The 70037-nt window shown below is 58.6% G+C and overlaps 1 protein-coding gene and 1 long non-coding RNA gene across 9 annotated transcripts in view; both read right to left on the reverse strand.

Annotated features, from left to right (window-relative positions):
• Positions 1 to 2626: 2626 nt before the first annotated feature.
• Positions 2627 to 36892, reverse strand: LOC309854675. Of its 2 annotated transcripts, XR_014306346.1 has the most exons (7): positions 36822 to 36892; positions 28911 to 29173; positions 27409 to 27541; positions 26523 to 26739; positions 7411 to 7558; positions 4374 to 5569; positions 2627 to 3457 (listed from the first exon to the last, which is right to left on the reverse strand). It is a non-coding gene; the product is annotated as an uncharacterized lncRNA (long non-coding RNA). The 2 variants fall into 2 exon arrangements; XR_014306345.1 differs by lacking the exon at positions 27409 to 27541.
• Positions 36893 to 69006: 32114 nt separating this feature from the next.
• Positions 69007 to 70037, reverse strand: part of PDGFA (platelet derived growth factor subunit A) — a 19950-nt gene continuing 18919 nt past the window's right edge. For 4 of the 7 annotated variants that reach the window (XM_082713933.1, XM_082713929.1, XM_082713927.1 and 1 more), the window contains one exon: positions 69324 to 70037. This exon is cut by the window's right edge and continues 87 nt beyond it. The gene's annotated coding sequence lies outside the window, so the exon portion shown is untranslated. The other 3 variants (XM_082713932.1, XM_082713931.1, XM_082713928.1) reach the window with 1 other exon arrangement.

Genomic DNA, 70037 nt, shown 5'->3' on the forward strand with positions numbered 1-70037 from the left:
GGCTCCCACACCAGCCGGTGTCCCTCGGCAAGGCCTGCCCCCCCCCCGCCACCGTTGGCACGTGAGTGGCCTCCTCTTTCAAAGCCAGCCGGGGCTTCCAGTGTGGGATGGCTGTCCCCCGACTCTCCGAGGTCCCCGGAGGGGGCAGGGGCGGGTAGATGCTCCTGGGAGCCCAGGTCAGGGTGTAGCCAATGTTCCAGTCCAGCCTAGCAGGACCCGTCTGGTGGGTCTCCCCACCTTGAGAAGCAAACCCAGGAAACCCCAGCTGTGAGGGAAGCCTGAAGTCCAGGGGCCGTAGTGAGTCTGACGGGCATCTCGGGCTGAGGGCTGGTGGATGCCACCCCCTGGGGATGCAGCACAGCCCTGCACCCTCTGGGGGAGTGGGGAAGAGAGCCCGCGGCACCCCACTTCCAGTCCTGCTCCCGTCCCTCAGCCCCAGAGAGCCCACCAGCGCCGTTCCTACAGGCCTCCTCAGCTGCACGGGCCGCCCGGCCTGCCGGCTTTGTAATGGTTAACCGGAGTAATAAAAACGGGCGATGATGGGGTTTTTGATTCCTTATCAGAATCTCCACGGGCTGCGAAGGCTGAGAACCACCTTCACATGCAGCCAAGCAACTCCAAGGGGAAAAAGCATCCCCAAACCTAACGCCTTCCACCAGTGCACACTTCGCAGTAAAAATAGAAGAGGAAATCCCTAGTCTGCGGCTCCGAGTGGGACAAGCGGTCCGGCGGCAGGACAGCAGCAGGACAGCAGCAGGACAGCAGCAGGGAGGGCTCTGTCCTTCCATCGCAGGCTCCCGCCTCTCCCAGGGCAAGTCAATACCATGTCATTGGGAGGCCTTCTGTACTCTGCCACCAGCCCGCCAGGCTTTACCGTGGGGACCAGAAACCCGCGCCTTAAATCTGCATTCGGCACCACGAACGCTCCGGCAGGCGGCCTGTCCAGGCAGCAGACCCCTGGGGTCCACGTCCCCACAACACAGCGTCCCCAGACCACCCTGCAGCTCCGTGTGCGAGCACACCCGGACACAGGGCCCAGAGAGGCCGCAACCCACACCAACGTGTGGCGGGCAGCCTGGACTCCTCCAGAAGCCGAAGGGCTCGTTCCCGGGGCTTCAGGTCTGGGGCCGCTCCGCAAGCCCCGCTCGCTGATCATGGCTGGTGTGCTTCTCACCTTCCATGCCTGAGATAGCGTGCCGGCGTGTTACCAAGTACAGCCAAATGTGCATATACTTCACCAAAAAATAAAATAAAAAATTCCAGAACAATCGTTCCATCTGGTGCTTTTTGACGTTTGAAGGCCCTGGGCTCTGTGATGGGCTGAGGCCTGAGGCAGGAACGGTGGCATGAGTGAGGCAGCGAACGTGTGAATGGGCAGATTCTCCCAGGGGCACGCGGTGTGGGGTTTAGGGGCCTCAGGGCGCCCCCTTTCTCTCTTAGGGCCTGGTTCCGGGCTGCTCGCACAGGGGCCGCCCCACCTCCTCCTACCTCAGCCCCCAGGGGCCACCCCACAAACCCTCTGTCCCAGGAGACCAGGACCCTGTTCTGAGTCCTGCGTTAGGTCACGCGCCCTCCCACTCACATTTCTGCTGAATCTGTACAGCTCTTACAAGGACCCACCTGCACTCACGTTGTTGGGCTGTTTGCCGGCCAGCTGAGAACACGGGTCTCAGGTGTCTGAGTTCATCACTCACTCACTCATCATTCATCTACCCGTCTACCCCTCTGAAGTGGGTCTGCACCAGCTGCTCGGGACCCACAGGTGGAAACAGGGACACGATTTCCACCCTTGCAGAACTCAGTCACTCCACTGGTCCACGACGTATGGAAACAAATTATCCCGATTCAAGGTATTTCTATCTCAGCCCTGGTCCCTAAATGCTGCGGTTGGCCAGAGCAGCAAGGGGCAGGCTGACACTCCTGCTGGTGGGGGTCCGCCAGCAGATGCAGCTGTTGGGCCCTGCATGTGCAGTGATGGGGGTGGGGCACAGACAGGACAGACGGGTGGACATACCTGTTCCAACTGCAGTGACACTCTTGTCCGGCACAAGGACTGTGTGCCTCATTCCCCGGGAACCCACGAGCGATTGGTGAATAAACAAACAATTGGTGAATAAACGGGCTGTGTGGTGTGTGGACCCTGCCACTTGACTCACTTGGCCCGCCCACAGCCATCCGTCCTGGCTCCCTCTGTCTGGAGACTGGGGTGTGCCTGCAGAGGAAGGCCAGGAATACAGAATTTACAGAAGGCCCACAGGGGCCAGGACCCCATAGGTGGAGCCTGCCCGAGTCTAGCACCCTCCGGGTGGCTGGCCTCCAGATTCCAGGTCTCCCTGCATGGCCTCTGGGAATGAGCCCGGCTCACTCACCCCTGCCCAGCAGCCAGCCTCCTGGCATCCAGCTGCCACCCACTAGCTGGACAGTCCTGGGGCACCCCTCGACGGCTTTGACTCTCAGTGTTCAAACCCTGAGGTCCGTGTCCACTTAAAGGTGGTGGGTTCCAACCCTTTGATTGGTGGGATCGGTACTCAGGAGGCCAAAACCCCGAAGTACGAAAGACCCAGGCTGGGTGAGCCGGCAGAGTGACAGCCCTTTCAAGCCCTTCTTGAAGTCTGGGACGGGGGGCAGGGGGCAGGGGCAAGCAGAACCTGCCTGTTCTGCAGATGGAGAAAGCGAGGGTTGCCTGGTAGGACGTGAGGAAGGCGCTAGAACGTGCTACCCCTGAAAAGCATTGAAAGCTAGAAGTGGCCATGTCCACAAAGCGGATGGGACGTCTTGGGTGAAGATGTGAAAGTTCATTTGAAGTTCGCCGAGACTTTCAGTGCCCAGGGCCTTGAAATCGTTTCCTGGGGCCGTGGGAAAACCGCGTCTGAGCAGAGAACCGAAGGCCACAGTGAGGAGAAGCTTCCCGGGCTGGGAACTCGGGGCCGGCCCGGCCGGGAGCAGACCAGAAGTGGGCTCTCGGATGATGCAAGAGGCCTGGGACTTGGGGCCAGCACGCAGACCCAGCAGGGAGGGAGCAGGGCGTCGGCCCATATGGCTCCAACACACTCACCTCCATGTCCTGGGCCTGCGTCCTCGCCTCTGACATCTCCCCCGGCTCACTCCTGTCTGGGACACTAGTCCAGAGCTCTTCCCAGGGGCCTTCTTGCAGGACAGCATGGAGCTGGCTGGGCAGAGGGGAGGGAGGCCTGCAGGCGTGGGAACACAAAGCGCGGACCCAAGGGAGAGAATGTGTGGTCAGAACTGATAGGAGATGAAGGATAATTTGCCGGGAGCAGGGAGGGGGGCACATCAGAGGCCAGGGGGAGGACAGCCCCAGAAGGGGAACTTCACAGCTCTGGAAAGCCCCCCGGGCGTGGGGGGTCCTGCAGGCTGCTGGTGGGAGCCCCAGGGAGGCAGGCTGCCCTGGCTGGTGGCTGGTGGCTTCTTTGGAAGAGGTTTTCCTCTCTCCTAGCTGCAAAGGAAGAGCGAGGGAGGTGGGGGTGGGTGGCAGCTGGGAAACGGGGAGGCGTGGTGTGGGGGCCCCTGCTGGCCAGGCTCAGACATCCAGGAGGAAGGCAGGAAGGCTGCAGGCAGGCACCCGCTTGTTGGAGTTGACAGTGGCTGCTCAGCGAGGCGCGCAGCACCCGAGTTGGGACACGCCAGCCATGGCAGCCGCTGCCACCACCTCCCACTCACAGCCAGCTCTCTCCTGACATGTCCCAGGGATTCCTGGCTCTGCATCTGCTCTCTACTGTCTCACTGCTTCAGGTGGGGGCATGGGAGAAGGGGTCCTCATGGTCTCATGTCTGCTCTGTGACCAGTCCAGTGCTGGGCTATGAGGACAGAGTGACATGTCTTCAGCTTGGAGGGACCTGGGACACAAGGGTGGGCCCCCAGCGAACAACCAAACAGCAGAATGAGGTGGGGCATGTGCCAACTCTCCCAACAAGAGTGGAAGGCTCTTAGAGCCTGGGAAGAGGGCCTCTGTGAACCTTGACAAGTCCCTTCCCCTATCTGAGCCTCAACTTCCTTGCCTGAGCAATGGGTCAGTAGCCCGTTACGAGATGCATCTCATCAGCAACATTAAACACAGGTGCTTTCAATGGGTGGGTGGATGGATGGGTGGGTGGATGGATGGATGGATGGATGGAAGGATAGATGGGTGGGTAGATGGGTGGGAGATGGATAACATGTTAGTTCAGAAAATGTAGAGACAAACACAATCGGAGGCTTTCATTTAGTTTGGTAGTATTCCCCGAATGCTTACGTTGTGCCCATCTCTATGCAAGGCACCAGGGGTGGTTCTACATGAAAAGTAGCAGACAGAGGGGAATTTGAGGTTGAGCATGGAATTTTCTGTTGCTAGTAATTATAATACATGGACTCACCTGGTACTGGAGACAGCCCTGACAAAGATGGTCCTTGTCCTTCTAATACTCTGGCAAATAGATGGTCAGTGATGCCCTCGGCCCTGGAGAGAGGAAGCAATGGTGCAGACAGGACCGGCTGCTGAAGACGGCTCCACATTGGGGAGGATGAGCAGCAGGCAGGTCCATGTGCTCCAGGCTGGCCAAGGAGATCCTCTGAGTGGCCTCCAAGGGTCTGGTGCCCTGCCCCAGCACCTGGCCTAGCTGACCTTCATTTTATTTTGTGTCCCCTTGATGCTGGGCTATGTGTCAGCTCACAGTGCCACTCACTGGTTGTCAGGGACTCTCTCCCGTTATCACAGGAATGTGGCACTTTAAGGTCAGGTCGGCGCTGAAGCTGGAGGACAGTGTCAGGAAGCAGCTCAGAGCACCAGCCCTCACGTGAGGGTCTCCAGGCCTCACAGAGGACCCTGCCTTGGTCTGTACACCTGGCTCGTCCTCCAGTCCTGGCCTTTGCTCCCTTGTGCTTCAGCCCCAGATGAGGCCATGACCTTCTATCAACTCAGCTGACCAGTGAGTCTTCGTTTCCAAGTTGCAGTCCTATGACAGGGAGAGCTTCTGGTTGTCTGGTCACGGCAGGATGCTGGGTTGTACCGGCTATAAGTCCTCAGGTAGCCTCTACACAGGGGGCTTTCTGGTGGGCTATCTTTCCCGGAGCAGGCATGGCCGTAGGGCTGTTCCAGAAGGAACCCAGGGCCTCTGGCACCAGGGCTGTGGGCAGGGACGGTCGCTGGTGGACACACCCACGGCAATGCTGTATGTGTTCAAGGCAGAAAAGGCACCTGCACGGTACCTGTCCACTCGGCAGGCCTCGTAGGGCCCAGGCATTCCGTGAGCCTCACTCTGGGTGCTTCTGGATGAGACTGACGTGTGAAGCAGCGGACGGAGTCAGGCAGATGGCCCTCCCAGAGTGGGTGGTGGGCCTGTTCCAATCCCCTGTGGGCCCGGAGAGAACAGAAGGCTCAGCAGGAACCTAGTGGTTCCGTTTCTTCGGGAACCTTTACCAATGCACCTCCCCCTCCCCAGCTTTCTCCTCTTCTCCTCCGTCAAGGACAATAAAGATGTCATCTCGGTGACTCTCGGCCTCACTGGGGTCAGCTTGGTGACTCTCAGCCTCACTGGGATTACAAACTACGACCAATCCGCAGCTCCTGGGGCTAAAAAAACCGCAAAAAACAGAAAACCAGAATTGCATCACCCAGAATCAAAAAGAACCGCCAGCTTCCTCTCGCACCTCAAGGGCCCGCTGCGTCTCTGACCCTCTCCCTCCAGCTTCTCGGCCCCGCTGGAATGGCACGTGGCCCTCTCTGCCCAGAATGGAGCTGCCCAAGGCCGGCAGCTGCTCGTCACATGTACCCATTGAAATTTAACCCGACTGAAAATCAGTAAAATTGGAAAGCTGGGTTCCAGGGCTCCCAGTCAGGGTAGTGGAGGCTGCGGCAGCAGGCAGCATGCATGGGGACACTGGAGCATCGCGAGTCACTCTGCTGGCCTCTGCCAGCCTAGCCTATGCCCCCACGCCCCACCCCGACCATTTCGGCCTGGTTAGCACCGCCATGCGCCCCCTTCACTCAGCCAAGCAAACGCAGCCCCAAGGAACCTGTGCCCCAAGTTGCTCCAGCTAGTTTCTCCGGTTGGGTCAGGTGCCCATGAGCCAAGGCACACGGGGGGTGTGGGCGCTGCCCTGGTCCATCCCTGGGCCCAGAGCAAGTCTGCAGGAATGTGGCCTCACAGGCAGCCTTGTGCGAAGACCTGGCTGCCGGGACAATGTTGCTCCCAGAGTTGAGCCTGTTGTGCCGAGTGTGAGCCAGGCCCTAGGCTGGCAGCCAAGCGAGACAGCGAGGTTCCCTGGCTCTCCCCCAAGAGGGGCTCTGAACCTCAAGCTTAGCCGAGTCAGGGGGCTTTTCATCTCTGCAGAGAAAGTCTTTGCGATCTGATGTTCCGAATGCCCAGTGTGGCCACTTCTGCGCTGGAAACAGGAGGCCTGGGTCTGGGGGTCCTCCGCACTGGCTCCATGTGTGGCCTTGAGCATGGGGCTCCCCTCCTGGACCTCAGTTTCCTCCTCTGAATGCAGGGTGTCACTCTGGTCCCTTTGCCCAGGACGAGAGAGCTCACGGCTCCCTGGGCACATGGGAGGGGGGCAGTCATTGTCACCAGCCCCACATCAGGAAAAGGGATCAGTGCTAATGGTCCTGGGCTCCGGGGCTGCCCCACGCCCTGCTTCTGGAGAAAGACAATAGGACAGGAGGGCAGGGCAGGGGACATATGCCAGCAGGGTGGAGGCTGCGTCAGAGGAGCTGAGGAGCTGAGGGACCCCACAGGCAACCCGGCCCTTGGTCAGATGAAGCCAGCCATACCAGGGCCAGGACCCTTGGCACAGAGGGACATGGGGACAGGAGATGAGGGGATTCTGCTGCCAGGGCCAGGGCGGGACGGCGTTCTTGAAGGAGCAGGAAACAGATGGTCCAACCAGGACAGTGTCTTGGGCCTTCTGGGAGCAGGGAGGGGCCAGGAGCAGGGAGGAGGCCCTACCGGGGCGGACATGAAGCTGGTGGGGCTCCAAGCCGGGTGTCCCCATCAAGGGGGTGGCGGAGGGGGTATCAGGGACATCTCTGACCCATACGGCCCCTGGGAGCCATGGTTGCCCTGGATGAGAGTGAGGCCGTAGCAGGTACGGGGGGCCAGAGGCTCAGAGTTGACTGGCCGGGCCTCCTGTGATGTCCCGGCTTGGTGGGGATTGTGGGCATGTGGCCTTCTATCCATGTGGACCCAGGCCAGGGGGTCTCGGCCTCCAGTCCCAACAGAGGCAACCAGAGAAGTAGGAGAGGGGCTCTGGGCTGGGGCTCAGCACAGCTGAAGGAGGCTCACAGCCTGTTCTCCTGTCATGAAAGCACCTGCTGTGGGAAATGTCCAGCGGAGCAGGGACAGTCCGTCCCAAGGGGCCAGAGGCTCCCAGCTCCCCATTCGCTAGCTCCGTGATGTCGAGCAAGTCACTCACCTTCTCCAGGCCTGTTTTCTTGTCTAGGAAGTGGGCGGGTAACAGTGCCCACCCCGCAATCTCATGGGGTCCAGTGAGCAAGGGCGTGTACTGTGCCGGAACACAGAGAACAATAAACACCATTTCTTTTCCATTCCAGAAGCTGCACCTGGGTAAGACACACATCAGGTCATGTATTGTAAAGGCCCTTTGGATACCAGAATGACCGCAGCAGGGTCCCACGCAGCCCCCACGCTCAACCTCTGTGATGTGGTGGGGGGGGTCCGACAGCAACTCCCACAGGCACAGGGACACTGGGCCAGGGCAAGGAAGGGGCACGGGGTGGGGGGGTGCATAGGACCTCTGGGTGGGCAACCCATCCCGTGGACACTTCCTGCTCAGCTCTGTCCACATCCCTGCCGCTGAGGTCTCAGGGTAGGGACTCCCAACCCAGGAGCCATCAGGAGGAGAGCAGGAGGGCGCCTTGACAGGACATCTGCCCGGAGCTGCTCGGGCCCCTCCGCCGGCCTCTCTGAGCCATTCCCTCATCTGTGAAATGGGAACGAGGGCCACCCCTAGAAGGGGATGCCCAGCAGCACGCATCACTGGCCGCAGCCCCAGGGCTTCGCGAGCACCCTCTGAACTTGAGGCTCCCAGTCTTTAGAGTCGGGGAACGTGATCCAGCCAAGACCGGGCTCTAGTTCAGAGCAAACTGAAGACCAGGGTGGGACCCTGGGCTCTGGGAGAGGCAGCCTCATCCCTGTGCCCACGCTGTCCGGGTCTGTGGTGACAGCCGAGGGCCGAGGACACGGATGCTGGGCTGGTGACCCGTTCGGAGCCCCCCTGCTCTGCAGATGGGGTCACCCTGCTGGCTGGCAGCCTGGGTTCAGCTGCCCACCACCCCCCCCAGATAAGCATTGTCAGATACTGTGGGTCACAGAGGGGAGGCACCGAGCAAGCATAAGTCACAGCATCTCAGGACCTGAGGGAGGTGTTGGGTAAGGCTGGGACCCCACCGGCAGCCCCTAAGGAAGTTTCTGGCACCAAGCACTGGTGCTCGCTCATGGCCCCTCCCTCCTTGGATGCTTCTCCAGGAGAACACCACCTCTGGCCCCCCATCTGTGCCCACATCCCCCTGGGTGCACAGACACCGGGCCAATCTTCAGAGCAGGGGGCTGGAGACTGTGTGACATAAGAAGCTATGTCACGTCCTGCATCCTAGGGCGGCTGTGACAACAGAAATACATCAGGAGGATGGACATCAAGTCCCAGGTGGACCTCAGGTGCTTCCTAGAGGGTGGGACTGGTCCAGGCCACACCCTGAGCCCCCAAACTCCCTGTAGTTCCTCGGCTGCGGACGCATCTCCCCCCACCCCTTCCTCCTCCATTGCACGGCATCTCCCTGCATGTGCGTCCAGGTCCAAATCTCCCTTTTTTTAAGTCCAATTAGGACACACCCCACTTCAGCATGACCTCGTCTTAACTACATCTGCAACAACTGCATTTCCAAACAATGCCCCATCCTGAGGCCCCGTGTTTAGGAGGCAACACATGAAGCTGGAGGAGCACGGTGGGAATGAGGACAGGGAGTGGCTCTGTTTCCAATGACACTCAACCCTTAGGAGAACCAAGACAGACCGGAGGAGGGTCCAAGTCTGACTTTCCCAGAAGAGAGATCTCGTGGCAAAGCCCGTGGGCTAACGCTCTGCTGTAGGCACAGCCCCAGGGCAGCAAGGCCAAGGAGCAGGAGGAGAGACAGGTGGCCAGCTGCTGAGTGAGAAGCAGCTTCCCCAGTGAACAGTGGTTGTCAGTCCTGTTGGACCGCTGGTCTCCCCAGTGGACGGGCAAAGAGGAATTCACCTGCGGCCCCATTATCTCCGGGGCCCACTGGCAACATGGCTCCCTGGGGGTTAGCCTGCACAGCCCTGCCAGCAGGCAGACCCAGGGAGGTGGGCGCTCTGGGTCGGTCCCAGGAAGGGGAGCACAGACAGGAGGGATGGGGCTGCCCCAGGCAGAGCCCATCCCAGCATCTGACCTCACTCACTGTGTTTGAACCTCCAGCTCCCATGCATACCCTCCAAGCCCCCCTCCCCGCACTCCCTTAGTAGCACTCGTTGAGCTGAACAAAGGCCAGGCTAAGGGCAGGGGGGGCAGGCTCTCCCAGGCAGCAGGAGGGCTCTCCTCTTTCCCATCCCACTCAGAATGACCCTGGGCTCCCCATGTGGGCTGGGGGGGGTGCTACGGTTCCTACCTCTGGGAGCTTCCTGTGGGACTTGCAAGTCATCTGAGGACAAGGGATGGAGACACGAGATTGATGGGCTCCGGGACCACCTGTCAGGGCCCCCCAGGCTTGCCATGCTTTGCAGACCTGGAACATCCCTGAACCTTGCCTCAGAACAGCCCAGAGGTGCAGGGACCCCAACAGGTGAGGATGCTAAGGCACGGCAAAGGGACCCCCCCAGGGTCCCAGCTCAAGAGGGACACCAGGAGACATCCCGCCCCAACCAGACGGCAGGGACTCATGGCCTCCAGCTCCTCCTCGCAAAGCCCAGCTGCAAACCCAGGGGCTAACAGAGACAACAAGGGGAGAATTCCAAATGTGCCCTGGGTGGGGGCTGTCAGGAGCCCCAGGACTGGAGGGGTGGCTCGGCGGGGGGCACCTACATGCTTTCCGCACAGAACGTGAGGACCAAGGCCTGGCATCTCCTGATTCCCGACCAGAAGGAAGGGGCTGCACCATAGGACCCGCAGCCCTGTGCTCCCACCCTGGAGAGCCTCTCCCACCAAGAAACACTAGGTGGCTCCAGGAAGGGGAGCCCCATCTCACAAAATGGTCCAGCAGCTCCCCACCCCGAGCCCCAGCAGGGCCTCAGGAGGACCCCCAGGGGACGCCCCAGGAGGACCCCCAGGGGACGCCTCAGACACCACAAAGCCTTTGAAAACCGAGACATCCCTGCAGCCACCACCCAGGGCTTGGGCCAGGAACACGCACGAGCCCCGGACAGGATGCTTCAGCCTAAAACAAAATCTTCACTAAATGTCCAGGGTACCGTGGAACATCACACCCCAGTGAGGAAGACAAGCAGCTGGCACTAGCACCAAGAAGGACAAGATGCTAGAACTTTCCAGAGAGGATTTTATGTTGCCACTTTAGGAATGCTACAAAAAAGCAATTACCGGGCCTCCAGCGGCCAACAAAACATAGAAATTTCCAGCAAAGGAGCAGAAATTCTATAAAAGGACCAAATGGAAATTCTAGAGCCGAAAAGTGTCCGAAGAGAAACAAAGACTCAATAGATGGCCCCAGAAGCCAAGAGGACCCAAGGAGGACACAGTCCGTGGGTCTGGGGACAAATCGAGAGAGACAGCCTATGAGAGCAAGAAAGAGAGCGGAGGCTGAAGACAGAACACAGGCTCCAGGACTAAGACCTGCCAGGTTTCCGGGGAATGTGTGTGGCTGGAAGAGGGTTCGAACAAGGGGTGATGGAAAGCTCCTCAAATGTGGTGAAAGATGGGATCGGAAAAACACAACACATCTCATCCACGGTCTAGACAGCCCGGCGTTCAGAGGGGAGGTTACGGCACGTGAGTCCTCAGGTCCGTCATCCTGAACCTGGAAGAGGAAGTTTAGTACAGCAAGAACAGAACACGAGGCAGTCGGCGAGCTGACAGGAGAGTAACAGAGACATCAGTGAGAAGGAAGCCGCTTCTCAGAAAATCAGTGTCGTCTATAAACCTCTAGCAGGACTCACAGAAAGAGAGAGACAGAGAATGCCACCCCTCCCAGGGAAAGGCCCGGCCTGCTACGCGGTCCTGCAGCCTCGAGAGCACAAGAGAAAACCGAGTCACTCTTCACGAGTCCTGCACCCAAGGAGAGCCAATCCCCCCAAAGCTCGGACCACTGGAACCCAACCCAAAGAGATAAGTCAAACAGTCCCCTAACCCCGTGAGAAACCGAATCCATAGTTTAAAATCCCCCAAAGCAGAGATCTCCCAGATGTGATGGTTTTATTGGAGAATTCCAACAAACATTTTAAAAAGAGCAACACTGATTTTACACGACTTTTTTTTTCCAGAACAGGGAAGAGGAGGGACCTCTCAACGTCCCTGATGAAGCTGGTGTTGTCCTGATGCCAACACCAGACAAAAACATTGCAACCCTCCCTCCCAAAAAAACCTGAAGCACTATAAAGCAATGTCTCTTGTGGACATTGTTGCAAAAATCCTCCACAAAACAAGCAAATCCAGCCCGTCCGTGTGTGAAAGGAACTACACACCGTGACCAGGTGGGGTTCACTCCAAGCTTGCTAGCTCAATACTTCAAAATCAGAGAATGTAACTCACCCTATCTATCCGCAAGTGGAACAGAGAGATGACGTAATCGTGTCAACTGATCCGCAAAAGGCATCAGACAGGAGCCGCCACCATTCGTACTAAAAACCCTCGCAAATTAGGGACGGGGGGCCCTTCCTCAACCCGGTCAGGATACGCAGCGGCTCCCGGGGTTGGAAATCAGCCCAGATAGCCACAGCTGTCACTCCTCAAGAAGAAAACCCCAGAAACAGACCAAAGACCAGCCCTCGATCCTGAAGACCGACGATGCCGCAGGTACCACTGGGAGGCACTTACCCAACCACTGTACCGAGAAGGGGAAGCATCCCAGGCCGGGATCGGGCGTAGGAGCTCAGATGAGGGGCTCAAGTCCGGGCTCTGCCCTGTTCTCGGGTTTCCAGTCCTGAGCCCGGGACATGGGTCATTTTCCCCGTTTTTCTGAACTCAGTTTCTGCTCCCTGTAGAACCAGCAGCAGAGACTGCCCTGGGCGCTCCTTCCGGACAGGGACAGTGCACGGTGCCCTCGGGCGGGGCAGAGGGCAGACAGGCCAGCAGATCCATTCAGGGGAGGCCCTGGCTCGGGAGCCGAGGGATGGGCAAGGTTTCCTGGCAGGCTGGGCGTCGGGCTGCCTGTGGACACACAGAGGTCAGAGTCACCACATCAGAGGGCCCGTTGTGGCTCTCTGTCCCTGACATGGCCTGGCAGCTGACTTTGGAGCAGGCCAGGCCCAGGGACGTGCCTTCCGAGGACTCACGCTGGAGAGCGAGGCACTGGTCCTTATGTAAAATGGCAAAACACGGCAGGTTTGCCCCACAGGTGGTGAGTGGAAGGGAAATTGTGTTCCCCCTGGAAGTGCGGAACAACTCTCATACTGATGATAATTGAGCCCCCCTGCTCCCCAGCTCCCAGCCCCCTGTCAGTCAGGCCTGGAACGCTGACTTCCTTCCTCGTGTCCAGTCCAGGGTCCACCTCCAGCTCAGAGGGCTTTGTGGGGATGGGCCAGTTCAGGGCTGAGAGAATCCCCAAAGGGTCGGAGGGGCAGGACTTCTTGGAGGAGACCAATGGATCTGCAGGATAAAGGGCCAGGAGAGACAGAGGGGGAAGGAGCCCTGCCTGGTGCAGGAGGCCTGGCCAGGGGAGAAAACGTGTTGGGGGTGGGGGGCTACTGCAACCACACGGGGAAGGTGGTTGTTTGGGTAACAGTTGACTCCGGGCTGGGCCACTCTGAGTGGAGCTCTCCTGAGACCAGGTCATCAGGACCAGGAATCACAGGGGTGGCAGGTCTCAGCTCAGAGCTCAGCACAGAGCAGGGGCCTGGTTCCTGGAGGCAGAGGGATTGCTGCAGCCAGACTATCCAGAGACCCTCCCCCGGCGCCTGAGAGCCAGCGTGTCTACCTTGTCCTTGCAGAAGACCCCAGCCTCCCTCCAGAGCAGGCCCCCCTGTTCACAGCCCACATCCCAGGCAAGATGCAGATGGAGCCCGGGAAGGGTTAGGAGGGTGTTGGAAATGGAGAGACTTCTTGCTGGGGCCTCCCTTCTCTCAAAGTCCTTTAGTTGCAGGACGGGGACTCTGGATCCAGGGCACCCAGAAAAGGACAGCTATGCCTGCCCGCTTCTCCACCCAGGAAGGCCGGGGCCCAGCCAGTATGAGATGTGACAGACAAGAAGTCACCCACCAGGGAGGGGGTCTTGCTGCTGGATCCCAGGCCAGGGAGCTGCTCTGAACGGGCCACAGCATCACTGGCCTGGAGGCCTCTCCAAGCCACTGGTCTGGGGATATTTGTTACGCAGCTGTGGTGCTGGAGGGACACATCTGCCTTTTTCCACGGCACAGCCTCCTGCTTGGGACCGAGGCCTGCGCTCACCTCTCTGAAGGCTGGGCTTCTGAACTGCTGAGTCTCGGGCCTCCATGAACACCTCGAGGTCCAGTCCGCCTCAGGGCCCTTGCACTTGTCCTTCTCTGCCTGGAGGCTCGTGCCCTTGCCACCTGCCACCTCCTTCTCCACACTGGCCTTGCTCTCCACACCCAGCACAGCCCATGGCGGCTTTGTGCATCTGCCTGCCTGCTAGTCTGATGGCCGCTTTTCCCACTGGCTTTTCAGTCTCTTGAGAAGAGGGACTGAATCTTCTTGGCTGTCCTATGACCTTGGTGGAGCCCCAGCCCTGATACAGGGCACCAGGTGAATGTTACCGGATGTGGGGTATGACATGGTCTGATTGGCATTCGTGAGAGGACTCTTGGGGCAAGGCCAGCCTGTGGATAGAGCAGAAAGAGCACAGGCACCAGGCTCAGGGGGATGGAGGCCGCTCCGGGGCTGGCGAGCAATGCACGGGTCTGCACGATGCAGGAAGGGTGAATCGGTGACAGTGTGTCTTTATCAAAACCCACAGAACGGGACAATACAGAGACCCCGAATGTGAACTGTGCACTTCAGTTCCTGAGAATGAGATAAGATCAGCCCATCGACCAGAATCAAGAATTCAGATGGGGGGAGCGCCTGGGTGGCTCCGTGGGGTCAAGCCTCTGCCTTCAGCTCAGGTCGTGATTTCAGGGTCCTGGGATCGAGCTCTGCATGGGGCTGTCTGCTCAGTGGGGAGCCTGCTCCCCACTCTCTGCCTTTCTGCCTACTTGTGATCCCTCTCTCTCGGTCAAATAAATAAATAAAATTTAAAAAAAAAAAAAGAATTCAGATGAGAGGGGTGTCTGGGTGGCTCCGTGGGTTAAAGCCTCTGCCTTCAGCTCAGGCTGTCGTGATCCCAGGGTGCTGGGATCAAGCCCCGCATCAGGCTCTCTGCTCAGCAGGGAGCCTGCTTCCTTCTCTCTCTGCCTGACTCTGCCTACTTGTGATCTCTGTCTGTCAAATAAATACATAAATAATCTTAAAAAAAATTTAGATGCTAATAATGAGGGGGAAACCCACGTATGTGATGGGAACCCCATACTTTCCATTCAATTCGACTATAAACCTAAAACCTAATACATTTAAAACATTAAATGTATTAACCTTTAGAAGTCCCTGGGAAATGACGATGAGGCAATTCTGGGCCCACCAGAAGGGTTAAAATAAAGACAGACATCAGCAGAGTTTGGTGAGGCCATGAAGCGAGGGGGAGCCTGGTGTGCCATGCCGGCCATCCCCGAACCCCCATGAGGACCAGCACGCCCCCCAGGGCTGCCAGGAGAAGGCGCTCGGAGCCTTCGGCTCCCCCAGAAACACACCTGCGCGTGTGTTCATCCAGAGACACGTACAAAGATGTTTGAGGCATCGCACCAACAACCCAGTCCGCGAGCTGTACAAGGGGTGAACCCGTGCTGAACGCCAGAGCAGAGCCCGCACAGAAGGGGTCATGAATGAACGTGGCTGCACACGGCACACGGACGAACTTCATAAACACCAGACGGGGTGATGGGAACCAGACACAAGGAGAGCACGCTGCCCGGTTCTATTTATACGATGTGCGAACACAGTCAAAACCACGGTGTGATGACAAAAGTCAGTGGGGTGGGGGGAGGCCGGGCCAGGGAGCAGGGCCCCCTCCCTCCCTCTCCCTTCCCTCGGCTGCCTGCCCTCTCCCTCTCCCCATCTCCGGCTTGCCTTCATCCAACCACCCCAGTCCTGCGGGGGGACCCCCTCCTCAGCTGGATCACAGCAAAGCCCAGTGGATTCTCCAGGGAATTGGCCTCGTTGGGCGAGGACTTTTTGAACCAGACTTCAGAGTGGAATTTTTTTCTCTCAAAATAGAGAGGAATTGGCTGTCCAGCAGTTAAAGATAGAATCCTGTGGCAAGGCCAGGGTCTGAGTCCCTGTCCCAGCTGGCCAAGGACAGGGGTGTGGAGGCCTGGCTCCACCGCTCCGGGGGCTTCGGGGCCCTCCCCTCCCGGTTGCAGCTGGCGCTAAGTCAGGGGGCCAACAGCCCACCCCCACAGGCTGGGGGCCTGGAGGAGCCAGTGGGAGAGCCAGGATGGGCTTCCTGGAGGAGGGGACCCCCGAGGAGACCAAGTACACTGGTGAGAGAAAACGGCTGGCACTCTGAACCTGGAGCTCAGGGGGGCTGTGGGCAGCGGTGGGCAGTCTGTTTGGGGCCAGATCAGGTAAGGCCCCCAGTGTCAGCTCAGAAGGTGTGTTTCATGTGTGCACACTGAGGGTCACTGAAAGACGTGGAGCAAGGGTGGTGCGTGAGGGAGAGCCTGCCTTGGGCATGAGGAGTCTGCTCAGAGTTGGGGGGGAGGGTCCAGCGTGGGTGTGGAGGGCTGGGAGCAGAGGGGACGCGGACCAGAGCCAGGCTCTGTGCAACCCCCACTCCTGGAGAGCAGGTGAGGCCCTGCAGGCAAGATCTGGTCCATCAGGAGGCCACAGTCCCCAGCGTAAAGCCACACCCAGCCCAGTGCAGGGAGCCCCCCAGCCACCGCGGGGCCTGGCTCCAGGTGCCAGAGGCAGCAGGCCACGGGAGCAGCTTGGCGCCCACCGTAGAGCCAGGACAGGCTGCCCCAAGCAAGGATAGGTTCTTTGTCAGGAAGCCCAGGTGTGCACTCCTTACTGTGGACTGTGGGCATGTGTGTGTGTATGAGTGTGTGTGTGTGTGTGTGAGAGAGAGAGACGGCACATCCCCACCAGGGGCCCAGGTGGAGGCCGAGACACCTGTGAGTCGTGTGGTCCACCCTGAGCTCAGCGTCCCTCTGGGATGTGCCCGCAGGGTCCCAGGCCTCTCTGCCTGTGCTGGCAGCTCTTCCCAGCTCTGACTCACCTCCCAGGGCCAGGTGGAGGGGGTGGCTGTGCACCTGCAGGGGCGCTGAACCCCCAGGAAGGATGTGCTGGAGTGACGACAGGTCCCTGCCTTGCCACCTGTGCACCTCAGGGCACTGGTTCCCCTTCCCACAGCGTGTTCTGTACCCGGACCCCCTTGGCTTGGCGTCCGTGAGTCCCCAGCACCCCAGCTTCTCTCTGAGGGGGCAAAGGTGATGGGGCAGACCATGTGGGCAGGAAAGCAAGGGTGATCGGTCCCCACTATGAAGCCAGGGTTTGCACACGGAGCCCCTAGTGAGACCAAGGGGCTGAACCCCCTAAAGTCACCCCGAGCCACGGCGCCTGCACACACACACACGGGGGACAGACAACTGGGCTGGCAGAGCCCCCCCAACCCCAGCCATGTCGCTTCAGGTCACAGAGCACACTGTCCATGTGGTGGGAGAAAATCAAGGCTGGGGGGGGGTGCACCTCTGCTCAGGGCCACACGTCCACTCAAGGAGGATGAAGCAGTCCAAGTGGACCCCGTCCCAGAAACTCTCCTGGTCACTGCTCATTTAAAGACAACTCTGTGGAGTTACAGGGCCATACAACAAACCGAGCGTATTCAAGGTATAAAACAGGAAAGGGACGCAGGTTGTGTGAGTACGTTATTTGTACATACACACCTCTAGACGCCGTCCCCACACTGGCCCCTCCCCGACAGTTTGCACTTCCTGGTGGTACCAGACACAACCACATCCTTGGAAATCCTTCCGTCTGACCTCTTTCGCTCAACAAAATAATACTTTGAGATTCTTCCCTGGGGTGGCGTATGGCATCCCACCCACATTGCTGAGTACTAGCTGAGTACTAGCCGAGTACCAGCTGAGTACTCAGTACTGAGTACTAGGGATGCGGCTGCCCCACATCTTTGCCAACACTCGGTATGATCGGTCTTTTTAATTTTAGCCGTTCTTCCTTGTTATTTCCCAAACGGCCAGTGACGTTGAGCCTGTTTCCAGGTGCTTATCTGCCACCCATACGTCTTATTTTTATACACCTTCTTTTCTTGCCCGTGGGTTGTTTGTATTTTTATTATCAAGCTTTGAGAAGTCTTTTTTTATTTTTTAAAGATTTTATTTATTTGACAGAGAGAGATCACAAGTAGGCAGAGAGGCAGGCAAAGAGAGAGGAGGAAGCAGGCTCCCTGCTGAGCAGAGAGCCCGATGCGGGACTCGATCCCAGGACCCTGAGATCATGACCTGAGCCAAAGGCAGCGGCTTAACCCACTGAGCCACCCAGGCGCCCCAAGCTTTGAGAAGTCTTAATGCATTCTGGATACACGTGGTTTGCTGAGATTTTGTCCTGGGCTGTAACTCGCTTCTCATCCTCTACAGCATCTTTTGGAAAATGGACGTCCAACACGGAGCAGGAGCTCGGAGACCTGCTGGCATGTTCCCCTCTCTTCACGCTCGTCAGCATCAGTCCAAACGCCCCCGCCTCCCCCATGCAGAGGGTCACACCCCTTTGGGACCGTGCCTGCCCCACTCGGAGCCTCTGTCTCCCTGTCTGTGCCTGTCACTCTACAAAGCCAGAGCCCGGAACTCTTCGAGGCCCCGGGGTACTCCTTGCTCAGGGTCTGGGAAGTGCCAGGACCCAAGATGGGGCAAGAACCAGCTGTCTGAGTTTCAGGAACACAGCAGAAGAGGAGAGGGGCGGACGACCAGCCGGTGTTTCGAAAGGCTGCAGGTCTGCAGCTCCTGAGGGAGGGCAGGAGGATGGGGGCAGGCCCACCCTTGGGCTCCAAGCCTCCCCCTCCTTGCACTCCCTGCACCTCCAGACCTGTTACTCACCCAACAGCTGCAGGGCGGGGTGGGGGCTTCCAAGGATGGGGTCTTACCCGTCTCCCCCAGGAAGAACCACCCAGATGCCTCAGACCTCCCCTCTCTGGAAAGGCCAAGATGTTCCCCAAACAGGTCTTCAGACACAGCGGGCAGCAAACGCCTGCTTTGAATATCAACGTTCTCCAAAGATCAAAAAAGAGAAAAGAAAGAAAGGTATTTTGGAAACATCTAATGTGCCAACGAATTAAGTGTCTGATTATTAACGAGCTCCCTCCCAGAAGAAGGGGAAAAACAGCCAGGATCCTCAGCCAGCCTCGCTGAAATCAGATAGAGAGAGAGTTTCTTACGCTGTGAGTACAGGCCACGAAAACAAAGCAGACAAAGGGGACCACATCGAAGTTGTAAAAGCCTGCAAGGGAAGGGAGGCAATCCTCGGAATGAGACGGTAACACACAGCACGGGAGAAAACCCTTGCAAATCACTCCCCTGAGGAGGGGTCTGCGTCCAGAATACGTCAAGAACCACAACTCAACAACACCGAACACCGATACCGGATTGTGAAGGAGACGAAGGACTTGGACAGACATTCCTCCAAGCCTGTGGAAAGAGGCTCAGCACCACCGAGCATTAGAGAAATTAAAATCAGAACCACAGTGAGGTTGGGATTGCTGTGTTCCAAAATACAGAAATAACACATGTCGGCAGGAACGTGGCGAAGGTGGGAGCCTGCACCCTATCAGCGGGGCCACGACACAGGGCGGTCCCTGCCGAAGACAGTGTGACTTTGGGCAAAAATGAACAAGAGAACGCCCTATGCTCCAACCCAGTGGTCCCACTCTGGGTTTACATCCGAAGGAAGTGACAGCCGGGTCTCAAAGAGGTTATTTCCAGGCTCATGTTGAAAGCAACTCGGTGCACAACGAGAGGTAGAGGCAGCCCACGGGCCGTCAGCAGGTGAGTGGCAAAGCAAAACGTGGTGTACAGACACAGTGGGGCATCACTCCGCCTCAGAAAGGAAAGAACGACCCCTGCCCCCACGGGGACAAGCCCTGAGGACACCACCCAGACACAGGACACGCACGGGGACCCCACACACATGACCCGGAGTTATCAGCCTCAACGACACAGACAGCAGACAGTTGGGGTGGGACTGGGGAGCAGACGGGGGTCCATGCATCACAGGGACAGGGTCTCCGTGGGGGGATGGAACGTTCTGGAGACCTATTCCACCACTGTGTGCCTACAGATAACACTACACTACAAACTTAAAAATGATTAAGATGGTACATTCATGACATGTGGGTGTTTTGTTTTTTGTTTGTTTGTTTTTGCCACAGTTAAATTTAAAAAAGAAAAGAAAAGAAAAGTAAAGTAAATGAGAGTTCCTTCTTCCTCATCCTGAAACTCGAATCTCCTGCAATGGGTCCCAACGGGCTTAAGCACGGGATTAGACATCGATGGTCCTCACAGCCACAGCCAGAGTGAGTCCCTCCCTCGTGCCATATCTTAGCCCTGCTGCCTAGAGTCTCGGGAAAGCTGGCAAACGCACAGCCCCTCATCCGTCTGTCCATCCATGTGTCTACCCACCCACTACCCAGGCACCCGTCCAATAAATATTCACCCTGTGATTATTCTGTGCCCCACGCTCTCCCAGGGGCAGGGGACGTAGTGAAGAACAGGCAGACAAGTCCCTACCTCACTGGGGTCCCCTGTGGGGGGTGACGGGCAGGTGGGCAGCAGAGAGATGGAGACAGAGAAATGATAGGTAGATAGACGATACCGGATAGAAGGATAGACAGATGATAGACAGACGGATAGATGATAGATAGATAGATAGATAGATGACTGATAGATGGACAGACAGATAGATGATCGATAGATGATCAACAGATAGATAGATAGACAGACAGACAGATGATAGATAGATAATACCAGATAGATGGATAGAGAGACAGATGGTAGATGATAGAGACAAATAGACAGACAGATGGATAGATGATAGACGGATAGATGGGTTGACAGACAGACAGATGACAGACAGACAGGTAGACATGCTAACTCGCCCACACTACAGCCCACAGGCTACCAAGATCGCAGGAACCAGCGGCAACTGTTTCTCAACGTGAAACAAGGTGAGGAGGTGGTGGGTCGGCCCCTCGGGATGGGGTCCCCTTCTGGCTAGCCCCAGAAGAAGGGACTGTGGCGGGGACCGAGAGAGAGGCTCTGTGAGGAAGGGGAAGAGCTGGATCAGAGCAGGGTGGGGGCAGGTAGAGAGGGAGTCAGGGCTGGTCCAGGGCCTGGCGGGGCTGAAGGGCAGCGCGCAGGTGAGCGGGAACCATGGGAAGCCCACGTGGGGACAGGGCTGAGGGAGGGGAGCAGCCCCCTTCCCTGGGGCTCCACATCCCTCCCCGTGTCACCGCAGGACTTCCTGCCCAGGTCCCCTCCTGGCCCCCGAAGCCGTCTCTCCACCTGAGCACTTGCCCTCGCGTTGGGGGGAGAGGGGGCAGCGACCACTAATCCAGGCTCAAAGGGGGCCCAGCATGGGGGGTGGTCCTGGCTCCGCAGGGACGGGCGCACTCACCTGCAGAAGGGGCCCCCAGCCCCCCAGCTAATCCCACCACCAGCCTGATCGGGTTTCCCACAGCTCAGACCCTGCTTTCCCAGGGCCGCGCGCCCCACCAAGGTGCTTTCACGATTGTCCTGACAAGCTGAGCGTGAAGGAAGGGAGAAGCCGCCTGTCACCAAACGTCCCCAGTGGGTAATTATCTGGGATTAGCGCAGCTGCTCCTCACCAGCGTCCTGACCCTTGCAGGCACCTCAGCCAGGAGAGGCGGGAAGGGTCTGCCTGGCCCCACCGGCCCTGGCCCTGCGGCTGGCGGACCCGACCCCCCAGCTCCCACCGCACCAACCCCCCCACAGACAGACAGAGCTGGTGTGGCCACAGACGCTGTTTTTGAAAGGTCTGCGATGTCCTCTTTGGCATCAGATAGAGCAGGGGAGGGAGTGTCTTTTCATCTCGCAGGGCCTGGGTTCACACGTGACTGACCCTGGTCTGGGATCTTCAAGGTGCTTGTCTGGAGGGGGAGCAGTGTTTTCCTGGGAGGGTCATGGAGGAGCTGGCGTGGCCTCTGTGTCTTCCGGGGCGGCTGGCCCCTGGTTCGGCCCCACCAGCCTCGTGAGAGACTCAGCCATCGGCACCTGAAACAGTTGGTACTTTCACATCTTGGGCATTCTGATGGCTGTTCCTGGAATCCCATCGTGATTTTAATTTGCATTTCCTACGGCTACCAATACTAAGGTTCACATGTGCTTGTTTGCCAGCCTCCCGCCCATGAAGTGTCTGTTCAAGTCCTGCCCCCTTATCCAGCTGGTTGTTTCCTGTTGTTGAGTTCTGAGTGCTCTTTATATATGCTAGAACAAGTGCTTTGTCAGACAGCTGTTGGCAAACATCTCCTTCCAGTCTGCAGTTTGTCATTCATACCCTTGTCAGCATCTTTCACAAAGTCAGAGTTTTTAATTTCTATCAAGTCGGTTTAATGATTTTTTTTCTTTTATGGACTCTGCTTTGGGTGTTGTTCATAAGATTATTTTCCACAGAGATGGGATTCCTGCCTGTAGCTGTGGCCCCAGGAGCTCATGGCTGTGGGATCATGACATGCAGAGAGAAGGAAAGGGAGGCACCTGGGCTGGGGAGCTGGGGCTGGGGCACTGGATGACAAGTCGCTGGACCCTAGTGGCTGCAGAGAGATGGAGGTGAGGGCAGATTCAGACAGAGCAAGGGCAGTGTCTGGTGTGGGGGGCTGGGTGCTGGGGGTCCTGGAGCCCCCCTGGGACAGGTCTGGAAAGGGGGCTGGGTGCTGGTGGTCTTAGAGCCTCCCCAGATTGGTCTGTGCAGGGGGCTGGGGGTTGGGGGGGGTCCCAGAGGCCCCCTGGGACAGGTCTGGGAAGGGGGCTGGGTGCTGGTAGTCTTGGAGCCCCCACAGATGGGTCCGTGCCAGGGGCGGGTGCTGGAGGTCCTGGAGCCCCCCGGGACGGGTCTGTGCAGGGGGGCAGGCACACACAGAGCCCGCCAGTGCAGATCACTGGGCAACAGGCCTCCAACGAGGCTACAGCTGCCTCATGGGGAAAGGACCGTCTGTCGGTCTGTAGACAGTGAATCCCGACGCCGCACCCACCAGCCCTCAGGCTGCAGTAGCAGCATGGAGAGGAACCCCAGGGGTGCCTTGAGGCTAGCTCCACAGCTGTGGAGGGTGGGGGTTGGGGGGAGGGCCCGGGAGCCAACCTGCACCAGGGATAGAGATGCAGGTAGCAGCGGAGGAAATAGCCCCAGGGGAGAGCCTTCACAGGCTCCGAGGAGGGTACATGTGCACACAGCCTGGCCCCCAGGACCTTCAGCACAGCAGACCCTGCTGGGTGCCTGGGACTCTGCTCTGTGCTTGGGCTGCAGATGCCCAGCCATCGAGGTCAGGACAGGGGAGCCTCGTGACGGGATCCGTGCCTATAGAGGAGACCCGAGAGCTTACGCCCTCTCCGCTCATGGCCAGTGAGGACAAACGAAGGTCTGCTGTCCTCTGGATGTGAGGCCTCACAGGACATGGGCCCTGCCTGCGCCCATGGTCTCCGACCTCCAGCCTCTGGAACCAGGAGACAGGCTGCAGACTGTGGTGTCCCCTTACAGCTACCAGGACGCAGATGGAAAGCGCTGGAAACCACTGGCGAAGCCTCCTTCCTGTCTGGCCCGCCCCAACACCGGGTGCCTCCCCTTCACTCCTGCCTGAGTGCTGGGGGGTCAGGAACACCTGAATTAGGGTTAGGGCAATCATCTGGGTACCAGTCCCCTCCTTTGGGCCCAGGGAACCTGGGGTTATTTCTGCTCACATTTGTTGACTGTGGGATGGAGCGTTCCCACTGATGGGCTCTGTCCAAATCCCCATAGTGCCAGGAAGAGCAAGGCCTGAGGGGAATCATGGGAAATGAGAGGCCACAGAGACCCCATGGCAGAGCCACTGTAGCCCACCAGTTCCCCAGGGAGGGCCCACACACGAGACCGTCTCCTCAGGTGGGGTCCCCAGACGCCATCTCTCCGCCTGGCCCTGAGCCACCTCCCCATCCCCCCAGCACCTTGCAGGGAGCAAGGGAGCAGAGGCTGAGAATGGGGACAAAAGAGACACACAGGCGAGGGTCCTGGCCCCCAGGATACCTCCATGCCTCTGTCACCTGCTCTCCCCAGAACTGCCGCCAGAATGCGGGACAGACATTCCCTGAGTGAGCGTGGGGTCTGGTCCTTGGGGAAGCAGTGTAAAGCAGGGACAGTCAGGGAAGACAGGAGCTGGCCAGGAGGCCCCCAGCCACACCAGGGAGACTTGAGGCCAGGCTGCAGGGGCTCTTTCTAACCTAGCCCACCCACATCAGCATTGCCTCAGGAAGCCCCCCCAGACCCAAGAATCTGCAGCCTCCCAGGGCTGGGCCCCTTCCTGACCCGGAAGAGGGGGTGGCTCCCAGGCCAGCTGCCGCTCTGCTTCACCTGAGACCAGTCTTGGGATGCTCACGAGCCCCACACACTCTCTTCCTTTTCTTGGGCATATAAAGGTGTCCCGCAAAGCTCTCTGCCTCCTCCCGCTGATGCTGACCAGCCCTGGCTTAGCACCAAGGATATGCCAGGAGCTGTGCCCTTTGCCAGCACAGACGGGGACTCCATGACAGGTCGAGGACTGTGAGCCGTTGCAGTGGGAGAGGAGGGAAGAGCTGGGAAGGGGTTTGGGAGTCCTAAGAGATCACCCACCAGCTGCTGGCATCTGCAGACTGGGACCTTATCTGGGGACAGTGTCTCGACAGAGGTCATCAGGTTCAATGAGGTCATTGGGACTTAACCCAGGATGACTGGTATCCTTATAAAAAGGGGAAATCTGGACAAGGACAGGTACCCAGGGGGGAAGGCCACATTGGGCCCAGAGTGCTGTGGCCACAAGCCAAGGCGGGCAGGCCCTCCCCAAGCACCTTAGTGGGAGTGCGGCCCTGGGACACATGGTCCTGACTTCCAGCTGTGGATTGTGTGAGCTGCGCCAGCAAAGAGGCCAGCCGTCTTGAAGCACAGGTGTGGGGGGATCCCTGGAGCTCATGTGGGACCCAGAGCAGGCCCCCAGGTGGGAGCTGCTGGGGAAGAACAGGCAGGGCCTTGTCCCCGCAGTGCTGCCCCCTGGTGAGGTAAGCCCAATGCTGGGCCCCAACAAGCTGTCCGAGAGCCACGGCCGCCAGGCTCCCCACCTCCTGGCTTCTGCACCCCACGCCAGCTCCCTGTTGGGCAGACTCCATGCCGGGGCCACACAGAGAAGGGGTTAGTCCCCACTCAGGCAAATCGGCACCTTTAGCCTTGGCTCCTGGCACGGCGGAAGCCAAGGGCTCTCCACTAAGCCAGATCCCGCCCCATAAAATTCCAGTTGGTGCTTGTTGTGTGTTTCCACCGGAGAGAGAGGCACCGTGCAGACACGATGCAAATGTCAGGTCAGACTCTAAGCCCACCAACCCGTTGGATGAGCTCCCAAGCTGGGAGCTGGGGACGCACAGTTGGGTCCCGCAGGGGACCGAGCGTCCCTGCCCCTGGAGGGGAGCCCGTCGTCTCCCAGGGCTCAGCCGCCTTTCCTCCTCCCACTGACTTTATTTTAAGCCCAAATGTTAAGGACATTTGCAAAGATGTAAAACAATGCTATTCTTCTTCCTATTTTTTTGAGAACATAGTTATTTTTCTAGAACACGTTACTTGCAGTAGCGTGTCACGGGTAGAGTTGCTCATGATAATTTCCCTGAGCCGGATTGTTATGCCCGTCTCAGAGATGAGCGAACAGGGACTCCTCACCCTAACCTCGTGCGATCTTGATATGACCCTGCTGTGACCTCGGCTGTCAGCCCCATCTGGCTCCTCAACCCCACACCCAAGTGCCCTCTCTGCCCGCTCGGCCACTCTTGCTCTTGGCAGGGGAGGTCTTGCTGGCACCTCCTGCCGCAGCCTCACTCCGAGGAGGCCTGGGGCAGTCCGGCCAAGGTGGCTGGGAGGACAGGATGTTTTGCTGGACTCCCATTCCAGTTGGCCAGAAGCAACTCCAGTTTGTCCAGGGAACCCTTGGCTCCGTCTGCCTGGAATCCCAGACCTTTCTGTTGCTCGGGTCCAGGCCTGCAGGGGCAGCCAGCAGCGAGAGGGAGAGCCGTCCGCCAGGCACGTGGCCCAGGAGTGGCAGCTCCCAGAAGCTTCTCCCAGCTTCTCCAGAAGCTCAGGCCCAGGGCTCTCCATTCCCCTTCTGCAGGTGCCCCCAGGAGAGCGGCCAGCATCACCATCTCCCCACGACGGGCTTAGGGGTCTGAGCCCAGGATCAAAGGGGCATCCTTGCCCAGGGAGGGTGAACCCTCCAGGCCACCCGTGGCTCTTTCCTGCCAGCCATGCCGGGCAGCTCCTGGCCACTTCCGTCCAACTGCTCACTGTCAAAGGCCATAGGCCAAAGCTAGAGGGCTCCCTCCTGAGGGCCAGGCATCCTCCATGATGAGGACAGCTGTGCCAACATGGGGCAGTACACAAGCACCCTCGGGCCCACACCCAGGGCTGTGGTTCCCGTCGTCCTCACTGTGGGGGGCCCTGTGTCCCGCCGGTGGCCAGGAGTTGGGGACCACTATCTCAGAAAGAGCGTAGGCTGGGCCCCCACACGGCAAACACCAGCATTTCCCTGGCTCTCAACTTCTTGGAAAGGCTGTCCACTATTGCTAGAGCTCCCAGAGAAGCCCGGAGCACAAAACTTCCAAGAAAGGCCAGAGGCAGAAGTGCAGGGCCAGGCCAGGCATGTCCCCTTCTGCTCTTCCCCTCAGGGTCATGCCAGTCAGGGCTGCTAGCCCACCGGGTCTTGCGAGCCAGAACCTCTCCTCTCCTCCCAGCCTAGCAGGGAGACTCTGCCAGCCTGACTGCCCACCAGCACACCCCTTCTCCCCGTTCCGTCCCCTGGGAACCAGACTGCAGTGCCTGCACGGGTTAGTTGACACGTGGGACGGGGCAGGGGCCCCACAGGAAAAGAGACCTGCTTTCCCTCCCCTCCCCTCAGCGCCCCGAGAATCCACGTGGCCGGTGGGGCTGCCCTCTGTCCACGAGGTCATCCACAGCCATTCTCAGTCCGGCCTTGGGACCCCAGGAGAGCCTCGAACCCGTGACGGGGCGGGACAGGATGGACACCACCATCATTGTCGCCTTACCTCCCAGACGCCAGCAAGAGCCTCAGGGAAGGAACCCCCAGGGCCTCCGTTCCATGCTTTGAGAACCGTGTGTTCCTCCCTGCGACTCCCTGTCACGTCGGTCTGCCTGGCTCACAGCTGGCCTCAACCTCTCCTTGGAGCTTCATGCTTCACGACTGTTCCGCTTTCATTCCTTCTGCTTATGGCACATTCCTTCCATATTTTCTTCTCCAGACTCCTGAAGGACAGAATCCATTTGGCCCGGCTCTCTCTTTTTGAGCCAGGAGCCCCTGCTCCCAGCCCTGTGCCCACCATGTGGGGCCATACTGCAGAGAGAAGCCCCCTGACCCCCGAACCCCTACAAACTGGGCCGAGTTCCACCCTCTGAGCCAGGAAGGGTCAGTGTGGTCTGCGGTCCAGCTTTCCTGCTTCTCCTCTGGGAAAGGAGGATTCTCCTGGGTCCCTCCCTGAGGCCTCACAGGTGATGTCTGCAAGACCCGGGGCCTCCTCTCCCCCAGATGGGCCCCTCTTTGTGGGCATCTGTGTCCCATGAGGGAAGAGCAGGCATGGGGAGCACATGGAGGATGCAGGGCCAGAAGATGCCCCCACCAGAGCTGAGCGAGGCTGGAAGAGTAGAGCCGCGTGCCGTCAGAAAGCCGGGGCCCACCAGGACTTGCCCAGGCTTGGCGACAGACTCTAGGCTGTCACCTTCCTGAGCCTCCGTGCCCTCTGCTTGCCTGTCCCCTAGACTCTGTTGCCAGGATGGACGCACTCTGCATCTGCACTGCCTAGGACGGGACCACGAGCCACGCTGGGGACAGAGTGTTTAATGTCACTTAACTCTCATTAATGGAGGCTTGAAGGGCTCCTGGTGGCTTGCGGTGGCTTGCAGTGGCTTGTGGCTCACCTCTGGGAAAGCTGTCACAGCTACTCCACAAGGTCACACGGTGAGATGCGGGCAGAGCCAGGACCTGAGGTGCTGCCGGCGGCAACCATCCCTGGTCTCTGTCACCTGCAGGCTGAGCTTTGGTCCAGGGGGTCTGACGGAGGGATACAGGACTCAGGAAGCCAGCCAGCTAATCTCGGGGGCCTGGGGGGACTCTCCCTTCTCTGCCTGGGAGCCCCCCGTACCAGCCTGGCTGCCCAGGCACATGGCTCCTGGAGCCCCAAGTACACCATCCTGCAAAGAGCCAGTGTCCACAACATCTGGAAAGGGAAACTCCGTGGGGGGACCGAGGCTCTGAGCGTCCACAACCATAAAGGTGTGTGGGCGCAGAGGGAAGACCAATTTCCAATTATTCCAGAATACAATTGCCAGCTGCCAACAAGTCTGATGTAAACTCTCTGGCCAGCCAAACCCCACAGGCTCCTGGAGATCCACCCCGCCCGCCTTGGGGTGGGATGTCCTCCGTGTGGTCCTGGGAGAAGGGGCTCCACCCGAGCAGCCTCGGGCCCCCCACCTCCCTCCAGCACAGCCTCAGGGCTCCAAGTTCCCATGAGCACCAGGCCTGAGCAGTGGGAGGCAGACATCCCATCCAAGCCCCAGGGCCAGGCACACAGGCCAGAGGCATGGAGGCCCGGGTGGCCTCTGCACCATTGGCGTGGGCTCTGGGTTGGAGCCAGGAGGAAACAGAGGGAGAGGTGAGGGTGGGCGGGTCAGTGGGCGAACACGCTTCTCTAGAATGCAGTTCTTCTCCAAGTACTCAATGCCCAGGCGAGCAGAACCCATCCACTCGCGTCTGGAGACCACACACCGAAGACTGCCTCCTGACATGGTGGAAAGCAAGGTCTTTCCTCATAGCGACCCAAGCTGGGGTAGGTGGAGGGGGGAGGGAGGGGCGGTGAGTGTGAGTCCCTCCACAGCAGGAACGGCGCCCTGCTGCTATCTCAGGGGTGGGAACTGGCTGGGGGGCAAGTGAGGGGCTTCACAGGCCCTGGGGGAGCCTCCCAAAGGCCGTGACATCCCAAGGCCACACAGGAGGGCCTGCTTGGATCCCTGCATGACAGACAACCTGCCCAGGAGGATGGGGAAACTGAGGCCCAGCTGAGCAGCGCACCTGGGGCCACAAGCAAGTCAGGCTCCTCTGGGCTGGGACCAGCCCTTCGCCTCCTCCCTCTACTGCCTGTGACTCAGTGTCCCTGGGGCAGGTGGCTCCCTACTTTCTTCCCAGCCGTGGCTTGGTCCAAAGCCCTTTCAACACACGCCCAGCCCTCAGCCAACAAGGACTCATTCAGCCTCAGGGAGGGCAGGGCCGGGGGAGCCGAGGGGAACATTTTTTCAAAGTGTAAGTCATGCTTCCCTCAAAGGGCAAGGAGAGGCCATTCCTAGGATAGGAAACGGGGCCACCAATAAGCGGTAAGACATGGCCCACCTCGTTCGCAACCAAGGGTGCCCAAATCAAAACTCACCGGACGGCAGAGCACGGAGACCTCCCTGACGCCCAGCGGCCTCTGTCCCTGCAGGGAGGTGCACGGTGCAGCCCCTCGGAGCGGGCCATGCAGAATCTCCATGAGTGTGAGTGCCCGTGTCTGTCGATGCCGGGAGCCCAGGAAGCAGCAGGCAGAGGGACCCCTGGAGGCACAGGTGTGCGCCAGCGGCAGACAGCAGGCGGCGTGAGGGCTCTGTGTCCTCGGGAGTGATCGCCACGGGTACTTAGAGTGGATTGGGCAGGCTGCGGGACAACACAGCACCAGAAATGCACTTAACAAAACTGGTGTGTGTGGCTGTGTGTGCGTGCATGTGTGTGAGTGGTTATGTGCGCACACATGTGTGGCTGCGTGTGAGCGTGAATTCGCATGCGTGTGTGCACACGTGTGTGTGTAGCCGTGTGCATGCACACGTGTGAGCATCTTTGCTCACGTGCACTCAGACTTCCATGGGTGCCAACCATATCACTGACCCAGGTCACCCTGGAAAGTGGCTGGAAGGGACAGGACTTTCCCCCCTACTTCATCATCCGGGGTTTTACGGGGATGAGTTCACCCTGGATTTGAGGGAAAAGCCCCCTGGGGACTTTTCGTGACAGTCGCTCCCACTGCAGAGAGCATGAACAAAGCCACATTGTCTGTCGGCCTTGGTTTCCTCAACTGCACGCTGGGGTGGCAGCCCTCTCCTGTTTGGTCCTCACGGCCCAGCGGTGGCATGGTTGGGGGGGCTGGGCCGCTGGGCCTGCCTGTCCACCCCAGGGGCTCCCCACCCCACCCTGGGCTCACAGTTTCGTGGTGGTGGCTACAAGGCCCGTGCAGCCTCCTCAAAATGAAGTTAATTAAAATTCAGTAAAAGGTAGCAGCTGCTCGTTTGCACCAGCCACGTCTCAGGGGCTCAGGAGCCAGTGACTCAGACCCGGGGCTCTCCATCAGCGCAGAAACTTCCACCGGACAACGCTGCCAGAAACATCCCTCAGACCTCATCTGGTTCTCAAAACTCAGTTTCCTTCCCCCGTTCTGTCTGATGCCTTCCTAAAAGGGTCTTGAGGGGAACCGCGTCCCTTTCTGCCCACTGGCCCAGCTTTGTGGGGTCACAGACCCCAGGCTCCCTGTGCCCCCACGAGGGGCATGAACGCTGCTCCGACACTCCTCACAAGCCAGGCTTGCTTACCCGCCGGCGGCGTGGGCCCCAAGCTAGGCCGCTAATCCCCCAGCCAGCCACGGGTGAGACGGGGCTGGGCGGTGTTCGGCCCTCGGCCCACATCATTATGCATTTTTCATGTGAGGCAAACGGTTCTTTGAGCGTTCGTCTTCCGATATGGGGCAATCCCGACACAGCAGCCGTGGGCCTTTGAAGTGTTTCAACCCAGTATTAATAAATCATGGGGCAGAGACTGCAAGCAGACCGTTAACTGTTGGAAGGCCAGGCTCGAGACGGTCATTTTGCAGGAAGGAGGATGAGGCCAGGCCGAGAGTGGAGGGACCAGCCTCTGTGCTCAGGCACAAGGAGGCCCCATTCTGCTCCCTCGTGCCCATACTGTGTGGCCTCAGCCAAGGCCCCTGCCTTCTCAGGGTCCGAGGCAGGCTCCCAAACCTGGGAATGGGTGCACAAAGCCCTGTACAGTCTGGGGCTGCTGACTGCTCAGGCCCACGCCCACAGAGCCCAGCCTCGGTCCTAGCGTGGGGCCTCCCCAGCCTCGTCCACACACTCAGGACCCAGGGAAGCAGCCACCAGGGTTGGGCTGTGAGCTAAAGGGCCTGGAATTGTGTGAGCTGGGGACAAATGCAGTCATCAGTAAATACTACGTTACACAAACCAACAAATAAATAGGTCACATTAAAAACAAAAGTGAGAAATGCTCAAAGCCCATTGTTTTCCAGTAATTTCGCTAGGCTGTGCTGGAGGCTCCCCAAAGGATTCAGGTCTGTAGTGTGAATCTGATGCAACGGTGTGCCCCTGGCCGTCGACTCCCTGCACTGTGTTCGGTGACCTCACACAGGCAGCCTGAGACCAGCCCCGTGGGAGAGAGCATCTGCCCTGCTGAAACCAGGGCTTTCTCCCCCAAAGAGCCAGGAGTCAGTTACCCGCACCCCAAGGAGCCCTCCGCACCTTGGGCACTGTCTGCAGACAGACCATGTCAGGCCACACCCACTAGGAGGCTGCCTTTCTGAGCAGAGAAGCTGGTCATCAAGGGTAAACTGAGGCAGGCTGAAACAAAAGTGGTTAGGCAGGCTCTGTGGAGCAGGAGCAGGCACAGAGCAAGGAGACTGCGGGCTTGGCTGTGATCCCTTCTGCTCAGGTTTGAGGCCAGGGCTGTGGAGCACCGGGCGTCTGAGCCCCCAGCCGGTGTCCTGGCTGAGTAAGCTCCTGTCTGTTCTTCAGGCTGAAGACACAGGGAAACCAGGCCCCGAGGGTCACTCCGCTCAGGAGGAGGAAAGCACTCAGAGTGTTTAACCTCTTGCAAGCAGCAATCTAGGAGAGGCCTGAATCATCCCTCAAATGGTCCCTGCTGCCTCCAGGCTCCCCGACCTCTGGCCCCCAGGGCTGCTCACCTCCAGCAGAAAGCCACGGTCAGCCAACACCACCCACCCAAGAAGGAGATGGGCCCCCAACCACAGGGACCTTCCTCTACCTCAAGCAGGTCTGCATTCTGCCCAGAGGTCAGCTCTACACAGCCAGGGATGTGGGGGCCGCCAACAAGAGACAGGCAGGCAGGGCAGCCTTGGCCCACTCCCCGTGGCATCCAGAGACAGTCTCTGGCCCACACTGGAGTCCTGTGTGGCCTCCAAGGGTGGCAGACATCCACACCCTCAAACCAGCAGCCTCATAGGTCCCGTGGTCCTCAGAAAGAAAGGCTGGGCTGGAGGACAGGGGAGAGTTGCAGAACTGAGAGGACACAGGCCGCGGTGGGCAGCAGACAGACAGACATAGGAGGGAGCTGGAGCCAGCAGCTGGGTGGCTGGAGACAGGGAGTCAGGACGCAGGCACCTGGGGGCCAGGGACTGTGGTCTGAGGGCTCAAGAGCCAGGGGCCAAGGGCCAAGGCCAGGCAGGCTGGAGGTCTGGGGGACACGGAGCTGAGACTAAGGGTGGGCAGTCATGTGGGTGGTAAGCAGACCACAGGTGGACCACAGGGCAGCGTGGTCAGGAGGCTCAGGACTGGGGGCTGCAAGGTCTGGAGGACAGCAGCCCGATGGCCTGGGGGGCAGTGGGGCTGGGGACCAGAGCAGCCACCCACGGGCTGTGTGTGCAGGGTCAGCTGGCTCTGCCTCGGAATGCAAGAGGCACCAGCCTAGGCCCCCAGGGCCCTGAAGAGCCACAGACAGCCACCGGGGACCTGAGGTTTCAGCTGTGCAATCTTGGGCAAGCCACTCCCCCCACTCTGAGCCTGCTTGGCTCAGTAACGCCTACTCCTAAGCTACTAAGGATGCAGGGAAAGTGTACGACCTGTATGCACAGGCCTGGCCCAGCCGGGTCCCCATCCTTGCTGTGCTTGGCGGGGGCCTGTGGTTCCGTGTAGCCCAGCTCAGGCCTAGGCTGGTGTTCCCGCCTTTGTGGGAGCAGTGGCTCGGCAGCCTCTGCTCTTCTGGCTGACTCTGAAACACACTTCGGAAGATCACATGGGCACCCCCAGACCCCTGGCCCCAGGACCTGGCCCCAGCCCTGCTCTTTCATACCCAGCCCGGCAGTGGGGGCGAGGAAGGAAAGGAAGGGAGGGGCACTGCAGGGGAGGCAGGATGTGGGCCCTGCCTGGACCCAGCTTGCTGGGAGGAACCTGGCTCTCTCCTCTCAGGGAGCCACGAGGCTCTCCTTCCTCCCCTGGGTCACCCATCCCGGCCCGTAAATCACCTGCCCACGCAGCAGGTGCACCAACAGCACTGCCGGGGGCAGCCACGGGCCAGCAGGCTTGTCTGGAGGTGGCAGGTTCGGGGCCCTCTGGGTGGGTCTCAGGCCCTGGCATCCTGGGCAGGGCAGCGAGGAGCCAAGGGGGGGCCAGTGCTTCTGTGAGCCAGGGTGTCGGGAAATCTCGGGGATTACGGGAAAGTTGGCATCCCAATTCCCAGCTGGGCCAACTTAGGCTCGAAGAGACCCACTCAGAGCCCAGCTTGGAGCATCTTGAGCACATGGTGGGCCTGCCCCCAAATGCACCTTCTCCCCCAGCCTGGGAGCTGGCCTAGGCTGGCCCGCAGGCCTCCTTGGGAATTTGTGGCACGTGACAGGTCTGGGGTACAGGAGGGGCAGCCCCAGCCTGGCTGGAGGAACTGCTTGGGGGAGCTCAGCCCTCACGACGGCCAGAGGCACTGGGCCCCTCTTCTGGGAGTCCAGTCCCACCGGACCTGGAGCTCTGACTCCCTGCCGAGACTCAGGTTGTTGGGCCACATAGTTTCCAGATGACAGCTGCTGCCCGCACAGGCCAGCACAGGTCGGATGGAGCAGCAGACTCTGCACTGGGCTGGGGGAGGCCCCCAGACGTCCGGGGATAGCCCAGACCTGCCCTCTCCTCCCGGCCCAGGCGCAGGGGACAGAGAGTGTCCAAGTCCGAGACACCACAGACCTTCGCAGAGCGTATAGGCCAAGCCGGGTCTGCAGTGTTGGGGAGAGGCAGCCGGACTGGCGGACAGACAGATGGTGGAGTCCCCAGACCCCAGTGTGAGAGCCGCTCTGCCCCGCTCGGTCTGTGACACTAGGCTGGGTGAGGCTCACTCAGCCAGCGTGCTCACGGTGCTCAGGGCCTGCCCTGGGGTTTGCAGCCGGGGACCCTCTCTCTAGTCCCATGTGGAAGCCCTCCAATGCGCTGGAGCAGGAGGGACAGGGAGCTGCCCCCAGAGACCACCACCCCTCCAGGCACCATCCTCAGAAGCCCCACTTTCCAATAGCTGCCCCTCCTCTTTCCACTTAAATGGATTTCCAAACTTCTGCAGCCACACACACGTGCTCTCTCACTAGGTAAATGAATGGAGGCCAATGTGGAGGTGAAGGGGCTGGGCTCTGGGGCTCAGGCCACGGGCCAGAAGTGTCACTCCAGCGAGCTGCTCTCCTGGAGGGACAGTAGCTCCCACTCCTTGGAAGGGTAAGAATTAAACTAAACGAGTCCTGTAAAATGCTTCACCCAGGGGTCTGACCCGATAAAGGTCAGCTGTCGCCGTATCTTGTGATCATGACCACCGTTCAAACCCACGCCCGCTGCCTGGTCCGTCCAGGGCTGGTGGGAAGCACCCGGGCCCCGGCCATAGGGGGAGCAGAGTTTGGGACCAAAATAAGAAATCAGACATTGCTGCTGCCCCAAGATCGAGAAGCTTCGAGGCAGCAGCGGCAGCTTCTCCGGGCCGGGCTGCGGACCCTGCAGAGACAGACTCCCACCTTCCAGAAGAGAGCCTGGAGCAGGGATGATCTGAAGGGGGAGAGCATCCCCCACCAAGGAAGGAAAAACCGGCTGCAGCAGAAATCCAGGCAAGCAGGAGCCGGGCCGGGAGGCTCACAGAGGCTGTTGGGCCTGACGGACGGATTTTAGGCTCCGCTCCTCATCTCTGATGACATGTTATTTATGTGACCTACAGGTTTCTATTCACAGAGTAATTTTCGCCTACCTCCCCGTCAAATAGAAGGCAAGTTTTCACCTTAAAGTCGTAGCTGAGCAGCGACCCAAGTAGCAGGAAAGGCCGTCCACATGAAAGTCGCCTCACAAAGGAGGCTTGACTGGCAGGTGAGGACAATAAAAGTCAGGATAATGTCCGGGCTATCAAAGCAGACCTGGGCGGGCCTGCGAGAACGGGCATGTCCCCAACAGAGGCCCCTCTCGCTCCTCACTTATCTGTCTCTCAGGGTCCCAAAGCACGAACCAACAGGCACACTGCTCATCGGCCCAGGGCGTTCTCTCTGTAAACACTTTCTAAATCCTGACCGAAGTCTGGTTACCGTTCAGCCGAGACGGAAGATGAGAAGGAAGGGACCACACCATTCAGCCGTCCGGACCCCTTCCTCACCGAGCATTGCCTCTTGTCTTACTTCCGCCCTCTCCCCAGGGGTCCTTACGGATACTCTAACTCACACCCTGTAATTCCTGAACATGGTATCAGCATGCGACGGGAGAAAGCACGCTGTCAGGGGTCAGCAGCTCCTGGCTCGGTCACCGGGCTGCCCTCAGATGGAGCTGAGCTCCCCCGATGCTCGGATTCCTTGCCTGTGAGAGTAGGGACAGAACCTACCTGCATGGTCCCATGGGAGTCCCGTGGGAGAGCTCAGCAGCTCAGGGGTGAACAACCATGAGCCAGCGTCTGGCACAGTGTACTGCGCGGAATGGCACACAGGACACCCTGCAGCTCAGAGGCAGCCCTCGCCGCCCCCCAGACCCAGCCCCTCCGCTCTGGTCTTCCACACACTCACAGGGGGCCCTGCTCCTCGGAGTGCATTCCTGAGTCCGGGATCTCAAGGGGAACTCTCGAAGGGGTGGCTCTCTGGGTGGCCCAGCTCTAAACCTCAGACAGTGGCAGGGCTCAGTTTCCCCTCCTACAAGATGGACTGAGCCACCTACCAAAGCCGTGGGAGGCTAATGAGTCAGTGTTTGTAAAACGCTTTGCGGATCAGATGAAAGGGGCCGCGGGCAGGGGGGCTGCCCGCTGGAGGCAATTACTGTGGGTACGCATGCACACTCAGCCCAGCTCCCTATGCCCCACACGCAGATCTCAGCCCCGGGCCCACATCTGGGCGGGCAGGTGGGCGGGCCTCCCAGTGGGGCTGCAGGTCCTGCCCCAAGAGGGGCCGGGAGGGGCCTGCACTGGGCTGGGTGGTGACCTCGGCCCTTGACAGCCAGCAGGTTGGTTGTAGGGAGAGAGCAGGACGTAGGGGCCCCACCCCCGTGGTCTTCCCGTGCCGGGCGCCCTAACCCACCCAGTTCACAAACTGCAGCGGGAGGTGGGCATACTCTCTGCCCAGATCCCTGGCGAAAATGCCCCGTGTTCTGGAACCAAGACTGAGAGCAGATAAGGGAAGCACCCACAGCAGCCGCAGGCCCACAGCCTCCCCACCCATCACGTGCCCTGTGGACACAGCAGGAAGAGAGACCTAGGAAGCCCCTCGAGCGTCCCTGAGGGCGTTGGGGAGCAGGGCCCCTGCCCCAGCACAGCTCTGCAGGCCCTCCCTGCTGCCAGGCAGGGATCCCTGGAGGAGTGAGGGTGAGGGTCGGCTCTGGGCACAGCATCCAAGACTTGAACTGAGAAGGGAAAATGCCACTGGGCCCCACATTAAAAGGACAACAGTCTGGATTTGGGGCCAAAGTATAGGATCAAAATTAAACTTCACCGGTTCTTTCTATGCTTTCTCATGCAGACACAGGTGATTTTAGAATGACAGGTATGGCTCCCCTTCCCTCACTAGTGGATGCTCTGGCCTGGAAAATCAGCCTCTGCCAGTGCAAGGACTTGGCCCTGCCCTCTAGGTTCTTCAGGGAAGGAATGAAGAAATGAGTCCCCTTGGGGAGAGTTCAGAGAGCAGCTGACTAAGGAGGCAGGTCACAGTTACCTAAGGAATAACTCTAGCCCCCTCCTTATTTGGAATGGTTAAATTTAAACAGCAGGGTGGGCACAGAGAGGGCACAAAAGCAGCCCGTTTCCTGGAGAGCCACACCTCCACCCCGGGAGGCAGACAGAGAAGTGGCCTGGGCCCTCAGCACGCTCCGGCAGACCCCATCTCCCAGCAGGACCCCCGGCGAGGTCAGAGGCATGGGTCGCTTGCAGAAATACCTCGGAAATGCCAGATTCTGCAGAGAACCCACCTGCCAGCCACTGCCCAGAGCTCCATCTCCGCACAGCCAGAGGGACACCAGTACCCCCAGCCCCTGGCAGTAACCCAACAGAGCCCTGGGCCCATCCGTCATGGTCAGGATCTGAGACCCACCTGGCTGCAGCCACTTCCGTTGCACACGAGGAGCAAAGAGACGGGGGCGCCCGGGGCCATCCCTAGCCAGGCCGCTGTGGATCAGACCAAAGGTGCCTTGCCAAACACACGCTGGTCTGCTCTGGCTGGAAGCCCAGAGGGTCACACAGCCAGACCAGGCCAAGGATGGGGCTCCTCTCTGTAGCCCCAGCTGGACAGAAGCCCTGACATGACTGGCATCGGGAGGCAGGCCCTCCTCTGGGCTCTCACAACAGTTTCCAGCTGGCAGCCCATCTCCTGTGCACCCACTAAGGACCAGAACTCCTCAGGGACCATAGCCCGGTGGAGGCCCTCTGTGAGTGGCGCCTCCGGGCTGACCCTAAGAACGCAGGAGTCCCCTGCTCCAGAGAGTTCTGGAGGGAGATAAGCGGTCCCTCTTCCCTGGGGTCCCTCTGCCCTGGGGCCCAGCAGCATGGCCCCTGGCCATGTGTACAGACGGCCTCCAGGAGGAGGGAGGGGTCCCCTTCCTGGGTGGCTAGGGGCATCCCACCTCCCCAGCATTTTCCCCAGGGCCCCAGGAGCCCAGGCAGCCGTACCCCCACCTGCCCACAGAGACAGCTCGGTTTCTCAGTCTCCTCTGGACCCATGGGCTCAGAGACAGCCTTCCACCTTCCCACATCCTGGGTACCCTCAGAGCCATTTGCAAGAATGAAGTTCAGGAAAACCCATAGTGATGCGCATGAACTTGGGCCCTAAAGATGATCTAGACCCACGAGGACCTCGACATAGGTCTGACCAGACGGCTCCCTCCACAGACAGGGAAACCAAGGCCCAAAGAGAGCTGGGCCTCTAGGCACATCCCTGGTTCCCAACCCTCCCCAGAAGCTGAGGGTATGAGTATTTGTCATTCTCCCTGTGGTTGGATTAGGTGTCCCTAAGACGCAGAGGGAATAGACTAGAACAGCCTCTAGGTAGGCTCCAGGCCCCAAGGCAGTCACCCCTTCACCTTCAGTCAGGGACTCCTCAACTCAGTTTCCCTGGTGAATCTCCGGCCCTCTCTTGTAGTCAGGAGAGTCATTCCCCAAGACATCCCTCCTCCAGGATCTAACTTGGGCTGACCCTGAGGGAAAAGGCCCAGGAGCTCTGGACCTCTCCCATCCCTACACGCTCTGTTCTTCCTGTGGCTCTATCTTTTCTCCCCACCCTGGCAGCAGGAAGGACCTGCCAGAGACCTGTGACTCAATGGGCAGTCAGTGTTTCTGGTCATGACCGAGAGGGAGAGAGAAAACCCCACAAGGCCTGTACCATCAGCCCAGAAACAAGAGCCCGAGGTCAGCTTGAAGCTTCCCACGGAGCTCAGGTCCCAGACCGCCACTGTGCCCCCTGCCCCATACTCACAGGTCCCGGGCGAGCACCAGGCAGCCCCTTCCCATGTCGTGACCAAGGAGGGCCTCCCCCAGGCTGGGGGGAGAGCAGGACAGAGCCACGGTGCACGGCCACGCTGCACAGCCATGGTGTGGCTGGCAGGAACCACAGATGTCGTGTTGGGTTTTTAGCCTCCCTGCCAGCTTATGAGAGACACGCTCAAACATTAAGAAGATGCTAAAAACTTTCCAAGGTCCTCCTTTTAGTTTTTTCAAAATGTGGCCTGCTGGCCTCCACATTAGGCAACCTCTTCTGAATCACAGGCTCTATCCGCCCCCAGCAAGCTCAGGTCATCAGCATCTTGGCCCCCGGAGATGGGACATATGTCAGGCCCCCCGGAATCCAGCATCTGGCTGGGATTCCGGGTCCTGGCATCCCTGCACTGAGCACAGACCCTGCAAGCAGGGAAACAAGGCCCACATGCTCCCTGGGGTGGCAGCCGCTTGTCCAAGGAGAGCAGAGGAAGGGGGGACGGCCGCTTCTCTCCAGCTGGAGTGAGGTCCCAAGAGCGAGGGTGCCAAAGCCGCGGTGAGGCAGGGGTGTGGACCCACTGTGTGCTCCAGAGAGACAAGGCCCTGTGGTGAGGGAGAGCAAGGCCGCTGGGCCCTGGCACCCACATCCCCTGGGGACCCCTCACACACAGCCCTCAGTGTCCTTGCGTCTGCACAGAGGTGGGCTTTCAAATTCACACACAGGTCCCTTCTACTCCAAGTAGGACCCACACGCCTGTCCCCAGCCTCGGACCAGCCGGCATCCTGGAGGCCACCACTGGCCCTCCCTTGCCCCCACTCAGCTACCACCCAGTGCAGGCCCCAGTGCTCCTCACCCTCCAGGCCTCCTCTCCGATGCCCCTGTGTGAATATCCCCAGGGGTCACTGTCCAGCCCCTGAGCCCCATCATCGTCCTAACACGCCCACCCCAGTCCCTGCTGCAGCCCCGTCGGCAGCGCAGGCCGCCCCTGGCCCGGGTCTCTCACCCCGCCCCCGTCTGGCCTGGAGGATTCTGAGGCTTCAAAGAGACCGAGCGGCCACCATGAGGGGATTTAAAGAAAACTACCGGGTAAACGGCAGTGCAGTGGACATCAGAGAAGCAAAGACCAAGATGGCCCTAAACATCCAGGTACCGTCATGGTACATCTGGGTAAACTGAGGACCGGCACAGAAGAGCGTCTTGCCCTGTCACAAGTCCCACGCCTGTCTCAGTCCAGCTCCCTGAGGGTCAAGCCCCCTCCCTCCCTTTCCCCTTCTGTCTCTGTCTGTCTCTGTCTCTGCCTGTCTCTGTTTCTCTGCCTCTGTCTCTGTCTCTCTCTCTCTACCTCTCTCTTTGTCTGTCTCTGACTCTCTCTGCCTCTGACTCTCTCTGTCTCTGCCTCTCTCTGTCTCTGATTCTGTCTCTGCCTCTCTCTGTCTCTGTCTCTGCCCCTCTCTCTCTGCCTCTGTCTTTCTTTGTCTCTGTCTCTGACTCTGTCTCTGCCTCTCTCTCTATCTCTGACTCTCTCTCTCTGTCCCCTCCCATCTCTCCCATCACAGCTCTCTTGGGAAGAGAGCTATGGGACACTCTGCCCTCTCAGTCCCCCGCCCCTCCAGGCCCAGCAGCCCCAGAGGAGCTAAAGGTGAGTCCAGCCTGGCCCCTCAGAGCAGGGGCTTTGTTCTGCCCCCAGGGGAGGGTGTGGAGGTCCCGGGCAGCATCCCAGCCGGCTGGACAAGGCCCCTCTGAGCCTCCTCCTGCGGGGCCCATTCAGAAGCCCGACTTACGCAGGCCCCAGCCGGGATGGAACTCCTCCACGGTGGGGCCCCACTCCAGCCCTCCCTTCTGCGCCTGGCCGGGCTGCCCTGGAAATGACAAAGGCCAGTTAGTCACTTCCCTGGAATTGTCCCATCCAGCTGCCCCATCCTAGATAAACAAGCCAGCGCTGTGCCCAGCATGTCCAATGTTCCCAGACGCTCCCCGTACCCCACACGGCCACATGGTCCCTCTGGGGGGCTCCAGGCCTGCCCACAGGCAAAGGCGGTGGGGTGGGCCACCCACCAGGTGCCCAGGGTTGCAGCCTTTGCCCTCTCCCAGCCCCACCCCAGTGAAGCCCCTGTACTTTGGGGTGACATCATCCCCATCTCGGCCGTGTTTGAGGAAAAGTCCCCATTGGCGGGAGGAGGATGACCCTGTGGCATTCCCAGAATAGCCCCCAAAGCTGCCCGCCACCCCAGGGATGCCCGGAAACCACGCCCAGCTGAGGACAGAGGTCACCGGGCTCCCAGGCCTTTGATGTTCAAGGGGCCTTGAAGATAATTCCAGAAGAGGAGCAGGGCCACAGCTCCCCCGGGAGCTGTCCACGGGAGTCAAGGGGATTTCTCCATTCCACTGGGAAGGAATGAATGATTGACTGAATGAACCAACGAAGCCGAAAGTGTGGGACATGGAAGGAGGGAAGGGGTCTCCCTGGGGCCTCTGGAGGGCACCCTGCCCAGTGTGGCCTCCAGAACCGTGGGACGTGAAACCTGCTGTTCTCAGCTGATGTCTGGTCCTTGGTTGCGACAGTCATCGTGGTATCATGGGAGAGTGCACGCTAGGTGTGGGTCGCTGCCCCCCGGCGAGGGAAGGACTGGCATCACCCCATGTCAGAGATGGGGGCCAGCAACAGACTTGGAGGACCTGCCCAAGGTCACATAAGATCACTGGCTGCCATCTCTGCTGGGCGTTAGGCCTCAGGCACTGCATCTGCCAGGGGACTGTCCTGGACTCTGAGCCCTCGTGGTGATGCGAGCATTCCAAGAAGCCAGCCGCTGACAAGGACACCTGCTATGAGCAGACGCAGGCACAGCATGATCACAGTGGATCATCCGTGGAGATCACAGCGGGGCCACAGCCTCTGCGGGGGGAGGGCCTCTGCCTTGGCCCCGGGTTCCTGCCCCAGATGTGGATGAGCCCCTGGCTGAGGTGGCCCCCACCCCAGGGCCCAAAGGAGCACACCTGGCGGACCCAGGCCAAGGGAGGAGGGCAGCCTGATGGGGAGAACTGGCCCATCTGCCCCCCAGGGGCCTGCAGCCACACCCATTGTCTTTCCAAGTGGGCTTTTTCTGTGGCCACTGGACACTCAAAAGGAAGGCAGAGGACCCATCGGGGACAGGGGCCAGATATCTGTTCCAGGGAGGCTGCACTGGGGACTTGGGGTCTCAGTGGGAGGTGGTCTGTGTGTCTCTTAGTGACACCTGGCACGTCCCGCAGGGCTGACTGGGGCCTCCCTGGGGGTTTGAAGATGCTGGAGGGAAAGCCCTGGGGGTATGCCCTGCCCCCTGCCAGAGGAGGCGGCCTCAGGACCCAGGAGGCACATCCCCATCCCACCCAACAAGAGGCACATGCCTAGCGTCCTGCCTCACAGCCTGGAGTGGGCGCTATGCCCAGGCCATGTCCTGCCAGAGGACGCCCCCATCCTCTGGGCCACATGGAGGCCACAGCCCGCACCTGGCCTGTGTCCCTTCCATCTGACGTCCAGCAAGAGCTGCACAGGAAAGCTGCAGGCCCAGACCATGACAGTGAGCATGTGTGCAAAACAGGGAAGCCTAGAAAGAAGCCACGGTAGGCTCCCAAACCTGAATGTCGTGGGTCCTGTGCACAGGGAAATGTGCTGACTGAGTGCAGGCCCTCAAAATGCAGCCTGCAAGCCCCTCTCTCAAATGAAGAAACCAAGGGCAGAGGTGTGAGCCACGCCCAATGTCACAGCTGGGCCCGGAGAGACCTACCCCCAGGGGGGTGCCCCCTGTGGCCAGCACCCGCCTTCATTGTTGGTCACAGGCGTCGAGGTCTACATGGGGTCACATGTCCCCACAGCGGACCGTGCATCTGGACCGTGGACACTGGCTGCCCGTCCTGTACTCCGGCCCCAGAGACCACGCAGGAAGGAAGTCAGGTCAGAAGGACCCCAGAGCCCCAGGGAGGAGCTAGCTGTCAGAGGCTGTCACACACCCTGGGGCTATGGGTGTGCTGAAGCCTGGGTGAGGAGCGGGCGGAGAAGGCTAGTGTGGGCTCTCCCGCAGACCCGGGGCTGAAGCCTGAACCACAGAGCCATACTCTTAGGGGCGTGCTGGGCTCTGGGTGGCAGGAGACAGATAGGATGTTGGTTCCCTCTCTGAGCCTTGGTTTCCCCACCCCTCAGTTGGGTTCCCGCTAGAGAAGGCCGACTCATGGCATTCCTGGCCCCAGACTCCCAGCCCAGCCTGCACGGTGGATGGACGGCCCCACGACAGGGCTGGATTCTGGTGCAGGGGGATGGGTTGGAGGGTAAGGAGCCTGTCCCATGGGCTCCCTGCCCCTACACCCACAGAGCGGCTGGCGGGACACTTCCTGGCTGCCTGACAGCCTGCGGGTGACTTCTGGAGCCCAGCCAGATGCCGTAACCCGTCCCGGGGGCCCCTTGGCATTCCTGGCTTTTGTTTCCGATGACGCAGGGTCCACCGGAAGAGGGGAGTTGTGGCGGGAAAGGGCCTCCATGTGATTCAGGATCCTCAGTGGGGTCTCAGCATCCTCACCAGTGGCAGGGACAGGGGACTGACCCTGAGGAAGGGTCCATGCAGCCCCACATGCAGAGCACAGGCAGGGGGCTGGGGCCTGGGTGCAGGGAGAGCAGGACTACTCAGGCCTTGGGGTCCCTGGGGTTCAGGGGGTCGGGCTGGGCCAGCAAGGCCCCTGCAGCAGGCCCCCCCTGGCCATGGCCATCAGCAGGGCCCCTCTGAGTTAAGGGCAGCAACAACTGTGCCCTATTTATAGCCTCACGTCCCTGTCCACGGGCTGTGGCCGGCAGAGCCCATCCACGAATTCCACTGTGATCAGTTTACATTTAAAATAAACGTTTCCTTAACTCAAGTCTGATCTCTGGCAGTGAATTTCGGGAAGTGCTGAGTCCAGGTCCAGACTCCAAGGGAGGCCTTGCCGCTGGGTGCTCAGGGACAGCAGTGACATGGCAAGCGAGAGGGTTCCCTGACCCCACCGAGAACCTACAGCTCTCTATGCCTTGTAGCCTCCCCAGCCAGGATACCCCAAGGGGGTCTGGCCCTGGCGCAGCCCCCATACAGCCTCTGTTCTCCCTACTGGAGCCCCATGTCATATGGGGCACATGGGATGTCACATGGGGTACCTCTGTACACTTTGCAGAAGGGCTCTCATCCTAGGGCAGGTAACCCAAGGGGCAATCACGGGGCACCAGAGGGATGCCAGTGGGGTTAGATCTAACTTCGCAGCTCTTCCCAAAGACGCCCCAACCTCCTCGCTCTGAATGCAAAGGGATGCTCGGAGATCATTTGGAAAACACAAAAGGCAGCCTCCTAACCTGTGACAGCCACAGTCAGCACTCGGCTGTCCCTTAGGACTCAGTCCTGTCTGTCCCAGGCCCAGCAGGTCCCCTGGAAGGTGGATAAGAGAAAGAAGAGACAGGGAAGAGGCCGGGGCACCTGACATGTGCTCATGGCACCTGCTCCCTGGAGCAAAGACCAGGGAGGGGACCTCAAACACAGCCCCGGCCAGACTCCCAGTGAGGCCATGAAGCCTCCAGACCCTCCCAGCAAAGCCTCATTGCCTCTCTCCACCAACCCACATTCTCCTGGGAAGGCTTCTTGTAACCAGCTGAACAAAGGCCCCCGGCCCGCGTTCGGATAAGGGGTGCAGTCACAAGCCCCTGCCTTGGGAGCCCACACACAGGCCAGAGCCGGCCAAAACAAGGGCAGTATCCAGAGCATGAGGGGCATGCAAGCCGACGCCCGCCAAGGTGGGCATGCTATGAGCCCCCCGACACAGGAGGAAACCGAGGCTGGGGGCTGAAGCAGAGCCTGCGGTCAGGGACCCGGAGTTTGGCCGTAGGCTCGCCCACCCCCAAGGCTGAGTGCCGGATTACGGGTCCACAGAGGAGGCTGACGGAACTGCAACAATCCTGGGTGAAGACAAAAATGGGCCCTGACCCCGAGGCCATCCCTCGGGCAGCGGAAAGCACAGTTTCTTCAACAACGAGGCAGCAAACACGCGGGGCCAACAGTGTGCTCCAGTCGGTGCTGCAGGGAGGGTACAGCATGGCAGGGGGCGCTGTTTCAGGAACAGGCATCCAGGGGCTGCTGCCAAAGAGGGTTTTGATGCTGAATAGGAGTTTTCCTCCAGGGAGAAGCAGGGCGTGTGGACGGGTGTCGTCTGTGAGCGTGCTGAGGGCCTCGTGCACCAGCAGGGGAAGGTGAGGGGGAGCCCCACACGTCCCACTGTCCTCACTGCAGCTGCCCGCTCTTCCAGCACCCTGGGGCCCCTCCCATTTGCTTCCAACACCCTCCCCTCCCGCAGAAGCGTCTTGCTGGGAACCGGAGGTGTGCAGGGCAGGCACCCACTCAGCGGGGGCCAGAGCTCCCGAAGCCAAGACAGCAGGCACTTCCTGACCCCGGGCTCAGATCCCGAGGGGAGGCTGGGAGGGGCTCCGAATGGTGGCATTCCAGCTGGCATTCCAACTCCTACTACACAATTTGTCCATTTCCTGCCCTGGCTGCAAATTTCAACCATTTCCCTCACGGCCACCTCCGGCCTCTGCCCGCTGCCTGGCCTGGCGCTGACCCTGGCAGGGGACAGGATGGTCCTTGTCCTGCCAGCTCAGAGTTTAGAAGCAGCCATGCCTTCAGCCAGCATCCTGCTGAGAGGCCCCTGGACACAAGGAGGGGTGCCGGGCCAGAGTGTCAGGGAGACTAGGGTCTAACCCCTGCCATGCAACCCCCGTCCACTATGTCAGGCACCTGCCTTGGGGCCATGCGGGGCTGGAGACACTGGTAGGAGGTGGGACACAGGCACTCACCACATGCCAACGGTTGTTACCCTCCATTGAGGGAGGCTGGACTCCGGGTGGGGACCCAGGACTGAGCCCGGGCCTGAAGCATCAGCTGTTTCAGGCCCAACACTCAGATGCCCAGCACCCTGCCCCCCAGCAGGCCGAGCTGTACAGATTCCAGGAGACCTGGCAGGGGTACATCCGGGACCATGGCAGAGCAGACAGCTCTTTCTCTGTGTGCACTCCCCCTAGGTTCAGAGAATGTCCCACCTGTGCAAGCAGGATCCCCATGATGAGGTGAGGGTGTCCCATCTCCCTTGCAGCTAGAACGCAGTCCCGAGACCTGCCCCTGACCATCCCTTCACCTGGTTCGCAACTCTGAGTAGGGCTCCCCGGGAAGCTGGTATGGGAAGGCTGGTTCCAGTGGCACAGGTGGCCCCGTTGCCCCTTCCCAAGGGCTGGTGGCCTGCAGCACCCCAAGGTTATTTAGGGTCTGTTCAAGTCCTATGCACAGAGTCTGGGGGCTACCCTTAGTAAGTGACCTTAACAAGTGTCCTTGGCCATGAACTAGTTGGAGCAGGCCCTGCTGCTAATAGCTAAGGAAGCCAGGCCCCCGGGGAGGAGGTCCCACAGTGCTGGGGTCCATGGGCACTCAGTGAATGGAAGCAGCTGCCTGTGGTTCTGACCCAGCTTGGAGAGCCGTCCTGCTCACCTCTGAGTTCCCAGCCCCAGCCTGGCCCTGTCAGGAAGGGCCTTTCCTTGATGCCCACATGGGGTTGAGCTCTCTTTGTCCACAGAAGCAGACACCCAGCTGAGCCCCTAGGGGTGGGGATGGAAGACCCCTGCCTCCCAAGCCCTGTAGGAGCAACACCAGGCCCTAGGAGCTTCCAAGGGGCTGCACAAAACCACACCCTTGAGAAACCCTGACGGGGCTCCCTTCCCCTTGTTCAGGCCCCGGAGCTGGGCCAGACCTCCTGCTCTCTGTTACAGTCCCCAGAGCACACTCTCCTGGGGGAGCTCCCAGAGCCACTGGTCGGGGCCGGCACGGCAGGGACCCCAGCATGGCCTGGCTCAGGCTCAAGCCAGAGTTTGCACGGCCAGCCCAGAAGAGCCGGTCATGTCTCTGAATGAGGGATGCCGTTGCTCTCCGTGGGTCAGAGGGACCTAAACCCACCGACCACCAACCAGTGACCTTGTTCCAACAGCACCGTGCTGACCATGTGAGGAAGAAGCCCAGAGAGGGAGAGAGGGCCGAAGGTCGCCCAGCTTGCTGCCCCTCCCACCGAACCAGTGACCAGTGGTCTGTATGGTGGGGGGGTTGCAGGAAGGGCAGAGAGCGCCCTGCGGACGCAGCCCCGGGGGTGGCCCCACCGAGGGGAAGCCAGGAGGACACAGGGTGCAACGCAGGGCCAAGAGCACATAAAGGGTGTGTTCATTCAGGCCGCGTGGGGCTGGGCGCCCTCCAGCACAAGCTGTGAACCCAGACAGATTTTCCATGCTGAGGCCCAGGGTCCCCGCCAGCCTGCTGTTAAGAAAAAGTCACAAGGCTCCGCCAGAGCAGCTCAGAGAGACAGGACAGCCCTCCAACACATGCTAGCTGAGTGATTTAACGGCAGAGCCTGCGTGCACTATTTATGTAATAAATCCGTCCATTTGGGGGTTTTCATACATCCTAGGAGGCTCCTCCCCAGCCCCACCCACCCCACCCCCAAACACAGAATGCTGAGAAAATCTCATTTCACAGGTTCCCATAAAGCCAGGTGCAAAGCAGCCGCGGCATGCGTGGGGCCCGGCTGGGAAGGAACACTGCTGCTGGCAGCCGGAGGGGGAGCATGGAAATGAGGCTTCAGTAGGTGTGACTGTCCCCCAGCAGGCAGGTGGCTCTCTGGAAAGACCACAGGGACAGCTCCTGGGCCTTCCTCTGGCCAGGACTGTGCTCTGGGGCAAGGCATCAGCACCCCAGGGCAGAGGTCGCATCCCAGCCAGAGAAGGTCCTAGTCCAACTTGCTGACCAGTGGCCACACTTAGACACTAAAGCAAAAGCTTTGGGCACACCCTTGAAAACCCACTTCTGGGCTAAATACTCAGGGTTTGTGGACTAAATTTCAGCCCCAACATCAGAACAAACCCTGCTGACTGGAAGCACAGCCTTCAGTCAAACCTGCGCCGGGAAGTGAACCAAAAGCCTCCTGGTACTTGGCTTGGGGTCACTGGGGAGCGGGGGGCAAGGGGGCACAAGGAAACAACGTCTTCCAAGACAGCTCCCACCTTGGAGCCCAGCAGAACCCTGGGACCAGGGCTCCCAGCCTCTTCCGCGGTCCGGGGCCTGCTCTCCCCCACCAGCCACTGCGACTACAGTTGGTTTGCTTTGGGAGGGAAAGTGGGGTATGTGTAGGGTGACAGGCTGGTCACACATGGAGCGCCCCCAGGCTTCACAGTCATCCCAAGAGCAGGAGTTACAGTTCCCTATCACAGAAGAAGGCTCAGGAGTCTGGGGGCATGAGGGGGCTTGCCAAGGCCCCTAGGAGAAAGGGACAGACAGTGCTCAGAACTGAGCCCCCCCCAGAGCCCACTGCCCATCCAGGGGCAGACGGGGCCCTGCCTGCTCCGGAGGGTATGGATCTCAGCAGATCGGCCCCACGGCCCCACCGTGCAGAGGTGAGAGGCAGATGAGGTCCCCACTGCATGTGTGCCCCAGGAGGCCAGGCCCCATGGGCCAGCTCTTCCTAGAGCCCCGACTCCCCAACCAGCCACCCCGGACCTAGGCCAGCGGCACCAGCACCAAGCACACAGCCAGACAAGCAGGCCACAGGCGGCCACGGGTGGCTCTCAGGCATGTGCCTCCCCAGAGCAGCCTGGGCTGTCAGTCGGTAGCAAACACGACGCGTCTCTAATAAAACAAATCATCTGAGGCCGGGGAAGCCACAAGAGGAAACAGCTGTGCGCTCTTGGCTGTGAACACGCGTTTCCACACCCGTCTCCCCGCTCCCCACGCCGCTGCTGCGGAGCTCCGGACGCTTGGCCGGGTTCGGGCAGCAGAGCACTCTGTGCCATGGAGAGCAGAGCCACAGAGGCCCCACGCGCACCCCAGTCACGTGCACGTGGACGCCGGATCTGCGGGCTGCACTAAGTGCCGCCGACCCTGACACGACTGCGCCCCTGCAAAGGCCATCTCAGCCACAAATACCAAAGTCTCTGTCCACAAAGACTCATGCTGGGAGGTTCACACGGGTGTTATTCATAACTGTCCCCAAAATGGGATGCATGCAAATGGCCACCAGGTGGTGAGGTGGGGTGCACAGGTGGGGTGCACAATGGGACCCTCGTGAGAAGGGTATATGGACTTGCTGGCAAATTCAACAACCTGGGTGAAGGCTACAAACCAGAGACACACGGCATCTGTCTCCGTCATGGTAAATGCTGGAGTTGGGGCACCAGTCTCGCAGTGCCCTCGGTGGGGGCGGGTGGCTACAGGGCCTCAAGGAAGCCTCGTGGGCACCAGGAAATGCCCCACACTTCAACCCCGTAGTGCATGCATGTAAGAAGTCATGGAGCTGAGCGTGCAGATCTGTGCATCTCAACAGAACCCTGTAGAAAGTCAGGTAAATGCTGGAGGTATATCCCATGCTCCCACAGCCCAACCCTACTACAGCTGTGCCCCTAAAGACCCAAGGCAGAGGTGGGGGCCCCAGAGAAGAAGTGGTCCCACCACCACCACCTAGCAAGCAGAGAGCTTGCTAGATGGCTGCCCTTCAGCCCAGGTGGACATGGGTGCCTACTTTGACCCCAGGACTACAGTGTTGTGGTGGGTGTTACAAATGAAGACACACTGAGATCTCAGCCCTGTCCTTCCAGCCTTGTGATGTCCCAGGAAAAGGGTATCAGGCCCATGGAGCCAGGCAGGTTCCCTCAGGGCTCACTGACACTGGGGCAAATGGAAAAGTCCAGAGCATCACCAAGGACCTTATCCCATCACCACACACTTGCACCTACCAGCACCACAGCTGCCAACGTCATCTCCACTGCCTCCACCATCACCTCCACCATCAGTTCCTCCATCATGTCCTCCATTACCCCATAACCTTCATCATCTCCTCTATCACCTCCATCACCACCTCCTTCATCACCGCCATCATCACCTCCATCATCACCTCAACATCCTCCATCACATCACCTCTATCATCTCCACTATCATCACCACCCTCATGCCCTCCATCACCTCCATCATCACCTCCACATCCTCCATCACATCACCTCTATCATCACCACTATCATCACCACCCTCATGTCCTCCATCACCTCCAACATCACCTCCATCATCACCCTATCACCTCCATCATCACCTCCACCATCACACCCTCCATCACACCCATAACTTCTATCATCACCTCCACCATCACATCCTCTATCACTACATCATCTCTATCATCACCTCCATCATCTCCTCCATCACCTTCACCACAACCTCCACCATCACCATCATCACCTCCACCATCACGTCCTCTATCACCTCCATCATTATTTCTACCATCATGTCCTCCATCACTGCATCACCTCTATCATCACTTCCATCATCTCCTCCATCACCTCCATCATCACCTCCACCATCACCTCCCCCACCACCTCCATCATCACCTCATCAGCTCTATCATCACTGCTATCATCACCTCCACCCTTACTCCATCACCTTCATTATCACCTCCATCACCCCTTCCCCATCCCCACCATCTCTCATTCCTGTAACTGTCATACCACCACACCCATACCTTCAACACCATTATCACCCCCCTCTGAGCCCACTTCCTTCATTACTAAGATCTGGAGTCCCGAGGCAAGTGGCAAACCCTAAAGTTCCAATGTGGGTCTTCAGACTCCCAACTATAGGACTCTTGCCTCTCTGCTCTTGGTCCCATGGCCCCACCAGTTCCCTCCAAGGCCCCATTCCCAGATGTGGAGATGTGCCCACGGGAAGCCCAGCTAAAAATCATTCTGAGATCCTGTTTGCAAAGCTCTGTGTAATCCACACATATTTAGACACTCTTCACTTTTCCTAATGAACCCGAAAGTGCCAACTTTATAGAAATTCCATGACTTGTACGAAGCACCTGGGCTCTCCTCAGAGCCAACATGGTGGTACCCCACCCCTCACCTCCCCCCATCTCAGAACCCTGAACTCAAGCTTTTCTCGGTGGAAGCCTGGAAGGAAGAAGTGCCCCTCCGAAGACGGCCACAAACAGAAGAGCCATTCCACACGTGTCTCGGACCACAGGCAGCACTGCTGTCCAACACAGTACCGCTCGTCACTCATGGCCACTTACATTTAAGTTGAAAGTGGAATTGTTTTAGAGGGAGAGCGGACTGCAAACAGAGATGATCCCCCAGGACTGAGTGCAGCGCAGACCCTGACATCATGACAGTAGAAGTAAGAGAAAGTAAGAAGTAAGAGAAATTTTAGAGAAGAGAAATTTTAACCCTTTGGTCCCTCGATCACACAGGCCACACTTCCAGTGCCTGGTAGACACAAGAGGCCAGGGGCTGCCATGGTGGACAGGAGCTCCTCCCGTGTGAGTGGACGTGCTTAGTGGTGTTGGACAGCACTGGCCCGGAGGCGAGAAGCAGCATCAGGACGTCCTCAGGGTCCAGAGCTGCAAGCCAAGAAGCTGATGGGTGTCCCAGAGTTGCCAGAACAAAGGACTGCAAACCAGGGCTGTCCCCTTTACAGCTCTGGAGACTGTCAGTCGGAGAGGAAAGAGTTGGCCCCCGGGTCCCTCTGGCGTTGTGAGGGACAACCTGCTCGGTGTTCCCCTCCAGCCTCTAGCAGCTGTCGGCAATCCCTGATGCTCCTGGGCTCATGGACAGAGGGCCGCGCCCCACCATCGCTGCCGCTTGGCCTCCTCCTGGTGTGCGTGTCCATGCTTCCCTCTTCTGTGAGGACACCACCCCGCTCCAGCGCAACTTCCCCTTAACCATCACACCTGCAGAGTCCTTACTTCCAAGTAAGGCCTCCTGCACAGGTTCTGGGTGGACATGAATTCTGGGGGGGACACCACTTGACCCAGCATGCCCCCACCCTGCGGCTCCCTTGTGTCCCCCTCACCATGTGAGCCACACCCCACAGTGCTCTTCTGTCCACTGTCTACTCAGCCTCCAGGGCATAACCTCTTGCATCCGGCACCTGTCTCATCCCCACGGCTCACCCAGAGCCTGGCCCGTGGCATCCGCTCAACAAACACCTGCTGAATGAGGGGATGAGCAATACAACACCCACCATGCGCCTGATCGCAGGCCTCTGCAAGGCCTCGGTCATGTCGTGCACACTAAGGCAGAACGTTCTGGATCCGGGCAGAGGATGGGGGAAAGATCAGCCTGGCTCCCAAGCCTGGATCTGCTGGGTGAGCGGGTCAGCCACCCACCTGCCTGAGCCCTCATGCCCTCCTCAGTACTGTGAGCCAGGGGACACTTGCCTCTGGGGCTAACCCAGGAGTGGGTCAGTGGATGCCCAGGGTTTGATGGGCAATCACCCCAGTCTCCACCATAGCCATGGACAAAGGTGGGTCTCGAGGAGGGAGCTGCCCTCACCCAAAATCTGGGAGTGTCGCACCAAGCCTATGGGGCTCCTGTGCCACATGGTCCTGGGGAATCCATTCCACAGAGCCACGTGTCCAGCACGGTGGCTGGCAAGTGCAGCATGTCGCCACTCCCGCCTGCCCCCCAGAGTCCCTGGGGACTGGGCCGGGAGGGAGGCAGGGTTGGAGGAAGCTTCTGGAAAGCAGCCACGCCAGAGTGGTACTGGGCCTCCTCCCACGGCCCGCCCAGGCCAGGCGCACACTCCTCCCTCCGAGAGGGGGAAGGCCAGAGGGCTGGTGGCGAACTCTGTCCTGGCAGCTCCCCAGGGGCTCCCAGGCAGGCTTGAGTTTCTAAGGAGCATTAACTACGTCTTACAAATTAAGATAGCAACTCGGAGGACTGAGGACATTAAAAATAGCTCGACTTACTCACCCCTCCTCAGAGTTCTGTGGGAAAGAGTCCGGCAGCTGCATAGCTGACCCCACGGGCCTCCCGCTAACTCAGAGCTAGCCCAGCTCACAGAGAAAGTATGGGAGGAACTCTGGTGGGGGGTGCCTATAGCGGGTAAGTGGCCATGCGGCTCCCCCAGCACTGTCCCTTGGTGACAAGGAGGGGACAGCACTCAAGGAGCATGCCACTGTGGCATCAGCCCCACAGGACTGGCTCAGTATTGGTCACAGCCCCTCGGGCCCCTCTCTCTGCCACTTCCTCTCCTAAAACTGACTTTTCCCAGCCTGCTCTGCACAGGAAGCCAGCCTTTGGCCCAAGTTCACGTTAAGAAGGGACATGTTAATACACAAGTCCTTGCATGTGCATACACAAGGACGTAAACAACTTAGGAGGCCTTTGGCTGAAGTATAGAAGAGCCAACTTGGAATGGCTTTCAAGTGTGACAGGAAGTTCGGGTTGGGGCACTTAGGGATTATGTGACATCACAGGATATGGGATGTCTCCTCATCTGTCTTCCCATCCTCACTTGGCCTTGGTCCTCAGAACTGGTCCTCATGGTTGCAAGAAGACTGCTATAGCTCCAGGCATCACATCCTTATCCACTAACCTCTAATGACACCCCTGGCTGGTGTGTCCTTAGAAGAGCCAAGAGGATATTCTCAGAAACCCCCAGCAGTCGTCCCTGAAGTCCCATCACCAAAATGACTGCAGTAAGTGTGTCTCTTCATCTTTATGCTAAAGTGAACATGTATTCCTTTTGTAATATGAAGAAAGAAAGTTTAATATATTTTTCTAAAGAAACCCTCTTGTCAGTGGCATTAGAACCATGGGCTTGGTCCTTCCAGGGCAATCCTGGCTTTGCAGGGAAGGTCCCGGATACAGTGGGTCCTGGGAAGCCAGGGCCACACACGAGACCACAGCAAACCCCAGATCCCAAACGTAGGACTGGTTATCGCTCCTGGGTGCCCCCCGCCTGGCTGCACTCTGGCATGGAGGGCTCAAGGTGGGTAAGGCCTTTTTCACTAATAGGCTGTTTGATCCTTGTACAACACAAGGACAGTCACCTCACCTGAAGCTTCCTTTGCCAGCTCACAGGGGCCGTCTGGCCTGGCCATTCTCACAAACCCCAAACCTGCACAGCCTGGCATAGGAGGAGCTTCTGCGTCCCTCGCACGAAGCCTGCCCCGGGATCATTCAGAGACCCAGGCTGCGGGAAGCACAGCTCTGCCCTTGTCCAGAGAAGGGGTTAGCTTCCCTCGCTGGCTGCCCAGCATCCTTCATGGGGACCCGGGTTCCAGTCACACACTGCAATGCCATACCACATGGCAACAAGACACCACGTAAAGTGGTTGTTTCCTGATGGCCCCGCTGGGATGCGGAAACAGGGTTTCAGGGCACAGACCCCAAAGCCTCTGAGCAGGAAGCACTTCGAGCTCAGGTGATGCACAGCTCCAAAGCTGTGTGGGTTTGCAAGGAGACAGCAAGGGCTCTGTGTCCATGGCACCCCCTGCCCTGGCTTGGGTGCTGGCCCTCCCCATGGCTGGACAAACCCTCCTGTGTCCTCAGCAGGTTGCACGATGGGGTAGACCAATGCATCACTGTTGTTGTTCTTGTCACATTAAGACACAAAATTAATTCAGCCTCTTCTGACCTCGATCTGAGAAGCCGAGCTCTTGGAGAGATGAATTATTCATATTTTTGCAACCCATTCTCCAAACATGTGTAAAAATAAACTGGGGTTCCCTCCTAAAATGGGGCTGTTTTACCCGAGGGCCTTTCCCAGCAGACCCCACCCCCCACCCCACGGCCCTCACCGCGGGTCATGACACCCCAGGGACCAGAGGCGGGCAGGCACCAGGGACGTGGTCCAGGAGGGTGGGCTTGGTTCCCGCAGCCCCAGGGGTTGGCCCACTCTGTGGCCTCCTCACCGCCCCCCACTCTGGATCCCCACTTTTCTTATCCACAGAGCAAGCATACCAAACCAGACAACGGCCGAGGGGCTCCCGAGGGCTTAGTACCAACATTCTGTGGCTATAAACTGGAACATTCCTGGTGCTCTTCCTTACATGCACCAGCACCTGGGCCTGGGGAAGGGCCAGGTGCTCCCAGAGCTCTTGTAAGGGAGGGAGGGCCAGGCAGGACATGGTCCTGCCAGTGCACTCATTTTCATCCCTCCGTGGTTTTTGCTTGCATCTCCTTTATGGCTGATGCTACTGGACATCCTTCCCCGTCTGCCTATTGTCAGCTGTGTGTCTTCTCCAGTGTGGCACTCAAAATTTGCACAGCTACCATGTATCTGTCCCTTGCTCCAAAAACCACAGACCCGAGATACCATCCTTCCCTGAAGGTCATGGTCTAGCGGGCAAGGCCTAGGTAACACTGCTTGGAACTGAGCATAGGACTTCGGCCAAGCCCAGGCTCGGGGGGGGCTTCCCTCCTTATGCACCTGAGGAACCCTGGCTCCGGCAGCCACCCTTCCAGGTCCTGAAACCTGGAGAGAACCCCAAGGTACTCATCTGTTAGCCGAGGACAATCAGGGGCCCTGTGCTGTGCCCACAGCTCAGCTCGAGGCCCCAGGGGCACAACCAGAGCTCAATATACTGCTACGTACCCAGCACAGTCTCTGCTGAAGCTGGGTGCAGAGTCAGGGACAGCTCCCCAAAACTGCGGCCAGAGCCAAGCCTCTAGAATGAGTAGACAGGTGCTGTCCCAGAGGGGCCTCGAGGGGGGATGCCCTCTGCACAAGCAGCCCCAGCACAGAGCATCAGCACCAGGCTTCATTTTCCCGAGATCCCTGGATGCTTCGTTTGCCAAAAAGCCCACACGGGGACCCGTCAGCTCCTAGGGAGGGGCAGGTTGTCTTCCCTCCTAGAAATCCATGGCCCCTGTCTCATTGTAGCCTGGGAGGGGCAGGTCAGGAACTGACTTGGGGGCTTGGCCCGGTGATGCCATGGGGAGGGATCCCCCTAGAAGCCTCTGCCCCATGGTTCTCCCAGGACCCTTAACTGCCACTGCAGGCAGCACCTTAAGATTCAGATGGAAGGGCTGCCTAGGGTTGGGGGCTGGTGGGAGGCCTGCTTACAGCTCCTGTCAGGTGAAGGTGGGGCTGGTATCCAAGGCCTAGAGGAGCGAGTAGGGAAGTGGCTGGGATGTGGGTCCCTCTGTGCTCCCAGCACGCCCAGCCTGGATGTGGGCAGGCACCTGGAGCGGGTAATCCAGCCCAGGTACCAGAGGAGGAAAGATATCCCCTCTCTCTAGACCTGGGAAGGAACATTTTGGGGGTGCTATGAAGCAGACCAACAGAAACAGAGCCGGGGGAGACAACATGCCTGGGGTGGAATGAGGTAGGCCTGGACCCTCAGGACTGCAGGCCCCAGAAGTGGGGTGGGGGGGCGGCAGGGGCCAAGGGCTTGCCCTGTGGCCCTGGGGGGAGCTGACCTCCACTGGGGCCTGGGGGAAGCACTACTGACCCTCTGGAGGGTCTCCTTCTCCCACATCTGTCCAGGGTGACAAGGCACGAAGATTCCCAGAAAAGCCCCAGACTGAGTGGCCTGATTCCATGGTTCCTATCACCCCAAACCAAGTTGCTCTCTGCTTGGACCCCAAGCCCCAGGCATGCTGAGCAAGGGTAGGGTGGGCACAGGAGGCACCAGGGGTCTGTCCCCTCCAAGGTCCCTGATTCAGCAGTGAGGAGGCCCAGAGAGCCAGCCGGAGGGCAGGAAGGAGTGAGCCCAGCATAGGACCCCAGGATGGGAGGCAGCACAGACCTCAGTTTCCCATGGACCCCAGGGGAACGGGCAGGGCCAGAAAGCGTGCTGGGACAGGTCCTACGAGCTGCAGGAGCCGGGCCAAGCCGCTCATAGCCCGGACCAGGAGGGGCACCCCGACAGAGGCTGGCCTCCACCGCAAGCAGGAAGGCCAAGGGGAGGCTGGGTGGCGGCAGGAAGCCAGCACCTGATCCCACTAATTAATGGCTTCAAACTGCCCCGAGGAACAGCACAAGCCCAGGAGCGTCTGGCCTCCAGACAGTGGCGTCTCCTCTGAAGAAGGGCTTTGTCTAACTTTTTTTTAATGTTTGGAAACCGAAGGCTAACCTCGCCTAATCTCTCCATCTTGTCCTCAGGGGTAGCCCCTCAGCAGAGCTCAGTGACAGGTGGTCTGGGGTGGGGAGGTGGGGGGCAAGGGAGGATGGCAGCTCCCTCCTCTCCCTACCCCACATCCTCCTCCCTCTTGCCCCCACTGCCCGGACTCTGTTAGAGGAAGAGGCTTCCCAGAGTTGCCAAAGGGCGCTCTCAGCTGGCCCTGTGGGGGACACTCTTCCCCCCATTGCTTCATCCAGGGCTCCTGCTAGTCCTGGGGCCACCACTTACACTGGGACTCTTCCCTGATGCCACCAGACAAGGGCGGGTGCCATCAGCAGGCAGCCTCAAGCCCCAGAGAGGCTGAAGACCCCAAGGAGTTAAAACCCCGACAGCCTCAAGTTCAAATTCTGACTCCTCCGCTTATGAGCTTTGGTACAACTGCCCTTCTGAGCCTGCACCTCACTTTCTCCTCCTGGAAAACCGAGGCTGCTCATGACTCCTAACCCGTGGAATGGTTGTGAGAATCAAACACCCAATCCAGCATTGGGATCCAAGCTGCTTTAGCCACCACTGCCATTTTCCTTCAAGCCCTTACATCCCTCTGCAATTTTTGTTCATTCCGTGATTAATGCCCAACTTTCCTCTTTTCCATGGTTAGCTCCATGAAAATAAAGATTCGTAGTGCCAAGCACAGTGATAGGCCCCTGGTAGGTGCTCAAGAAATGTTTGTTGGATACATGAATGATGGATAGATAGATGGATGGATGGGATGGAAGATGGATGGATGGGTAGATGGATGGATGGATACATGGATAGATGGGTGGGTGGACACATGGATGGATGCGTAGATGCCAGGATGGATGGATGGAGGATGGATGGATGGATAGATGGGCAGATAAATGGATGGATGAATGAATGGGACAGATGGATGGTTGATGGGGGGTGGATGGATGGATAGATAGCTGGACAGATGGTTGGATGCTTCAACAGATGGATGGATGGTAGATGGGGGTAGGTGGATGGATAGATGGATAGATAGATGGTTGGATGCTTCAACAGATGGGTGGATGGATGGTAGATGGGGGTAGGTGGATGGATGGATGGTAGGTAGATGAGGGTAGTTGAATGGATGGATGGATGGATGGATGGTAGATGGGGTGATGGATAGATGGATGGATGGATGGATGGTAGATGGGGGTAGGTGGATGGATGGATGGATGGATGGATGGATGGATGGATGGATAGATGGTATATGGGATGGATGGATGGATGGATGGATGGTAGATGGGGTGGATGGATAGATGGATGGATAGATGGTTGGATACTCCAACGGATGGATGGATGGAGGATGGATAGATGGTAGATGGGATGGATGGATGGATGGATGGTAGATGGGGTGGATGGATAGATGGTTAGATGCTCCAACGGATGGATGGATGGATGGATGGACGTTAGATGGAGGGTAGGTGGATGGATGGTAGGTAGATGAGGGTAGGTGAATGGATGGATGGTAGATGGAGGTAGGTGGATGGACAGATGCTTCAATGGATGGCTAGATGGATCGATGGTAGATGGGGGTGGGTGGGTAGATGGATGGATGGACAAATGGACAGATGGATGGGTGAGAGGTAGGTGGATGGACGGATGGATGGATGGTAGATGGGGGTGGGTGGATGAACAGATAGATGGATGGATGGACGGATGGACAGATGGATGGGTGAGAGGGTAGGTGGATGGGTAGATCAATGGAAGAGACACACGAGGCAGTTACAATCTGATGTCCAACTGCAGTGCCCACAAGAGGCACCCAGCTGGGTCCCAACAAGAGAAACTCTCCACCAGCACCGACCAATGCTTGCCTCCCTGTGGAATGTGGGCCACCCTACAGCACAGCACAGAGAAGGGCTTCAGCCTTGGACTCCTAAGGGCCAGGACAATGGGAGCTCTGGCACGCCCCATGCCCACCCCCCAGGTGAGGGATAGGAGGTCCAGGTGTTACTGGGCAGGGGCTGGGAGGGTCGGGCCCACATGGGGAGAGCCCTGCTGTGCCTGGGGAGGGGCGTTTGCCAGGGCCTCCACTGCTGTCCCGGGCTGGGTCACATTTGTGGGATGTTAGAACTGACTGTTCTTCAAAAGCTGCAACAGAGATCACTGTGGAGCGTCCTCCCGCACCCTACAACCTGGTGGGCTTTGCACCTCCCCGGGTCCCTCCCTCTTACTCCCTCCCTTGGATGCCCTTCACACTGGAGTCACTCTTGCCATTTTTTGTGAAAAATCCATTTATTGTCTTCATTGCTCAGAGAGCTATCATCTCTAGGCTGCGGCTTCCGAAGGCGTTGCCATGGAGATGAATTTTCTGTCATAAATAAAAGTATTCTGGGGTCAGGAGATCTCAAGCATAACTAGGACAGATTTTGAGGGGGAAAATGCCAGAATTTTTTAAGCACACGAGATTTGGGCTGCTTTTTTCCAGAGGGTGTTTTTCGGGCTGTTATGAATTTGGCACGGGAACCCAGCCCGCCTCCAAAAGTGGGGTCTATCCCTCTGCTGTCCCCAGTCATGCCTCCCACTTCCTCCTAGTCATGGGCTGGAACCTGCAGGACCTGGCGGGAAGTCCAGTGCGTGTGCTCAGGGTGCGGGCCGGGGGACCTAAAGATTGGCAGGCTCTGGGGGGGGTGTCCCTGAGCCCCAGGAAGAGCCTAGGGCATCACTCTGTGTCCTCAGACACACCCTCCCTCTCTGCCCCTAGAGCTAAGGCTGGCTCACCCAAGATTCTTGGCACATTCTTCAGCCTCCCCAAAGGGGCCGGCCTGGAGTCTGCTCAGGTGTTTCCCTGGGAGCTTGGGGCCAGAGAAGGTGTGAGTGGGTGTGACTCCCAAGGGCACCCCCCCACACACGCACACAAGCTCACTTCCCACCAGCCTCGTGTAAGTTAGCTTCAGGGATTTCCTGCGTTCAGGGTCACCGAAGGTCAGTGTGTGAGGGGGGGCGGGGCAGGGAGGAAGGTGTGCAGGGCTGAGGGGCCTCTAGCCGCCACCCAGGCAGACAGACAACGCAGGCGAGCAGCCAAGGGCTGTTTGCCAACCCCCCCACACCCGGCATTAGGTAAACAGAGGCCTCTGCCCACGGCCCCAGCCCCAGGCCTTGTACAAAGCTCCCCCCCAACCCAATCCTGTTGCTGAGGCTGCTGCCTGAGACTGGGTCTGGGAGGGGACAGCTGCAGTCCCCAGGGTCTTCCCAAGGTAGCCCTAATCCCAAGGAAGGTGGTTTCCAAACAAATGAAGGAGAAGGAAGGGAAAGGGGAGGGGAGAGGAGGTAAATGGAAAGGGAGGAGGGGGAGGAGGGGGAGGAGGAGGAGGAGGTGAGAGGGATAGGGAGGAGCCGGGAGGGGGAGGGAGGAGGGACAGGGAGGGAATAAGGAGGAGGGTGGAGGGGAGAGAATGAGGGAGGAGGAGGGTAGGGAGAAGAGAGGAGGAGGGAGGAGGGAAAGGAGGAGGGGAAGGAGGAGGGGAAGGAGAAGCAGGAGAGGGAGGAGAAGGAGGGAGGAGAGGAGGGAAGAAGGAGGGAGGAGAGGAGAGAGGAGGGGAGGGAGGAGGGGAGGGAGGAGGGGAGGGAGAAGAGGAGGGAGGAGGGGAGGGAGAAGAGGAGGGAGGAGGGGAGGGAGGAGAGGAGGGAGGAAGGGAGGAGAAGCAGTAAAGAGGGGAGGGAAGAGGGAGGGAGGGGAGGAGGGAGGGAGGGGAGGGAAGAAGGCCCGCTTTGGTGGGGGATACCAGTGAGTGTTGTCCCTGTTCCCACTGCCCCATCGGAGACTCCATATCACAGTGAGATGCCAGGTTAAGGTGTCTGATGTGAAGTCCTGAAAAAAACTCTCCTTAACCCGCAAATATTCTGCGAAACACAGCCCCTGACAATCACCAGGACCCAGGGGCTGAGGCCCAGAGAAGGAGGCCTTTCCCAGACGTCACACAGCCAGGCCTGTGCACTATACCTGCTCAGTGTTCCCAGACCTGCTTTCAGCCTGGGGCTCGGCCTCCAGGTGAAAGCGATACTATTTGCTCAAACGGTGGAGGGCTCTGCAGGCCGTGTGCCATCATAGAGGGGACTACCCTCTGCCTCTAAAGGCCATGCAGAGGCCATCCCAATGGCCATGCCCCCTCGGTGCCACACACACTGGGCATCTCACAGTGCTGGCCACACAGTCCAGCACCTGCTCTCTGTGCAGGAGGGCTCTGTCTCCCTGTGCTTGTGCAGGCTACACCGCTGGCCCGAGGACACTGGGCTACTGCACACAGCCAGGACAGGGCAGGGACACCCACCACTAGGAAGGGATGTTTGTGACAAGGACCTTTCACGGTGCTTCCATTTCTAGAAATATTGCCCGCTGAGGGACTCAGCCAGATCCCACAGGGGACAGGAGACAAGGCGGTCGCCTCCACAGCCCCAGAGGGACATCATCAGGTGGTGGCTGGACCCAGGTGCGCTCCCAGGGAGCCAGAAGAAATCACAGTTTTGAAGAATATTTAATAGCTGGGAAGGTACTCTTCATGAGTAGAAAAAAAACATAGAAGTGCAAGAAGTACTCGAGGGAGGGAAATTAGCAAATACTTTTAAGGTGAACGCAAATGAGAATACAAACACCAAAACTCATGGTGTGCAGCCAAAGCCACGCTTGGAGGGAAATCCATAACCACAAACTCCTGTTTTGTTAAAAAAAAAAAAAAAAAAAAGAAAGAAAGAAAGAAAGAAAGAAAGATCTCCAATCAGTAAGTTACTCTTCTGTCTTAAGAAACTGGAAGAGAGAGAGCAAACTCAACCCAAAGCAAGCAGGCAAATGAAATAAACAAAGCTTAGAGGGAAAGGATAATGCAGAGAGGAGAAACAAGAGAGAATACTGACAAAGTCGGAAGTCGAAGCTCTGAAAAGAGAGACAGAACTGTTGAACCTTTAGCTTTACTCCCACAGAGAGAGAACTCAAATTACCAAAATCAGGAATGAAAAAAGGGAGCATTACTACTAACCTCACAGAAATAAAAAGAACTATAAGGAGTACTCGCAACAGTTGTACACCAAGAAATTAGATCACCTGGATGAAATGGATGGGTTCCCAGAAACCTGCAAACTATGGAAACTAACTCAAAAAGAAACAATTCCAAGAAAAATGAAGATCCATAATGAGCACAGAGAATGACTTCATTTAGAAAGGAAGAAAGGAAGAGAAAGAAAGAAAGAGAGAGAGAAAGAAAGAAAGAAAGAAAGACAGACAGACTTCCTACAGAGACAAGGCCAGGCTTCTTGGGTGAATTCTACCAAACATTTAAACAAGAATTAACACCAAGGCTTCATGAACACTTTCAGAAGTGTTCAGAAGAACAGCTCAGAAAAAAGCAGAAGAGGAAGGAACTCATTCTCATGGAATCATTATTTTTATGTGTTGATACCAAAGCCAAGTCATCACAAGAAAAGAAGACCATGGACCACTACCCTTCACGTACAGACATACAAACCTTCCAGTAAGTATCAGCAGACCAAATCCAGCAACATGTAAAATAAGTGATTATACCCCATGACCAGATGGGGTTCATCCAAGGAATGCAAGGTTGGTTTAACATACAAGAACCATATCATATATACACTCTATTAAAGGAATTGAAAAAAAAAAAAAAAAAAAAAAAAGACATGATCACCTCAATTGGAGAAAAAGCATTTGATCAGAACCCAACAGTGTTTTGTGATTTAAAACAAAACAAAACACTCAGCAAAGTAGAAGCAAAAGGGAACTTGCTCACTGGATAAAGGGCATTGACTAAGCAAGCACCGTATTTCATAGTGAAAGACTTAAAACGTACTTCCCAAGATCAGGAGGAAGACAACACTGGGTACTCTCCCCACCTCGACTCAATGTACTGAACATTCCAGCCAGGGCAATTAAAACACACACACACACACACACACACACACACGAGAAAAAACACACCAAACTGAAAAGGCAGAAGTACACTACCCTATCTGAAGATAATATGGTCTTGTACAGAGAAAATCCTAAGGAATTCAGACACACACACACACACACACACACACACAGCTGATAAACAAGTCGGGAAGGTTGCAGAACACAAGATCAATACATAACACCAATTGCATATTGATCAGTATGCCCTAGCAATAAACAATGAGAAAAATTAAATTAAGAAAGCAATTCCAGGGGCGCCTGGGTGGCTCAGTGGGTTAAAGCCTCTGCCTTCGGCTCAGGTCATGATCCCAGGGTCCTGGGATCAAGCCCCACATTGGGTTCTCTGCTCAGAGGGGAGCTTGCTTCTCTCTCTCTCTCTCTCTCTGCCCGCCTCTCTGCCTACTTATGATCTGTCTGTCAAATAAATAAATAAAATCTCAAAAAAAAAAAAAAAGAAAGAAAGCAATTCCATTTATAAGAGCATGGATGAGAATAAAATACTTGGGAATAAATTTCGGCAAAGAATTATGAGCTTCGCATGTTAAAAGTTACAAAAACATCACTGAAACAAACTGAAGATGCAATACTACAGTTGCAAACTCCCAAACTGATCCACAGATTCAAGCCCCGACAAATTGCTTGCTGCTTTTGCTGCAGAAATTGCCAAGCTGATCCTGAAATTCAAACAGGAAGACAATGGACCCCCGATAGCCAGAACAGCGTTGACCAAGAACAAGGTTGGAGAACGCACACTTCCCGACGTCAACTTTACCAGACCCCCAATCATGAGGACGGTGCAGGGCTACGCAAAGGAGGAACAAAGCCTCAAGGGTCCAGAAATAAGCCCTCACATTCACTGTCAACTGAGTTTCAAGAAGGGTGTCAGGTCAATTCAACGGGAGGAAAACAGTCTTTCAACAAATGGACATGCATGTGCAAAAAAATAAAGTAGACCCCTACCTCACAACACATATAGAAATGAATTCAGAATGGGTCAAAGACCCAAACAGAAGAGCTAAAACTATAAACTCTTAGGAGAAAACATGGTTCTAAATTTTCAGGGCTGCATCCCCTAAAATCATCCCGGGCGCACAAATTTTGGGCAACTCTGGCGTACTATGGTCTCAGATCACAGGTGAGATGAGGGAGGCCCAGAGAGGGGGCAACCCTGTGTGCTGCCCCCCACCCCTGTCTAGGAACCACCTTGGTGTGGGCTCTCTCCGAGACAAGGACAAACGAATGAATGAGGAGCTTCTGGAAACCTGGAGACACAGCCACAGCCTCTGGCTGTCTAGAACTTGGGGCTTGCTGGCCCTGGAGGCCGTCCAGGCGCGTGCTGCTCTGGGGGAAGGGGCAGGGAGCATGGACGCTGCCAGGCTGTGTTGGAGGACAGGGTGGAGGGCCCTGGACCAGCACAGGATAGGAAGGTGGCCCCAGGGTTGGGCAGAATTCACAGCAGGCATGGTGGTGCTGAGCCAGGAGACCCCGGGTCCTGGCACCGTGCAGGAAAGAGCCTCCTGCTCCGAGTGGCAGCCGCCTCTCTGGGAGCGCAGGTCCCAGCAAGTCTGCAGAGGCCTCTTTCTCACCAAAAATGCAGCTGTAGGGAAAGGCTCACAGGCTCTCTCTGGGGCCTAAGGAGACCTTGGGCCCCTAAGGGCAGGCACCGGGGGATACGACAGGGATAGCTTCCGGCTCTCCCTAAGTCCAGGGGTGGAGGCGCAGGGACCAGGAAGGACCCTGGGGGCAGCTGAAAGGAAAGGCCAGGGTCCCAGGGCCTGTCCCCTGTCAGCCCCAAAGGAGGACCCCCTCAAGACACCTAGAGAAGGTGCTGGTGCACCCCCCCCACCCCACATGCCCACCCAGGCCCGTTACATCAGCAGGCATCTCAGGACCAGCAGGGAAAGGAGGAATGGGGTGCCCTGCCCATGCACTCCAGCAGGCACCCTCTGCAAAGGGCACAGTCAGCCCAGAGCCCAGAGGGGTGACAAGCACAGGGCTGGGCCACTGGCAGAGGTTTGGGGAACCTGACCAACGCACTCAGCTCTGTGCTCTGGGCCCCTTGCCCTTGACAGTCAGGATGACATTTAGTCTGAAAGGCCTAGAGTACCCCAGATAAGGGGATGGGGACTCACTGCCCACATTCTGTGGCTGACCCCACCGGGGAGGGACATAGCCCTCCCCCTCCATCCCCAGCCAACCCTGAAGCCTGCAGGGGGACCCCACTTAGGGACCATCTCAGAGAAACTTGGAGGGGAAAGAAGTATTTCTGTCCATCTGTCTGTCTGCCCTACACATCAGAATCACAGAGGGCCTTCGGGCTGCACAGCACCTGGGAAGCCCTGATGGAGCATGGCAACACAGAGCCAGGGGCCAGAAGGGCTGGGGTGAGGGCTGGGGGAGCTCCATCCCCGGGGACCGCCAGGCAGGGGCCTCCGGCGGCGGCAGGCCCAGCAGGGAATGGTGTCTGGTGCACGGCGGGGCGTCCTCCCAGGAACGCTGCCCACGATCAGCCGGCTGGGGGCCAGACAGCAAATACGCCACATTTTTTGGCGGCTCAAGGGCCTGGTTGGAAACAGTCACCGTTTTATTCTGCAGAAACCACACGCTTTGCGTCCCGGTGCCCTGCAGGGCGTGGGGGTGGAGTCCGGCTGCGGCTGCCTGGGGGCTGGGCAGCTTGGGGTGACAGGCCGGCTCCTGTCCTCTGCTATCTCCTCCGAGGCCAGGCTGGGTGACACCAGGGCCTCCTCCTTAGGTGCAGTCAGGACAACGGGAGATGGACCACAGGGGCCCATCCCCTCCCTTCATGGGCTGCTGAGGAACCAGAAAAGACCAGACCCCCAGCCCTGCCTGAGGTTCCCCAGCTGGGGAGGAGACACACTGGGACCCGGGAAGTCACTTCAGCTAAAGGTGTGACTGGCCCAGGTGGCCTGGACTGGGAGGGAAGAGCGGAGAAGCTTCCCAGCCCTCACACGGGGTCCTCCTGCACATCCACCGCATGCCCTGTGCTCCCAGCCTGGTGAGGAAGAGGGACAAGTGCAGGTGTTTGGACACTGCCATCCCTGAGAAGCCGCCTGGGTGGGTGGACATGTAAGTCTGAGAGTTCTGGGGTCTGTGCGCCTCCCACTCATGCTCCCCCAGCCTGGAGGGCAGCTCCTGCAAGGACCCTGGGACCCCACCCCAATCTGCTTGGGGTCAAGCCCTTTGCACACACCAGCGCAGCTGTCCAGAAACAGCTTCCGAGAGCAGGAAGAGACCTACCAAGGTCACACGGTGAGGACACCCAGAGTCACATGGCAAGGTCATCCAAGGTCATAGGAGATACCCAAGATCACACTACCGGGTAGTTCAGAGCACGGAAGAGCCCAACAGAGCCACATTCTCACCCCACACCCTTGGCTGCCCCCAACAAGTGGACGCAAAGGGTCCATGACGGAACTCTTTATAAAGAGCCCTGCTCGGCCAGGATGGGCTCGGGGCATTTCTCTGCTTCAGCTCATGGGCCCCAGAAACACTAGCTCCTCCCGGTCCACCCACTCAGGCCCACGCAGGCGTGTCCCATCTACCCACTTCCCCCCCAGCAGAGGCGGCCTGACAGTGCCCTTGGGCCCTCGGCCCGCCTCCTCTGGTGTCAGGAGGGCCCCTGCTGAACTCAGCACTTACACAGGCACTGGGCACTCGGCAAGGCCCTTTGGGTCCCATTGGCTGGAGCCCAGCGGTGGGCACCGGTGGTGCTCAGGGCTCCCTGCCTCATCCCGGGATCTCCTCTCTAAGAGCTGCCTGCCCAGCAGCCTTTCTCTGGCTCTGGCCTAGGGAACCCGCGTTAAAGGTATGACCAGGGCACAACTTCATGGCCCCCAGCTCTGTGTCCACACAGCCAGCCGCCTACCGCCACCCGGGAGTATGACTGTCCCCAAAGCCTGGTTAAGGCTGCCAGCCACTCAGCCACCTGGCACTGCCTGACCCCCGTTCCACCTAAATTGTTAACTGAAGCGGAAAAGTCACTTTATATCACTGCCAAAAATGAACTATCACAGCACCAAGGCACCGAGGTGAACTGAATTTGTAATGCAACGTTCAGCTAACACAGACCCGTCCCAGCCACACGGGGAAACACGGAGTCTCAGTCTGGGCCTCCGCAGAGTGGGCCACATGACAGGCAGGACAGATGGACCCACATATGTCCCCGTGCTGCCTCCATCCCCAGAGGGCTCTGCTGGCAGGGTCTGGGGTGCCTACCACAGCCCAGCCAGGCCCTGGGACCCAGAGCCCCGGGACGGGGCCATTTGGGAGCCACCTGGGATGCAGCTGGCGGGGGCTAGATGGGGACAACAGCAGGCTTCCCGGGGGAGCTGCAGCCAGGAGCCCAAGTGGACACAAGCGGGGAGGGGACCAGACTCAAGTCCCACCTCCAGCTGCTGCCTTGGGGGATGTCTGAGCCTCGGAACCTCTGTTTGGATCTGCACGAGGAGATCACAGGCCCTGGCATGGACGGCACTGGTACAATTGTTCCCACAACCCTGACACCCACCAGAGGCCTGGCCCCGGGACCGGGTGTCTCGGCTCCGTTCCAGGTGAGGCAGGACGGGGGAGCACGTGGGATAAAAGGTGGGCCGGCCGGTGTTCTGTGGGACACGGTGTCAGCAGCAGTGACAAGGAGAGGAGCTAGAACTCAGCACTGCTGGGGGTGGAGGGTGGGCGGAGTGGGGGAAGGGGCTCACAGGACAAGGGAGTCAGGGATGGGAGTAGAGCACAGGGAACGCAGTCAGTGAGGCTGAAGGACCATCCTGCGGGGAACATGGGAGTAATGGAGAGAGCGGTCCAGTCTCCGCACTGTGAGTCTGGAGCCCGCAGGGCACCATGCCAGCCACGCTTCCATACCAGGACCCCAGCTCAGCAGCATGTGCCTGGGGAGCACCTGCTCTGGGGACAGCCCAGAGCTCAGGGCCCTGGGTGCCCCCCACCCAAAGGCTTCTTCCTCCTCTGCTGCTCTCCCTGGGGGCCTGGGTGGCCGCCATTCTGGACTGGGTCCCACAGTGGCGGCTCCAGGGACAGATGCGTGCTGGCACAGGGCATGGAAAGGCCGCTTCAGGCCCCAGGTGCCTGACACCCACAGGGCCAACCAAGGCCCCAGCAGTGTGGAGCGTCCGGCCTGGCCCGCTGGCCCCTGGCAGAACGCTGCCCACCATCCTTCCACTGCTTCTCTGCTCAGGCTCCCCCCCACCCCGCCCCCGGGAGGGTCAAGGGCATGCCAAGGGCACAGTGCCCTGTCCTTCGTTCCCACCCCCTGGAATGTGGGAGGCGAGCACGAGAGGCCTCTCCCCAGCAGCAGCTGAGACTAGCCCAGGTTGGCGGGCGGCACGGGGACACACCAGGGACAGCCACCCAGCCAGGTGCACTCACTACGCAAACCAGGACACCAAGTTGGTGTGGAACGGGAGCTGCTCCGAGGGAGGTGGGGAGGCACCTAGTCCACCTGGCACCTGGCGGGACCCCCGACACAGGGCAAGGACAGGTGTGACCAGTGGCTACGGGTCTCCAGGCAGGTGCACCCATGAGAGACCCATGAGCCCAGGGCTTTGCCCCTCTGCAGGGCCAGACCCACAGAAAAGAGGGTATGCCGAGGGTGGGGGGACGCGCTTCTGTACAGGGAGGCCAGAGACCCTGAGGCCCATGCTGGGTCCCTGCGCGCCTAATACAGAATCCTTATTGTGTGCCGGGCTACCATCCCCAGGAGGTACAGACAGAGGCCTGTGGCTCAAGGGCACAGGCCTTGCAAGAGTGTGAGGGACCAGCCCCAAGCAGACGCTGACTACTTGGGCGCACCCAGGTGCAGCCCAGGGTGACAGGCCGGGAGGGGCCCAGGCAGGAGCAGAAATGCCAGGAATGCAGGGCAAAGCCGCAACAAAGCCTGTGGGCCGCGCAGGCCTGCAATCCAGAAACAATCCCGCCACAGACAGACCGCAGCCTCCACGGGGCGGGCAGCAGCCCCTTCCTGGCTGGGCGTGGAGGCCACCCGCCTGCCCCAGCAGCACAGGCCCTGGCCAGGGCAACAGGCACACGCCCCAGGGCTCTGAGCCGTCTTCCAGCACCATCCCCTCCCCAGAAGCACCCTAATGGACAGACAGGTCCTTCATCAGGCAGCTTTGGGCAAAGGAAAACAAACTGGGCAGTACTGTCAGCATCTCGGAGAAACATAAATCCATAAATCATATGTTGTCCACCTACCATCACACACGTCTCCACCGCCCCATGTCCCGAGCAGCGCAGCTGTGAGATGCCCAGCACGGGGACGGAGCCTCCATGGGCTGCACACAGCCAAGCACAAGCTGAGGGGATGCTGCCACCTGGGCCCGCCCCTCGAGCCCCTACCCCTGCCGCCCTTCGCGTGAACTGCAGACCAGGAACCACACCGTGAAGATGGGCTGCTGAAGGAATGCTTTTATAGAAACTCTCCCACGAACACACCAACTCCAGAGATGCTCGCTCTTGCTCCGGAGACCCCACAGGCAATAAAGGGATCATGACAGTCACACAGCCTCTGTTTGGAGCAGAGAGAGCAGGTCATGGGCGACACAGGGCAGCTGGCCTTCCCGGGTTCAGCCCGCAGACACTGAAGTCAACTCACTTCCGGATGAAGGCCATCGTCTGCTTCGCTGCTCGGGTGGGCGCCTGGTCTCCGTCTCCACGAGGCCGCACACCCAGGCAGGATGGCATTGTCGGCCCATTACCATCAGATCCCAGAATCCCAAGGGTAGGCCTCGCCGCACAGGCTCTGGTGGTAGGGTGGCCCAAGGTACCCCCAGGCGACAGCCCCGGGCCAGGAGACAGGGTCTAGACTCAGTTACGCAACTAGAAAAATGTGACCACAAAGCACTTCTCACGTGTATGGGTTTTGTTGGTGGGTTTTTCTTTTTCCTTTTGATTCAAAGAAAAAAACATAGCAGGCTCTCAGGTATACAAAACTGGTAATATTAGATAAAAATACAAACTTCACCTTTACAAAACAAAAACAAAAACACAACACACACACACATTTCTGTTGAATACATGTAAAGCGTAACATCTTACCAAAAATAAAGAATTCAGATTCTGTCCAAACACTGGCACAGGGCCACCTCGCCAAGGCGAGGACTGGGAGCGGCAGGCCCGGGACGGACTCGATTGGTTCACGCATAGTTCTCTCGAAATGGCTTAAATTAAAAGGCAAGATAAAGTGGGGGCAGGGGACAAACACGTAAAGCCGGAAACATTTAGGAAGTGATGCATAGGTGGATATACCATGTTTATTTTAATACATCTCATTTGTTCGCATCCTGCGAGGGGAGATACGGTCCCACTGTCCTGACTTACAGCAGCCTGGTGTTATCGGTGTAAATGTCATCCAAGAGATAATTAAAAAAAAAAAAAAAAAAAAAAAGGCTAGCCGAAGAGTAAAAAGGAAAGCTTAATAATCACTTTATGGTGTAAAAAAAAAAAAAAAAAAAAAAAAAATCCACTTAAGGCTCTCGGGAAGGTTTCTGTATAGACTTAAACACTACAGCAAGGAGATGTGTTTCTAAGTCCCGTGGCAGTTCTGGGACATCCCTGCTCCCGCGTGCCCTGCAGGGCCCTCGGCCCCCGCCCGGAGTCCTCCAGAAAGCAGGCTGTGTCCCTGGCAGAAGCACCTGTGACCCTGGACAGAAATCCGGTCGGCCGAGGCATGTCGCTTCCATCCCACGGGGTGTCCCTCCATTCCGACAACTGTTTAGATATTTTTGTGAGTCAGTTTTGTTTGTCATGTTTTGTGGTTCTGTTTGCTCTGTCTCTCTCTCTCTCTCTTTTTTTTTTTTTTGACAAGGAAGCTTCTTATTGTTTCACCGAGTGCTACAATACTTGCTTTGATGTCACATTAAACAAATGTATACTGTCTCTTTGTTCTCCCGAGTGTGCATGGAGACAGTTTTTCACGGAGGAGAACAAAGACCGCACGCTGGCAATGA

Source organism: Mustela nivalis (assembly GCF_964662115.1).
Source record: "Mustela nivalis genome assembly, chromosome: 19".
In the NCBI taxonomy this organism is placed as follows: Eukaryota; Metazoa; Chordata; class Mammalia; order Carnivora; family Mustelidae; genus Mustela; species Mustela nivalis.